The 67,090-nt window shown below is 40.9% G+C and overlaps 1 protein-coding gene and 1 long non-coding RNA gene across 4 annotated transcripts; one reads left to right on the plus strand and one right to left on the minus strand.

Annotated features, from left to right (window-relative positions):
• Window positions 1–7,230: 7,230 nt before the first annotated feature.
• LOC130862957 (uncharacterized) lies at window positions 7,231–29,410 on the minus strand. The gene is made up of 3 exons (XR_009055686.1): window positions 29,030–29,410; window positions 8,410–8,516; window positions 7,231–7,300 (listed from the first exon to the last, which is right to left on the minus strand). It is a non-coding gene; the product is annotated as an uncharacterized LOC130862957 (long non-coding RNA).
• Window positions 29,411–29,560: 150 nt separating this feature from the next.
• Frg1 (FSHD region gene 1) lies at window positions 29,561–50,065 on the plus strand. Of its 3 annotated transcripts, XR_009055691.1 has the most exons (10): window positions 29,561–29,807; window positions 32,154–32,224; window positions 34,250–34,375; window positions 35,086–35,143; window positions 37,980–38,094; window positions 43,051–43,155; window positions 44,004–44,095; window positions 44,544–44,654; window positions 45,881–46,280; window positions 48,104–50,056. XR_009055691.1 is itself a non-coding variant. In XM_057752892.1 (9 exons), the coding sequence occupies exons 1-9, from the start codon at window positions 29,746–29,748 to the stop codon at window positions 45,915–45,917; spliced, it is 777 nt and encodes a 258-aa protein (XP_057608875.1). In that variant the 5' UTR covers window positions 29,561–29,745; the 3' UTR covers window positions 45,918–50,065. The 3 variants fall into 3 exon arrangements, 2 of the variants coding, with proteins under 2 accessions (XP_057608875.1, XP_057608876.1); XM_057752892.1 differs by having other exon boundaries at window positions 45,881–50,065; XM_057752893.1 differs by having other exon boundaries at window positions 46,116–50,065.
• The last annotated feature ends 17,025 nt before the right edge of the window (window positions 50,066–67,090 follow it).

Consider the following 67,090-nt stretch of genomic DNA (forward strand, 5'->3'; position numbering starts at 1 on the left):
GACACGAGGGGACTTCAGACCAGAGAAGTGTTGAGGGGCAAGACGATTAAGACATTGTTTAGCCATAGCAACATATATGGGCCTTTACTGCAATCTGGAAAAACATTAAAGAATTTTGGCGGGGCGGTGGTGGCACACGCCTTTAATCCCAGCACTTGGGAGGCAGAGGCAGGCGGATCTCTGTGAGTTCGAGACCAGCCTGGTCTACAAGAGCTAGTTCCAGGACAGGCTCCAAAACCACAGAGAAACCCTGTCTCGAAAAACAAAAAAAAAAAAAAAAAAAAAAGAATTTTAGGCAAATACGTTTGCTCATCTCTAAATCATACTGTGGTTACTCAGTGAAGAGTAAGTTTCCCATTTAAAGGCTGATTAAATGGGAGGTTAGTTAACAAATTATTTCAATAATCCAGGAAAGCAACCGCCTGAGCGGGGAGAATGGGATGGGTATGGTGAGACAAGTGGTGTTCAAATATCCCCCAACATCATGTGTTGGTATGCAGTGTAAGAAACAGGAGACATGGCGAGTTTTCTGGCTCTTCAATCCACAGGTTCACTGCGGTTGCCATTTACTGAGATGCAGAAGCCTGTGGGAAGATAGATGTGGGGCTCAGGGATTTAGAAGTGGGAGACTGAGAAGTCCATTGTGATGTCATCCCCAGCCCTGTCCACAGACCGCTTACAGGTCCCTCTCCTCCCTGCCTACCTCCGTTCCCTGGGGACTCTTCCAAACCTTGAAGCAGAGCCAGCTGTCTTCACTGATCCCATCCCTTTGCATCTGTCAGGGACCCCTAAAGGCCACACTGGACCTGGACTCCAGGGCTTAGGATGAGACTGAAGAGATTGTAACGGAGGACAGGAAGGGTAGCAAAATCCACTACCTCGTAAACAGTTATTTAGAAGGCGGTTTCACATTAACATCTTGTTCATTTAGCAAAACAGTAGCAGTAACTGTCCTCCACTCTGACCTCTCAACTATCAGCTTTCCCCAGGTTTACAGTACCAGGTGTGAATTCCCTCCTATGAAGGGGACAGCAGCTCGAAACAGAATGTGGTTGGTTATCCCTCTGACAGCTTGCCACTATTGCACCAGGGAGCTCCTCTTGCCTGGCCAGTCACTAGTCTTGCCCACAGTGAGACTATTGACGACAATTTTCCAGAAGAAGCTTGCAGAGTACCTTTCAGCACTCTAAGGGCTAGCCAGCAGGGCAGAAACTTCTACTCGCATTCCATCTTGATCTCTTTATCGTGTGACAGAGACATGTTTCATCTTTAGTCATGGTATCTTGCCTACTCGTGCGGGTGGGCCACCAAGAGCTTTGGCCATTGCCTGTGTTGTTTTCAGTTTACAATAATCTATTCCATCAACTGCTAAAAGCCAGGAAGGAGGCATTTGAGCTTTAAAGTTCAATAAAATTAGTTGTCTTTTTTAACAAAAAAAAGTAAGTAAAAAAAAAGGATCTTAAATAATCCTTTAGTATGACAGACTAGGAAACAAAACTGCTTCTATTTATCTACCTGCACTTCAATGCATTAAAAATGCAAACAAAATTTTCCCACATTTCTAAGACACTAATACATTCAATTGCTAATCCATCTAAAAGTGTAAATCAAAGAAATTTTAAAAAACAATCATAGTGTTCCAAAGAGAACACCAAAATTCTATGTGCTTTATGATAGCATCAAAATTAAAAAACACAAATTTCACACATTCTTCAGACATCCAGTATTTTACATGGTATACCTACAATAACAAAATATTATCAATATTAGAAGGGGGTGTGATGGCAACCACCTATATTCCCAGCCTTTGGAGGCTGAAGTAGGAGAATTCAAATCTGCCACATAAACCAAACAGTAAGAGCAAATATATATTAGGCCTCAGTTTATAAAGTACTTTCATTCCGCCACCATCTTTAAGAGAACACTGTGACTATTCGGGTATATTGCTACAGGTCATGAAGCTATTTTTCAAAGAGTACACTTATTAGAACAAATCACAGCTTAACTATGCATGACATCGGCTGCAAGCTTCAGCCCTGGAATGGTTGCACATTGTCACCTGGTCTGGAAACCAGAGGAGGCAAGCCACCCCTTCTGGAAGCAATGGCCTGCTGCTCCGTGTGTGGCTCTAGCTCCCGCACTGGAGACATGGGCTTATAATCTATTTCAATCATAGATTTGTTAAGAAATTCCAGTGAGCTCCATCTCACATTGTTAGAGAGAGAAAATGAAATGGGAATTCCAATTGGTGTTAGGTATAAAATGTAACCTTAATAAAATGTCTCTCGTAGCTGCATCATAAAATTCTGTTCCTTCTTTGCAGGTTATTCAGATAACACCGCCTCCACTATGCCTCCTATTTGCCCATAGATGTGCTTGGTGATAATGCCCGCCTCCCACTTAGCACAGTGCCTTCTGTAGGGTACGATTCTCTGTACTCAGGCAGAAATTGAGGTCACCTACACAGGAATGTCCCAATTCATTTTTTTCTTGTTTTCTTCTATTTTTGAGATTAATATAATTACATTTCTCCCCTTCCTGCCTCCAAACTGTCCCATAATATTTCTCTCTTTTAAGTTCATGGCCTCTTTTTTCATGAACACTACATGCATATATGTGTATACATAATTTTAAACACAAGATGCTTGGTCTGTACACTTTTTTTGAACATATGTTTTCAGAGATGACCGTTTGGTATTAAATAACCAGAGAGTGTGCTCTTGCCTGGGAGAGACTATTTCTCTTTCTCTCTCTCTCTCTCTCTCTCTCTCTCTCTCTCTCTCTCTCTCTCTGTCTGTCTCTCTTTCTCTCTTTGTCTCTCTCTCTGTCTGTCTCTCTCTGTGTTTCTCTCTCTGTCTGTCTCGCTCTCTCTCCACTTCTTAGTTGTCTGTAGTTCTTTGTGAAGGGTTGAAGCCTCATGGGCTTTACCCTGTCTGTTTTGAAATGTTTATTGGTATCTTGTTGGTGAGACTTAGATAAGGGAGATGATCTCTTTCCTTTGTGTATGTAGCCCCTGGTAAGTTGCCCATGATCCGGCAACTCACTCTACACAGTAAATATTCCTACATCCCTCTGGCCCGCCTCACTGTCCTCACAGGCCTTCCAGGAGCCTCCGTATCATGGTGGCCATTCTTAGTTCTTAACATCCAGGTGCAGCTACTCATTCTCAAATATGGAACTTGATTGCCTGCCTCAATTCTGATAAATCAGAGGTCAGAGAGAGATAACCCTTGGGGAAACTCAGAGGCAGCGAGGAGAACTGTGGAGTGGTGAGTTACTACACTAGATTTGTGCACAGTTGTGATTCATTCAACAGTTCACATATGAAGTATGTGTCACCATACTTAAGCTGAGGCTCAGAGAGATTAAGTAACTTTTCCAAGACCTCACATATACTTGAGAACATAGCCTGGATCCTGAATATGTGTGAGGTTCTGAAGTTCAGGCTGTACAACGTATGATGCTAAGATGTAGCTCTAAACCAGCACAACCATGTTCCCTTTAGGACACAACATCGTTCGTAAGGATGATCCCAATAAAGGAACTCCCACACTGCTTTATGAGCAGTATATACATCCAGAGAAAGAACTAGTACTCTTCCTGAGTTCCCCACTTAGACGCATTCGAGTTGGAGACAAGTATAAAGAAAAAAATCAGAAAGGAAGACATGACATAAAGCAGGGCAATGGCTTACATGGGTTGACCAGAATAGATAACATTTGGGACTTTTTTTTTTTCAGACAAATTCAATAAAGATGTCTGCTCCTGTTACCTAAAATCAAAGAGAAAATTTGCCCCTCCGATCTCCAGCGCCTTTGTATAGAGAACATAATTGAACTTTATTTCCTCTGGCCAAGATTTCCTTCGATGTTTTTATAATGTTTAAAGCAGTTTTATTTTATCCTTAGCAACCATAAGTAGAACCCCAACAATCCTCTGCACAATGGCTATTTTAGAGATAAAGTTCCATAAAATGCTAAAGACCCTGGTTATTAGAAGGATAAAAGGTTCCTACTTTGTTCTGGTGGAGCAAAGCCTTGGCAGGGTGAGAGCCATCTTCAGAGTGGAGCAGCAAGATTTCCAATCTGCAGTCTCAGATGAATAGCTCTCATTTTACTGTTTGTCTATCCCTAGTAAGGATGCCAGATTGATTCCAGTTATTTGGAATGCCTTAGAGGCAGAGGATGTTGTAGCATCGAGAGTTCCCACTACATAACTATTGCTTTTCTAAGAAAGAATCTTGTCATAAAAGCATAAATGTCAACAGAAAGTACTTTGCCTCTTTTCACATATTAATATTGCTCAAAAATAAGTAAAGATGGCTGTCAGAAAGGCCCACTGCTTGTGTGCATTTTTTAAAGATGTTTATTTGTGTGGGGGGAGTGTGGGTGTGTGCATAAGTCCTTGTGTATGAGTGCCCCTGAAGCCAGAGCTATAGGCAGTTGTGGGCCACTTGACATGGATGCTGAGAACTCTTGGTCCTCTAGAAGATCGGCAAGGTCTTGTAACCATGGAACCATCTCTATGGCTCTTTTACTTGTGTTTTCTAACTTGCAGGTAGATAGCAAAATCATTCTTGATTCCATGTCTCAGACCACAGCAACTAAGTATAAAAACATCTATTTGCAAATTTTATTGGAAATTCCAATAAAAATCTATTTTCTCCATAATCATAAAATAGCATCAAGAAAGTATTCTTGAGATTAAAAAGACAGATCACTGGGGAAAAAAATGATCCTCTGTCCTTTACATGAATACTTGGGAAACTGAATAAAAGTTCTTCCTTGTCCCACAACCCTACATTCCCCAGAGTTAACAGAAAATTTACAATATTGCACAGAGTTTTAAAGCATTGATGGATTTTAAATACAGACATCCAAACCTATTGTTTCTCAATAATCAGAACGCCAGTCATCAAAATCCCACATGGGAAAAAAAAACACACAACTAAAGATATATGGTCTCCTTACACCTTGCAAATCCCAACTTTCTTATTACTCTGTCCAGTGTCAGTTATAGTAACATACAAAGGCTTTCTAAAAGAAGGCCTTCTCCCCTCTTTCATTCCCTGTTCCTATAAAAAAGAAGAAAGAGGGGGTTGGAGAGATGACTCAGTGGTTAAGAGCATTGCCTGCTCTTCCAAAGGTTCTGAGTTCAATTCCCAGCAACTACATGGTGGCTCCCAACCATCTGTAATGAGGTCTGGTGCCCTCTTCTGGCCTGCAGGCATACACACAGACAGAATATTGTATACATAATAAAGAAATAAATAAATATTTTTTTAAAAAAAAGAAAGATAGGGAGAAAGAAGAAAGAAGCAGAGAAAGAGGGAGAGAGGGAAGGAGGGAGGGAGGAAGAACCATAGATCATTGAGAGCACTGGTCCCTTTCTCCCTTATATTGATTCTAAAGACATGAAAGGTAAGAGGCAGAGAAGCAGATACCTGGCTGTCTATTCACCCCACTCCTAGTTCCAGACAGAGTTATAGAAATGCAGGGGCTGAAATGGTTTCCTTGCTGTAGGAATTTACAATATAAAGTCAAAAACATATATAAAATTTTAACTTGTCTTAGGTAGGGTTTCTATTGCTGTGAAGAGATACCAAGGCAACTCTTAAAGGGAAACATTTAATTGAGGTAGCAGCTTACAGGTTGGAACAGATCGTGACTCTCCAGTCACTAATTCCATGCTGTCCTCCATCTGGGTTGATTAGTGACAAAAATATATTTTTTAAGTTTCACTAAAAATCACTGAGGAACTAATTATATTTGACAGAGGTAAGAGTCTGCAATTCTTTTTCTCTTTGCCTGTCTTGTTGGTGGCTGAACAATAGTTTTAGAAAGCACTTTGTGGGTAAGGAAGATAGTTCTGTCAGTAAAATTCCTGCCAGGAAAGCATAGGGACCCAAATTCAAATTCCCAACATCCTTATTAAAAGAGCATTGTATAGTGGCATGAGACTACATCTGTAGTGTCTGGATGTAAGGACTAAGTCAGGCGAGTTCTTGGAGCTTACCAGCCAGCCAGTCTAGCCAATCCAGGAGTCCCAAATTCATTGAGAGACCCTGTCTCAAAATACAAAACAAAAATCTTGGTGGAATAATGAGGGCCTTTGAGGTCTAGCCCCGAGGACCTCTTCAGGGTTCAGATCGGAGGCTACAGCAAGCAAAAGTAACTTAGAGTATCTGAGGGTGATCAACTCTCTCACACCACGCTGTTCCAATGAGTATTTTTATTCTTCTACCTCTATTCTAATTCACCGACCCTAATTCTAATTCTTCCGAGCTTCTTCTCCTCTCGCCTAAAAGCTCTCGCCTCTCTCCTCCACGTGAGGCTTGAAGTAAAGAAAAAATTTCAAGAGTTACCTCTCATTGGTCAAAAGCAATTCCTAGTTAGGGTAAGCAATAAGGGGCCAGGCCATTTACCATGGCAAAACAAGGTTTCAAGGTTTCAGCAGTAAGACTATGATCAGAGCCTGGTGGCACAGTGCCCAATGACAAACTTGAGACATAGGTCTTTTGTCAGCTAGGAGTGGCAAGCAAAGAACTGGCATGTTTTCTTAGGCTATTTTGTGTAGCAACTTTGGTTAGACACCTGTGACTCTAACCTTGTGCATGCTATAAAGTTTTAAACTTATGATCTAGTTACAAAATCCTTTAGTCTAGTTTGAACTTTCTCTGAGGTAAAAGTGAGCTCATTGTGTGCAGTTAGTCTGGCCAAAAGCAGGCTTTTAACTGTCTACAGTCCTCGTGGGACAACAGATCTAGATATAAAGCGTGTCCTAGTATATTTTCTATACATCAAAATTATACAGATAAATGAGAAGTCATCTTCCTGACATCCACAGATATACGTGCTCATACAATCAAGATGTAATCATGAGGTTACATATACATATTATATGAGAATTACACACTGCCGTGCAAGTACTGGGGAGACACCAAGCTGCTTTAGCAAATGTGAGCAACAGTTTCCAGTTTCCAGAGCCAATGGTACTGTAGGCTTCACCTGGACAGGATTGACCTCCATCGGAGAGTCACTCCTCTGAGGGATTGACATCTGAACACTAGTGTCGCCTGCTGTCACTCGCAAGCCACTAACAGTGGAAAGAGATAGAGGAAGACTCTCTTAATCACTGTTCTATTGCTATGAAGAGACACCATGACAATTGCAACTCTTATAAAAGAAGACACTTAATAAGGAGCTTACTTACAGTTCCAAAGGGTAAGTTCATGGTCATCATGATGGGGAGTATGGCAGCATGCAGGTAGTCACAGTAGCTGAGATTTATATATCTGGATCTGCAGGTAATAGGAAGAAAAAGACTCCAGGTTTGGCATGGGCTTCTGAAACCTCAAATCCCAAGCCCAGTGACATACTACCTCCAGCAAGGCCACACCTCCTAATTCTTTCAAATAGTGACACTCCCTAAACATTCAAATCAATGAGCCTATGGGAGATATTCTTATTCAAAACATCACAAAAACTTTTGACATCATCTTCTGGCCTCCAGGTTCTCATATATGAATTCATGTATAGAGATATGTGAGACCAAAGATACAACTTAGTAGTAAAATGAGTATGCCTAGCACAAATGAGTTCCTGGGGTAAAGTCTCAGCATTGGGAAAGATAGATGGAAATATGTGTTAGAAGTTGGAGATTGAATTAAAAACTTTAGTTATACTTTAGATCAAAGTGTGGAAAAGTAAATAGAAAAAAAAAGAAACTTTGGCAAAGCCAAAGAAAAGGGGTCAATATGAGCTTTGCTCCCCATCAAAAAGAACCACAATGTTAGAGTAAGGGGTTGGAAAAATTGTTAGTCCAAAAATAGTTTGCACAAAAGGAATTGAAATGTCTGCCCACACATTGTGTTTTGATTCTATCTCAGGAAATCCTGGTCAAGGTGGCACATAGTGACATCTCCAGTAGAGAACGGACTTATTTCTTTTTGCAAGTGTTGGAAGCCTGCCTGGAGGTAGTCAGGACAGCTAATTAATGCAATTAGGTGAAGATCAGGAGCTTTATTGAAGTCATGCTCCTTTATTAAAGGGAGTATGAGGAAGGTGACTAGAACTGAGTGCAGTTCAGGACTCGGGATGACAGGGGAGGCTACAGTGGATGACGCAAAGGAGGACTAGGGGTGATGAAGGAAAAACAGGGAACCTGGTCTTCCATTGTTGACCCCAGCCTATATGTGAATGGGTTTTATCTTTCTCCTACTCATAATTCCATTATTTCCTCAAACCACTGAATGCTCAACCCTAGGAAAGACATTTATATCACCCCTCTAAGGCTCAGGGGATAGCACGGAAGAAGAAGCAAAAGCATATAAGAACCAGAAGATAGTAAGAAAGGGTGGGGAAATGCTGTCTCCGGGGCCTGACACAGACTCTCACATCGTAAGCTCACCTCAGCTGTGGCTGTACATGACTGCAATCAGCAGCAGCCTGTTATGAGTAACGGAGGAGTTCATGGAGTCCTTCCCCTTTCTGCTAACTCGTGGCTAGTGGAAGATTCTGAGGGGACAGAAGGAGGAAGGGTCATTATGTTTGATGTGTATGGAATGGTGAGCCCAGAAGCTTGGTTAGGAATCACTAGACCCATAGTTACACAGATGACCCTGCTTAAACTTAGGGTTGTCACAAAACAAAACAAAAAGAGATGAACATGGCAAAGGGACCGGTCTGGGGGGTGGAGGGAGCGGGGTGGTTGTTGACAGGGTTGGGGAAAAGATAAGAAAGGTGAGGGTAATCAAAATATATTATTCACATGAAATAAGATAAGAAAGGTGAGGGTAATCAAAATACATTATTCACATGAAATAAACTGTCAGACAATCAATTTATCCAATAAAAATAAGAAATAGTTTTTGAGGTGTTTCCTAAATTATCATAAATTTTAAGTCATCTTGATTTCCTCAATGCACAGCTGAGGTTGAGGACTAGAAGCAGAGGGAAGAAGCCAATTTGGCTTAGATGAAGTGGGCGAAAAACGAGGGATCTGAGAGAAGCTCTGGGAAGAGAAATCCAAAGGCACTGGATGATGGGGTGACACCCAAGACCCAGGCGCCAGTGGAACCAACCACATGGGCACATCTTACAGAAGTCCAAGCACCAAGCCAGGACAGCCAGGGCTATGTGATAAAAGCCGGTCCCAAAAAACAAAGTTAAATAATAATCTACACATTAAATGAAATTGAATTGAAGCTGAGTAATAATCTACACATTAACTACCATGCTTTGTTTATCCATTGTTTATTCATTTACCCATGGATGGATTTCTTCTTGGTTGCTTTCAACTACAGTGAGTAATGCATGGAGATACATGAGTATGTGAGACCTGGCTTGAAGTTCGTTGGGGAATAAATATAGATGTGAAGTAAGTATAAATATGTATGAAGAAATCATATGGTAATTCCCCATTTAGTTCTGTGAGGAGGCGCCATACTGGATCCCACAGCTGCTCCATCACTCTCCAGCCCCACCAGCCACGCACAACAGTCACAATTTCTCCACACCCTTGCCAGCACTTGTTACCTTTTATATATAGCAGCTATCCTGATTGGTTCTGCAATGTCTTTTTTGAATGCTATTCCAGTGATTCTGAGTGTAATAAAAACCTACTGGAGTTTTTCTGCTGACTGAATGAGTGTCCCATGGAAGGCAATCAGCAAATATTGGTCCCTCTCTTGTTCCCTTGGGTTTTTACTAATGTTCAAAGAAAGAATGAGAAATGTTAAGCTCTGGAGATGTGGCACGGAACTGACCTGAACTTCTGTTTTGCTTTAACTTGAGATTCTGCAGCAGATGTCAAAGGTGCCCTCCGTTCTGTCTAAATAACACAGACCTGCATCCAGTTTTCCACCACTCAGATTTACTGCTCAGCACCTCTATTATTAAACAAATAAGGGCAGCTGTCGATACTCAAGGAATGGGAGAGATTATGCTTAAAATTACACATTGAGTAGCTCCAAGGGCCTTTTTTTTTTATTCAGTTAACTTGATAAAATGCTTTGATAACCCAACATTCTGAAATACTTGACAAGAGAGGCGGCAAACCAGTTCTCAAAGAGAATAAGCATATGATGCCTAAGAAATGCTTTCAGAGACAAATTTAAGAAGCATTTGCACATTTTCTTTCTCATCACCGTTAGAAATCATTACTTAGTTCATCATCCGAACCCTCTTATATCCTTTGTAATGCTGGACGTCTGCAACGATCACTGAGTTTCTGGATGAATCCACAGATGACCCCAGGAACCACAAACTAATCAGGCAGCAGTGCAACGTTCAAGTGTTAGCAACAAAACACCGAACAATTGACTTGTAACAAAACAAATCAAGCTACATTAAAGAACTGGTGTTCTTGCTAGACAATCTAAAATGCACCCCACCAACACAGATCGATGAAATATTGGAAAACCCGAACCAATTGTGGCTCGCTGCTGTGCATCTGTCCTGTAGTACTGTGATGTGGCAAATTAAAACTAACAACTCTTCAAAACTGGTCTTTAGAAGAGACTCAAAAATATATGTGGAAGCAAACAAATCTTGCAACTTTCAATTTGCTTTAATCAAACAATTCACCAGCATCACTTACTCCTGTATGCAACTGAACATTTTTGATAGCCTTAGGTTTAAGTAAAACTTTAAAAGCCACTTGTGACTGTAGACTTCCCAGCCCTGTGTGGATTTTGTTTTCTTTCCTTTTCTGGGTGTCACAGATTCTGTGATTAAATCTAATAAGTATTTGTATGTGTATTGGCCAAGTGGGAAAGTTCTCTCTAAAGGACTGCCAAGTAGGCTGAGATCTACAACAAAGCGTCATAAACTTTAAAACTCAGGATCACCTGAGTTCCCCCATAGAAACACTGATTCTGATTCACTAAGACCTCAGTTCTAACACATTCCCAGTGGTGGCCAGGCTGCTAGCCTTGTACTCAGGGGAGCAAGAGTGCACATGGATGCTGGCCAACAAATGAAGAGGGAAAGTAGCTGTGAATTAGATCAACTCAAGGACCCGAGAAAAGGGCAACATTGCTGAGATATACAAGTACGAATTTAATTGAAATATTTAAAATATCTTCTTGGAGTCCCATAAAAAATGTATTGGATGGTTAGAGAGCTGGATCAGCAGTTAAAAGTCCTTGCTGCTCTTCCAGATGACACAAATTTTGATCCCAAAACCTACGACAGGCAATATACTGTAACTCCAGCTCCAAGGTATCTGACACCATCATTCGGACTACACCAGAATGAATATATACATGCTAATAAAAATAAAACTTTTTAAAGACTATATTAGAGTCAGTGATTATGTAATATATTTATCTGTCGTCCAGGATTTGGGAGACTGACATAGGAGAATCACCAGTTCGTTTAGCCTGTTCTATATAGCATCACTCTGGAAGGAGGAGGAGGAACAGGAGGAAAAACTGCTACACCTCATCTTGGACTGCCGGCCTCTGGTTCTGGGAGAAAATAAGCTGTTCGATTTATAGTCAGTCCTACAACACTAATACAAAAACCTTAGCAAGCTAAACGTTGTAGTGTAACACTTTTAATCCAACAAATGAGAATCATAGGCAGGAGATATCTTAGTTCCAGGCCAGCCTTGGTCTATGTAGCAAGTTTCAGGCTAGCCAGGGCTGTATAGTGAGAACCCTAGCTCAAAAACAAAACTCTTAACAAAAGAAGAGTAGTTTAGTTAATGGTCTTACTCAAAGCGGAAATCATGTTGGCCTGAATAAAGAGAAAAGAAAAATGAGAATAAAGACAGTGAATGCAGAAAACGTTTGAGGAAACCTCACCCATGAAAGAAGGAAAACGGCACAGATGATAGAGCTTTACGGAATCATGGTAACGGTTTCTCCTGGATACAAGATAAGTTTCGTAAAAGTGAAAGGTTTGTATTTAGACACTCACAGAAAGCATCGAGAGAGGTGGGGATGCCGAGAAGAAATAGAAAAGCGATGGAGAGAGTCTCTAAAGAGCCAGGGAAAGAAGGAGCCAGGGAATTGTAGGTCCCTTTGATTATAAAAGACTTCCTGCGCCTGCTAGGAGTGGAGACTTGTGGGGACAGACAATGCCACGCCTAAGCAGGGGACCTCCATGCTTTCCAGTGCACTTTGCTGTATGGGACCTAACACAGTCACCCCGTGAGTGAAGTGGGACAAAGTCGCTCCCATTTCAAATTAAGAGGAAAGGGCAGAAGAGAGAACGCCAACGCATGAGGTCATGCAGAGGCATTCCGCTCTGTCCATGTCACATCTCAGGCCGCCAAACTTATTCCACCCGAATTACAGAGACAATTCAACAGAAGGCCAGCCAATGCATTTTCAAATCTTGAAGATAAGAATACCCTTAGCTACTGTTTTTATTCATCAGCAAGCACAACACAAATCGGGGGGCAGGGGTCAGCAGCACAAAGTATTTTGTTACATAAATGATTAGGCACATTAGAGAGTCCGCCACCTTTCTGCTTATTTTCAGGAATTAAACTGCCTGGGTCAAACTGTTATATGAAACTAAGCAGAGGACGGTGTTGTGCCCTTAGGAGATCGGAGGTTATACAGTGGGTGTAGTTCTAGTGCAATGGAAGACAGTGAGGTTCAGAGTGAAAAGATGTCACCTGCAGGTGCCTGAGATAGGGTGAAAAATAGAAGGGACCGAAATGATTCAAAACAAAAGGGGAAGTCAAGCATGGTGTTGCATGCTTCAATGCCAGCACTAGGGAGGCAGAAGCAGGTGTTCGAGGCCTGCCTGGTCTACAGAGTTAGTTCCAGGGCAGCCAGGGATACATAGGGGAACCCTGTGTTGAGAAATACATAGGAAAGGGCGGGGGCAGAGAGGGATGAGAAGCCTCGTTACAAAGGTCTTTGAACTCAAATGTACTATTCGAATTACTGAATCTCTGAGACTAGACTTCGATCAGGGAAAAGCTTGGTGGAAATGGCCCCCTACTCCCGTGAGGGAATAAACATGATTTAAGTAAAAAGCTTTTAGTTTTATGGCTGGGGAGGTGGCAATAAAGCAAATGAACTTCCTGCCCGTGACTCTTTTTCAAACCCTGCCAATTCTGGTGTCTGGGGAAGCTATAAAGAAAGTCCAGCCTCCCGTCCAAAGAACGGCTGCAGATCTTGGGCTTGCCGCAGTCAAGCATCCATAAGCCCAGAGCAGAGGAAGAAGCAGGGCCATTCTGCTCTCTCCTGCTGCAGTTCCACTAGCTATGCCTCCGTATAAGCGGAGCCATGGGCCGTAGGTGCTAGAGAAATACATTGAACAGTGTGCACCGCTAATGAAAAGCAGAATCTTTTCTCTTTGGCAGCAATACCAATAGCATAAAGCACGTCTCCTTTGGAGCTTTCCAAACCACTTCAAAAGCATGTTTTCTGGTATGGATCAACAGATCTAAGCAAATTGCCCCTGAGCGAATAGCCACCAGCCAAGATATTGATGAGTGTGGGCAGCTCGGGACCATGCAAAGCTTCAGTGAGGACCTTTCCAGACCTCTGTTTCATTCCAGCCAGGGTGGACAGCACTGTAAGAAAGCAGAGCTGGACCTAAAGGGGACTAAACCCTTGCCTCTTCATGACGTCTTGCCCAGGCTCACTGTGCCCTGACTTGACTTTTGTTCCTATCAGAATCTACCAGTTTGGCTGGCAAAAAAAGACTAGTTGGAGAAGTGTGTTTGCTGCCAAGCCCGATGACCTGAGTTTAATCCCTGTGGGGACCTGTGTGTCAGAAAGAAAAAAAAAAAAAAACACAGACTCTCAGAGTTGCCCTCTGACAGGCATAGCTGTGCCTGAGCACAAAGACAGACAGACAGACAGACAAAAGACTGATAGGTAGACAGATGATAGGTAATAGGAGCTGGAGAGATGACTCAGCAGTTCAGAACACTTGCTGCTCTTACAGAGCATTCAGGTTCCCAGTGGTCACATGGCAACACACAATTGTCTGTAACTCCAGTTTCAGGAGATCCAACACCATTTTCTGACTTCCATAGGTACTAGGCACACACATGATGCAATACACCTATGCAGGTCAAAATGTATACACATAAAACACAAATAAACGAAGTCTTTTGTTTCACTTTTCGTAGCTGAGTACTAAGCCCTGTGCTTGCTAGGCAAGCACTCTATCATTGAGCTAAACCCCCAGTCACAGTAAAATCTTTTCAAGAAGAGCTTTTGAACACTGGCGCGTCTATAAACTCAATACATGTATGCAGCATGAAATGAACATGAGATTTGAAGGATCCCAGGTTCGATGTTATGCTTCAAAGCGATGTGTTAGGTGTCAAAGTGTGAATGGCAATGGTTAATTTTTATTCCTAACTCAACAGGATACCACATCACCTAGGAGACAAAACTCTGGCCTATCTGTAACAATGTTTCCAGAAAGGCCTAACTAAAAAGGAAACGCCCGGCTCAGTGTATGTGAAGCTATCCATAGACATAGGTTCTGGAGTGGGGGACAGAGGGATGAGCTAAGAATCAGCATTCATCTTTCTCCGCATCTTGACTAGGGAAGCAATGAGACCCTAGACTCTCAGCTCCATGCCTCACCACCATGCTGGTCTATATCCCCTCTTCAAACCACCAATCAAAATACATCCTCTTTCTGTCCAGTATTTTGTCATGGCAATGAAAACAGAAACTGATAGATAATAGGCAGTATAGAAATCTGCAAGAATTGATTGTGAAATATTAGAAACCGGTAACGTGCCCAGCCGTTCCTAAAGTACTAAGCAAGTACTCAAGAAATAAATGTAGCCTTCCTAGTTCACACCTCCAGACAGTGTGATTTTTGGCCAGTGACTGATAACGGATGCTCCCAGCAGTCCTAATGTTGTCTAGCTTACCACAACCAAATAAAAAGTTTGCCTTGGATCCAGTTACAACTGTTATATAAGGCTAGAATGTGAGGAACAACAAGGGGAAAATAATCAATGTCCCTAAGAAGATCCTACAACGTGCCTCCCAATGCAGTTCTCACTATCCTTGTTCTTTGAATTGCTGCTTCAATTTTAACTCAGCAAGGAAAGTGACCTTTGTGATGGTGGGGTAGTTAAGACGGAGTTTATCTAAAGACAGATTTCCCTCTCGTCTCTGTGAAGAATGTAGATGCCGAAAATAAGATGCAGTAAAACAGGACTTTAGTACAATCTAGAGTTTTCCCAAACAGAGGGAACTCTATTGAGCTGAGCCAGAACGCTAATACTAACTCAGTCTGATGCCAAAGCAGGCCAGAGGCCACCACCACCACCTTGCCCGCCCCTCAATTCTGCTATTTCTCTCCAGCCCAACCCAATGTCTTAGATCTGGTCACTCATATAAGAAAGAGCTAGACTACCTGGCAGACAGGGAATCAGAGGAAAGAATCTAGCCACAGAGAAGGCTTACTGATGGCAAGGGAGCCTGTCGAAGATTTAGTACATTTATCTTATTTGTTTGGGGGTGTGCTGTCTGTAAGAGGGGGGCCTTGAAGTCTCCCGCCAGGGATTGTTCTGCAGGCATGTCTCACTCAGCACTGAAGCAACAAGATCCCAGAAGGAGGGAGAAGTGATTAGACTTTCTGCCAAAAGAAAAAGCCCCAGCCTTCTGTAATGCTCTAGCTCACCCAAGAAAATCCACTTCAAGTCAAAGAAAGCTCTGTCTGTAGCTGTAGCCCTCAAAAGAGACTTAACCTTGGCTATGGCAGGCAGTCCATCGCCAGAGATATACAGAAGTGGGTGGGAGGAAACTCTGGACACCTACTGTCCTCTCCAGGCCAGCAAGTCATTTTATTGATTCCATATGTATCAATATATATCAATGTATTATAGATCATTCATATATTTATATTATCATGATATATAGATCATTGATATTACATAAATTATATGTATATAAATTATAAGAAACAGGGCAGTTTCCTATCCTAATGTCAAGAAAAAACACTCTGACAGAAGCAAATTCAGGGAGAAAGGGTTCATTCAGCTCACAGTTCTGGATTATAATCCATGATGGCACAGAAGTCCGAATGGCAGGACCTTGAAGCAACTGGTCACATTATGTCTGCAGTCGGGGAAAAGGAGAGCAATGGATTCATGCAGCTGCTCAGTTTCCATTCTCCCAGCTCCCACAGTCCAGAATCACCACCTAGGGAATGATCCCACCCACAATTAAGGTGTGTCTTCCCACACCAATTAGCATAACTGAGATACCCCCTTACAGGCACACACAGAAGCCCTGTGATTCTGAGTTCTTACAGGGTTGCCAATTAGCACTGACCATCACACCCATCACAAATCTTGAGGCTTCGAGGCTTTCAAGCACTGCTCGTTAGCAGGATGTTCTGGTGGAAACCTAATAAAGTACCACAGAGAAAGAAGTGAACGTTTCTAAAGAATCCGTGTTAGCATTCTCAGGACTTCGGAATCCTGTAGAACGGTTCTTAGGTCCCAGGAGGCAGAAAGATTGGGATTCAAATGTTAGAGATTTAAATTCATGTGACAGTGGCTGCTAAGGAAGATGCTATTGGGTATAAGTTCATGGCCTGCACAAGCTCTGACCAAAGGATGTTTCTAGAAGGAAGAGCCTTCTGGTGGTGATTAGGCTTCAAAGAGGGTAGAATCTCAGGACGGGGCTGGTGCCCTCTGAAAAGAGAAAGACATAACAGAAGATCTCTCTTTCTGTCACAAAAGGGTACCATGAGAAGTCAGCCCTCTGCTCAGAGAGTCTTCACTGACCAGGTGTCTGGGGCCTTGACCCTGAACTTCTTAGTTTCTGGAGTGAGAAATAAATCATAAATCTGTGGTGATTTGTGAGAAACCCCAGCAGATTAAGACATGGGATTAGCTTTTGTTCAGAAATCTTCATGAGTTGCAGTCACCAGAATCCCTGAACTGCTAGCCCCTCCCTTTTCTCTTGAGACATAAACTTGGTGACAAGGGGAGTGGGGAGTGTTGTGGAATATTACTTTAACAATGCATATGTTACATTTGTTTAAGTTGCAGGCTATGACTTTATACAAAGGTGCGTTACATTTGTTTAAGTTGCAGACTATGACTTTATACAAAGGTGCGTTACATTTGTTTATGCTGCATTTGCTTAATGATGTGAAGATGTGTTGCTCTGCCTGCCTAAGGCACCTGGTTGGTTTAATAAAGGCTGAACAACCAATAACTAGGCAGTGGAGGGATAGGCGGGACTGGCAGGCAGAAAGAATAAGTAGGAGAAGGAATCCAGGCTTGGGAGAGAAGAGACAACAAGAGAGAAAGAGAGGGAGACATTCAGGGCTAGTGAGCCAGGCAGCCGCCAGGCCACCAGACATGGAGGAAGCAGCAAAAGTAGGGACTTACAGAATGAAAGAAAGGTAAAAAGGCCCAAGGCAAAATGTAGAGGAAGAGAAACAGGTTAAGTTATAAGAGCTAGTGGGACAAGCATAAGATAAGACTGGGCTTTCATAACCAATAAGAACTCTGTGTGTCGTGATTTGGGAGCTGGTTGATGACCCAAAAGAAAGCCTTCAGGGGTGGCAGGAGGAGGCTGCTTGCATAATAGAACTTTCTTTGGACTGCCAGTTCTCAAATAATGACAGGGAGACTTATTATTAAGTATGAAAGTTTGGCCTTAGGTTAGGGTTATCCTGAGCTAGCTTTTAAAGCTTAATTAACCCATTTATATTAATCTAAATTCAGCCATGTGTCTCATTACCTCTCCTCCATACTGTATATCCCACTTCCTCTCTATCTGGCTAGTGAACCCTGCCTCTTTACTTCCCAGAGTTCCTATCACTTCCCAGAAGTCTCACCTATCCTTCCCTGCCTAGCTATTGGCCACTCAGCTCTCTATTAAACCAATAAGAAGGTGCCTTGGCAGAGACATATCTTCATGGTGTACAAAAAGTTTATGCTACAACCACTTGCTAAATGGATTGGAACATCTTGGCAATGTTCACTGCCAGTATCAGCACAGAGCAACTGTATGGGTTCTGTCTGACTTGGATGTCGAAGACTACTTAGCCTTGCCGTTCAGACAAGGGTCTCAGATTTCGTCTGGAAGCTCAGATTCTGATGTCAACCTTTCACTCCAGATGTGCATCACATCACCTTAGTCAACACTGAACACCGAGCACTTAGCCAGTACTTTCGACCAGCAGCAGCCCTGGCCTGCTTTGGCCACCTGTAGCTTAGTCAAAATCGGGAGATAGGTCTGCTGGCTTCCAATGCCCTCAATTTAGGGGTGCAAATAAATTTAAAACCAAGAAACTGAACTTGCTTTATTTTCACTTTCTCATTTACCCAGTTCTTAGAAATGCCCACTTAGAGAATCTTGACTTCCAACAATTCATGATCCTTTTGAAAATGACACAGCAAACACAATGCATGCACAGAGTGAAGCCCAGCTGACTTATTTTTTTCCATCACCTAAAAAGCGCGGAAGGTAATTTCTAACCCAGCAGTAAAATCTATTTATAAAGAATGTTGATTTGTTTTCGGCACTTCACAGTACAAGAGGTTCAACTCGTTTCCTTACCATAAAAAGAACCATTACTTTTTTTTTTTAAACAATCACAGTCAGTGCATTTTATAAATGCTTTAATTTAAAAAAAAAAAAACTTGTAAATTGGAATGTAAATAGCTTTCCTAAAATGTCTCCAGTTTATATGCAGTTTGCTGGTTGATGATCTTGCTATTCTTTATAGCAAAAGATTTCATAGTTTCTGGTATATACTACAAAGTTGTTTTTATAAAGCAGTTGTTATCACTAAAATGATTGTTATAAATTAAGTTTTACTGGCCTTAAAGGGGCACCTTTATTTGGACAATGCCAAATTATGAACTAACTCGTTACCAAAAATTATTTGTCTACAAGAAAAACACTACACATTCCTTTTATGGAATAAATCTAATACCATGCCGAAACTATAACTGGAGTGGGATCTATGGTGATTTTTTTTTTTCAGTACATTGTGGTCTCTGGATCGCCTGTCTTGGGTTATTAGAAGGGAAACACTACCACCTAGTGGATATGTGAGAAAGGAAGTGGGCTTTGCTCAAAACCATCAAATTGTGCTAGAGGCCTTAAATTTTAAAGAGAAGAATCTGGGAGGGTTCAGAGGCTGGACAGGAAGAAGGAACTCATGTAATTATGTTACAATCTCAAAAATAAAAGAAAAACTTTAAATACCATGTTTGTGTCACTTTCTGTAAGGATAGTGGTATCATTTTTATATTTAGTTAGCTGGGGCTGAAAATGCAGCTCAGTTGGCAGAGGGCTTGCCTAATATGTACAAACCCTTGAGTATCAAACTCAGATGGACACTCCACAGACTGGGTGTGGTTGCCCATGCCTGTCCTCCCAGCACTTTTGGAGGGGGGGATAATAATCCTGCAGCCACACCACAAACTTGAGATATCTTTCCATGTATTTGTCTACTTTAGTTCATTTTCTATGTATGTCTCTTCCTCCTTCTTGGTTCAGTTTATTCCTAAGCATTTTAGTCTTTTGGACACTATTACAAATGGGAGTTTATTAGTTTCACTTGGGGAATAATTAGACAGTATTTAGAAGTACCACTAATTCTTAAGCTGATTTTGCATCTTACAGCTTTGCTAAATATATTAGCTCTAATTGTTTTATTATGGTTGGGTGCTGTTTCATTTTCCACAGGTTTTAGGATTACCTAGATAGATCATTTTATCTTCAGCTGGGGCGACTTTTGCTTCTTCCCTTCCAATTGAGGATGCTTTTAAGTTGTTTCTTGACCAATTACATTGCATCAGCCAGCTCCATCTTGAACAGAGGCGGTGGATGAGTACCACTGCATCAATTTGGAGCTTAGAGGAATAGATTTCAACTTTTCACTACTGTGTTAGTGATGGCTTGTTCGTACGTGGTGGTGACTTTGTTGAGGTGTCTCTCACACCCAGCATACTCAATGCTTTGATCATGAAATGCTGCTGAATTTTGTCAAATGCCTTTTCTGTTCACTGAAGTGGTTGTTCATACTTTATCTATCTTATATCAATATGGCGCATAATGTTGATTGACTTGCGTGTACATTTGAGCCATCCTTGAATTCAAACCCATGTATAAATTCTTTGTCCTCATGTTACTGAGTTCCATTTGCTAACATTTTGTTCAGAACCCATTCTGTTTCCTACTCTTTTTCACTAATAGTGCCTTCTTTGGAGGTGGGATTTGGGTGTGTGTTCGTTCATATGGGTGTGCGTCCATGTGTGTATACTTGCATGTGGAGGCTGGAGATGAACAACAGGGGTAATTCCTCAGGAACCATCCACCTTGGTTTTTGAGGCAGGATCTCTCATTGGGAGTCCACATGCTCCAGAGAGCCTCCTACCTCTGTCTTTCTAGTTCTGGGATTCCAAGTACAAACCACCATGCCCAGCCTGTTTTTTTGGTTGTTTGTTTTCCTTTGTTTTAGACTTGGATTTACTGTATTTTGTGTGTAAGAGTGTTTTGCCTACATGTCTATATGTGTGTGTGTCTGGTACCTGTAGAGTTCAGATCTCCTTGAACTGGAGTTAGAGAGGTACCATGTGAGGGCTGCAAACTGAACCCAAGTCCTCTGCAAGAGCTCCTAACCACTGAACCATATCTCCAGCCTGTGGCCAGAATTTTTTACGTGGATGCTAGGGATCAAACTCAAATCCTCACAGTTACTTGGCAAATATTTTTGTAATAGCCATCTCCTTGGGTTCTTGTTTGCCGTTTGATTTTTCATTTTGATGATAAACCGATCATTTTCCTGAGAATCCTTTTCAGTGTTTACTCTAAAGCCTGGAAGGCAATGCCAATGAAGACAACTTTAGATTCAGTTTTCACCTTTAGACTTTGTTTTGTTTGCAGTTTAATCACATGGCACATGGTTTGAGATCATCTGAAGGCATCTGGGAGCTACAGCTCATGGGTGATCATTTCCCCCTCCTCCCAAGTCAAAGGCAAATTACCTTTTAGTATTGCCCCTTTGTTCAATGTTATTTATGTCTCACCCAAAACATTGTCACCATAGCTCTCTTTGTTTTTATAAGAGCCTCCTAGGTGAGTTCAGCCTCTGGCAGCCTCTATCTTGGGCATTCAACAAAGCAGAAATTCTACGTCCCCAGGATCTGGCAGACTCTTGCCTCTATCTTGGCACTCAACAAAACAAAAGTTGTTCTATGTCCCCAGGATTTGGCAGACTCTTTTCTCTATCTTGGACACTCAACAAAGCCAAAGTTCTACATCCCCAGGATTTGGCAGACTCTTGGTCAAGATTTAGGCCTTGTACTCATTCATCCAAGTGCGCCTGCTTTCTCAGTGTTTGGTTTCTATAGAGACAGACATTGTAACAAATGACAGGTGCTTTAAAAATATCTTATCCAGGAGAATGAGGTTTTTTAGTATTTATTAAATATTAAATAAATTATTTACTACAAAGTTATTAGGCACAGATGTAGTGCAATATTTAGATGATGAAAAACACTCATACAAATAAAAACAAATATATTTTTTAACTCTATCATAAAGATATTGTAAATAAAACATCATGCACTTAAATTAAACAAACCATTGTACATTTCAGTGAACTTCTATACAATCTGAGCCATCCTGAAGCTGTGAAATTTCACACTAGATTTTATACTTTCACTGTCAAATACATTTTAAGCACATACACACACTAAAAAGAAGAATCAATGATGAAGTTAAAACTAGAAAAATGATTATCATCTTTCATTAATATTTTTTTTAATAACAAAGGTCCTTCATAGTATCTGCTACCTTATTGAAAATGGAGGCCGTATTTTTTTTTTTGAAGCCGTATTTTTTTAATCAAGAGAAAACACTTCTCCTCTCGGGTTTGACGTGAGGTGGGAACACGAGAGGAGACTGTGACACTGTAGGTGAATGATAGGTCCATAATCACCATTCCCCTCAGCTCAGGGTCTGAGTTACAATGATGAGGCACAAAGCAAGAGCAGAAGAAAGAAGTAACGTGATGGTTTATAGATTATGTCTTAATTATACTTGTAAGGTGATCAATAATTTTCCGTTATCAAAGAAAAAACCGAGAGTCCTTTACAGTTAGGACTTCTTAGATCTTTTGTATTTGTTACATTAAAAATGGGGCTTATATTGAAAAATGTTACTTTATAGACCATGGTTTTTTTTGTTTTGTTTTTTGAGACAGTATTTCTTTGTGCAATAGTCCTGGCTGTCCTGGAACTCTGTAGACCAGGCTGGCCTTGAACTCTGGTTACTGTTTTTAGAGAGGAAAAATATTTAGTAACAAAATAATAAAGTATGGAATAATAGAGGCCCAAACACTAAAAACAATAAAGAATAAGAATATCAGATTATAAGTTTAAACTATCGTACTTTTTCTATGTGGCTGACAGCAGATATGGTCACAGTTGCAGCTGAACCAACTATGTGATCTGGCTCTTAGGGAAGTAAGGTTAGGAGTCAAAAGTCTACTTATATTTAAGTTTCCCTGGTGTTTGCTTTCTTCTTTCTCTTGTTTACGCATCCTCTTAGTAACCAGTAAAGAGGCAGGAGTGATAGAAACACAAACACACAAGCAAAGGAGAACAAGTACCGCCACAGCCTTCCTCCTAGGGCAGCAGCTCAAGAACAGGCTCACAGAGCCTAGTTGGATTAAACACTAAGGACAGGAAGAGGAGGGAGACTCTACTTTATAAATCCACCCCCGCCCCCAAGACTCTGACAACACAGTTTGGTTTTTATGCACAAGGGGGCAGTGTTGAGCACCAGGCTAAACGAAAGGAAAGTGTGTATTCTCTTCATCATAGTAAACCAGGCCAGTAGAATCCTAGAGCAGCCTCACGCGGGCATAAGAACCTACTATATAGCATCGGAGACTTCATTTCAGTATAGAAAGCAAAAGAATTATCTAAAGGGGAAAAAAAAAACCTCGTATAACCACTAAATCAGTTTAAGTGTTTTTTAAAAGTCTGGACAGAGATGGAAGAGTAAAGGTTCAATAAAGGTGTGCACCTGTTCTTTTCACTTTACTTCTGATCTTTCTATTTGATGCCATGGGTTTCATGTTTACAGACCTGCGGTATATAGGAGCTTATCTACATTGATAGTGCTAATTATGATGATATCACAAAAGGACAATGCCATGGAATACCTATGCCATAATAATTTGACTAATAAGCTACAGGACTGGGCTAGAATGTTCTAATATTTTTAACTAATAAAATATAGGAAAAGTGAAACAACCTGATATATGTAATTCCTGCAATATTGGGTTGAATGTAAGTCTTATATAGGCTAACCCTCTTGCACAAAAGAAGTTAATCTCAGAGCAATTTCTTTTTAATTATCTTAAAGAATGGAGAATGACCAAGAGCAAACTGAAAGCACAAGGGATTTTCTTCGACTAAGATGGGACTGTATTTTTATTTCTTAAGGTAGGCTCCAGACAGTGCCACTATCAGCTCACAAAAAGCTAACCCTTTACAAACTGAGGGATCAAATTTCAGGGTAACCATAGATAGATGAAAGATACATAGATAATAGATAGACAGACAGACAGACAGAGATAGACAGATCTAAAGGCCAAGGAGGAAGCAGCCCTGGCCACAAGAAAGCAGCAAAAGAGAAGCTACCCAATTCTCACACAGATTCCTAAGTAAGATCCCAGCTGGTACCTGCCATGGTGGCCTACTCAATCCCAGCAGTTAGGAAGCTCTGACAGGCAGATTCCTGTGCATTTTAGGCCAGTCTGGGCTACACATTGAGTTCCAAGTAAGTTTGAGCTACTCAGCGAGATTCTGTCTCAAGAACAAAAACAAACAAACCAAAAAATAAAAAAACAAACACACACTAAGTAGAACTGAAAAGAAACTTCACTGAGACCCACAACAAAGAGACTGAATTTGAAGACAGGTTAATCAAAGCAACTATCTACTAAACAAAACCATTAAAATTCTCCAGCTGGAGAGAAGGCTCGGTGATTTAAAAAGTGCTTGTTACTCTTGTAGAGAACCTGAGTTCAGCTGCCAGCCCCACATGGTGGCACAACCATCTGTAACTCCAGTTATTGGGGCTCCAACCCTCTCTTGACCTCCACAGGCAATAGGCATATGCACAGGACACATATACACACGCAGGCAAAATACTTACACATAAAAATGTCTATTTTTTTTAATTTTCCAGCAAAGCAAAACAAAATCCAGAGTTCCTACAATCCAGGGTGCAATCCAGTTATGTCCAATATATGAGGAAACACACTCAAAAGATAACGCAGTAAGAAAACTCACTACAAAATAACCCTGATACTGGAATACTCAGTACAGATCTTTGTTTTTGTTCAATTCTGTTTTGTTTTTCTAACTAGAGTTTCTTTGTGTAGCCCTGGCTTTCCTGGAACTTGCTCTGTAAGACCAGGCTGGCCTCGAACTCAGAGATCTACCTGCCTCTGACTTCTGAGTGCTGGGATTAAAGGCAAGGCGAGTGCTGCCACCACCACCAACCAGCTTTTATTTGTTTTTGTTTTTGTTTGGGAAGATTTTTTTTTTAAGTTGATATAACTCTGCCCCAAACAAAGCAACATAAAAACAGGAGAAACCTAATATAGATGGAAATCAAAGAATGGAAATAAAATCAAAAAGAGCTAATAAAAATTCTTAAAGGAACATATAATAAATTTTTAATTGCCAGGTTTACTTAACAATTGGAGTTGATGCAAGTAAAACAATGAACCTGAACATAGAAATATTGAAACTGTCTAATCTGAAAAATATGGACAATCATGAGAAGGGTTTTCCCATGGATTCATGCTTTCATGTAATCTTGTGTTTTGTATTTTTTAAATTTTTATTATTTTTAATAATGCTTTACCAATTCTTTGAGAATTTCATGTAATAAATTTGATCATATTCACCCCCTTCCCCAGCTCCTCCCAGATCCACTGCCACTTCCCAATTCAGCCAACTTTATGTTCTCTTTTTTTTAAAAAAAAAATCTATCAAGTCCAGTTTGTACCACCCAGTTACTCTTGGCTGTGGGTAATCTTGCCTTTGATAAAGTCACTATTAAAGACTGGTAAAGTAGGAGATTACTTAGTCAAAATGTGTCTTTATTTCACTACTACTTAAAACATAATTTCTCATAACTTCTTCATGTACAAGACAGAAAAAATAGAGCACATGGCAATATTTAGATGTATTTATTCTTCACCTGCTTGTATCCCAGTACAACATCGGGGGTCTAACAACCTTGGGAAGACAGTATGATTGGGAAGACATGAGTAATCAACAGGAAACCATTATGTAAGGATATCAAGTATAATTAAATAAACACTACAAGGGCTATAGTAACCTTGGTGGCAACTGACCTTGAAGATTAATTCAGGCAGTCTTGTGCATAGGGTGTGTCCTGTATAAAATGTGTCAGGAGCATGGATGAACACATTGTGCCTTTCCACAAAGTCAGAATGTATCGAATAACAAATTCACAAGCTGTACCAGTTTCATTGCCAGCAATTTGCAAAGTAATCCCAATCTTCCTTGAGAGCTGGCAGTAGGGACAAGTTCTTTTTTTTTTTTTAAGTATAACAAAATAAAATAGAATACGAGAAGACAAAAACTATCACATCAAGCTTGGATAAGACCAAAAAAAAGGAAGAAGAAGAAGAGGAAAGGCCAAAGAGAAGGCCCAAGATTCAGAGGTCCACTAGTTGACACAGCCGGGAACCCCCCTAAAAACACTAAACTTCAAGTCAGAATATAAATGCAGAAGACCTGGTACAGACCTGTGCAAGTCCCAAAACACAGATTTTTTTTATTTTAATATCTTAATAACTGATATTGTCTCAAGTTACACATAAAGTCTCAGGGATTCGTGTGTGTGTGTGTGTGTGTGTGGTGTATGTGTGTGTATGTATGTATGTGTGTGTGTGTGTGTGTGTAGTGTGTGTGTTTGTATGTATGTATTATGTATGTATGTATGCATGTATGTGTACAGTGCAGAATATCTACAAAAGGGTTAGAGGCCACAAAAGAATTCAGGGAGGTCAAAAAAAGTCTTACTCTAGACATAAGCAAGCAGTTGATAGAGATGCCATGAGTCACTGCAGTGGAGAGTAGCTTGGAGGCCTGGCACCAAGCTGCAGGGCTGCCATGTTGAGATGAACCTCAGGGTTAAAGCAGCCGTTGTCATCAGTGTTAGATGGTATCCTCTTTGTGAGATCAATGTGGGTATCCTGTACCCTTCTTTTTCCTACTGCGGCCTATAAATTATTAAGCCTGGCTTTTCCAGTATGATTTTAATGTGCCCATGCATTCATACAGTCCCAAGTTACTTAGTTAACATTATGGGGTAGTATCTTTACTACAGGACTAAGTTATCTTTTAGTCTGTGCATCATGGTTCGCACTGGGCAGGTGGTAGTGTCTACTTGTGTAACGAGGTGCAAAGTCATTCTGCCTCTGCATTTGCACTCAAAAAGGGAGCTAAATATTGCTTGTAAAATGGAAAAAGTATTGCCTGAAAGTCAATGTTTTATGCAACTCAGGTCAACTTAGATCAGGGCACAGCCTCATCTCAACAAGCTAGTCTTGAGAGACATTGTTCTAGAAGAAATCACCTGCTAACTGAAAGTCAGAGAAGGGGTACATAGTGGTATATTATTTGTGCTTTAATAAAAAGCTTGCCTGAAGATCAGAGTACAAAGCAGTCACACTAGTCAATCATACAGGCCAGGCAGTAGTGGTACACACTGTTAATCCCAGCAGCCACACTAGTTAGCCATAGAAGCCGACAAGTGATGGTGCACACCTTTAATCCCATAACTAGAGAAGAATATAAAACCAGAGAAGACAGGTCTCATTCTCAGTCTGTCTGAGAATTCGTGGAGGCAGGATTGCCCATTTCAGTTTGAGGTAGAGGTAAGCGCTAGTGGCTGGCCGCTTTGAACCAGCCTTCAACTTGAACCCTGATGTCTGTCTTTGGTTTCTATTATTCGTGCTACAGGGAGGGGTAGAGATGCTTAGAAAGCGTTGGCACCTTCCAAGTGCTCCTTGCAACCCCACTCTGTCTCGCTTGTCATTTAAACTTCTAACAGAAGCATTCACACTGTGACCCCGCCCCTGTCCACTCCTCCTTTCATTTAGCAGATGGTTGTCCTGACAGCACTCTGACACTTTGCCCAAGTCTAAACACGACAGAAATATACAGCGTATTACACGTATAGATGCTGTAGCTGGTCATGCAACTCTCCTTTACAAATACATTTTTATTCTAAACAAGAAAGAGGAAAGCTACCTGTAGTTTTCAGTAATAAAAACAAAGTTCTCCGTGAGTATTTGCTTGGATGTAAGCATCTTGTGATTCTTATCAAAAACTGCACATGCTCTGGTGCCTTCAACAATGCAGATACTCTCTAGCTGAGGGGCCTGGGACTTTATCTTAAACTAGTGTCTACCATGATTCTTATGATCAACAAATGTTGAAAACTACAGTTAGATTCTTGTCACCAACAACCTTAAAAACTTGGAACAGTAACTGGGAAAAAAATAAAGATAAAAGAGAGTATTCTAGGCAGAAAAAAAAAGCTAAATGAGGCATTAAAATTGTCCCAATAACTCATTGTAAAGTCAAAGATTAAATATGCGGGGGGAATCACCGATACACGCTGGAGAAATGGATCAACAGTTGAAAACATTGGCTACTCTTCTAGAAGACCACATGGCAGAAAAAGCCTTCAACTCCTAATCTAGGAGATCCAATGACTTCTTCTAGCTCCTCCAAGAACCAGGCACATGATGAATAGACAGACATGTAGGCAAATCACATATACACATAAAAAATATTTTTAAAAAAATTAAAAGTTCACAATAGTTATTAACTAATAATAGGGTTCCCTCCTTGTGTCTGTCCAAAGAAACGAGCTGCCTTGCATAATAAATAGATAAGATAATGTCAATCCGGGGGGAAATTAAGACACTTCAAGGCATTTACAGAGCATAGTGTAGCAAAACTATGGGTGTTCTCAAGGAGGCAGAGACACAGGGCCTCTCAAGGAGTTGTAATTTTTACAAACAAAAACAAAGAGGACAGAAGACAGGGAGTTAGCTCTGTGGTAGAATACTGGTGTTACCAGAAATTTGGGGATGCTATGCAGTGAGTACCAAAAGTTACAGGGGAAATTGATGTATCCTCTCAGGGTTCTTAATTTCTATAAAAAAAAAAAGAATTTAATAACAACTTAAACAAAAATGATGCCTGATTAATAAAAACTAAGAGAAAGAAATCGGGGTTCAACCTGAAGGTCAGAAAAGCAAAACAGCCAGTCACTGGCTCTTTCCTCTACCTCAGTCTGATAATGGCGATCCTGCCTCCAAGAATCTCAGAAAGAGACTGTCTCCTCCCGTTTTATAATCCTCTCTAGTTCTGAGATTAAGGGTGTGCACCACTACTGCCTGGCTTCTATGGCAAACTAGTGTGACTACTGGGATTAAAGGTGTGTGTCATTGTGGCTACTGGGGTTAAAGGTATGTCATTGCTGCCTGGTCTGTAAGACTGGCCACTATGGCTGTTTTACTTTTCTGATCCTCAGGCAAGCTTTATTTATTAAAATACAAATGAAATGCCAATACTTTTCCCCCTTTTTGCCTAAAATAAAAAGGCTATAACTAACATAAACTATATACAATAAGTACAATAACTATATACAATATATAGGCAATAAATACATCAACAATGTCTAGTCGATATGCATTTGACAAATTCAGAGAAAATACTCCATATCTATCCTACCTTAGTGAGTCCAAAATCTTGTACCTAATTCCTTCCTAAATATATAGTTTTATGTTTATAAGCGTTGACAAAGCCATTCCATTTTGATTATGACGACATCCATGTTTCTTTCACAGGACTAAAAGACGGCTGCTTTGTTTTGTTTAAAACAAAAGACAAGATCATACAGAAGTTGTGTACGCGGTGGGCGGTTTGGAATGGGAGTTATGACATCGTGGGAAAGACAGGAGGAGGCGAAAGAAATACGTACCCTGCTGGATCAAGAACCAGCACAGAAAGGAGGACTACGTTAGTCTTCCATGCTAAGACCAAAGCCTCTTCAGCGCTTGTAGGAGGCGCCAGCATTTAACAACCATACCTTCAGTCTTTCTCTATTGTTTCCTGTGCATTAATCAAGGCTCCCTAGTGAAACAATAAAATTAACAACCAGGGAACAGATGTTATTTGACCAAGTTTCCCCAGGCCAAGGCTCTGACTCAAGCTTCCACAGCACTCAGACCTCAGTTCCTCTGCGCAGGCCCAACCCTAGCTAACTGCCTGGAGCACTGGGCTTTATCCGCTGCCCAAAGTGTGGGCGAGCAATTTCGATAATTTCAACATTTGTAGTCTCATCAAATCCCAGCCGTTCTTTGCAGCCTCGGCAGCAGGAAGCTGTTAGAGATCTTCTTGTCCACCAGGGGGCAGCCTCTGTCCGCTTTGCCTGCTGGGAAAAGCCCCCAACATCCGGGACTGCGCCGCGAGAACTGGAGAGCACGCCGGCGAGGTTGGACCCTCCGCGGCCGCCGTAGCGGCTCAAACACAGTAAACAGGAAGTGGATTTTTCATAGCGTCGAGTTGAAGAAGGCGGGCGATTCCTGAGGGACGCCGTCATCTCCTGCCGTTTACTGCCGCTCTCCGTCCTTCTCCACTTCCTCCTCCCGGCCTAGAGGAACTCTGCCGGGAGCTGCCGGCTCTACGCGCCGAACCATGGCCGAATACTCCTATGTGAAGTCCACCAAACTCGTACTCAAGGGAACCAAGGCCAAGAGGTGAGGCTGAGCTCGGGCGGGAGTCTCGGCCCCCAGCGCATCCCCTCCCGGGGTGACCACTCCCGTCACGGCATCTAGAGGCAGAGCTGCGTGGACAGCCTCCCCGACGGCCCCGAGATGAGGGTGCGTGACAGGGGAGCCCCCCGAAACTGGGAAACCTGTGGCCCGTGAGCTCCATGCTTGGGAACCCCAAGGCTTGATTAGGACTTGAATGGGGGTGTGGGCTCAGATGTGGACCGCACCAGTGGCGAAGACTGATGGTTCATTTGCTCATTTATTGAAAACTCAGATATTTGTATGTTTCTTGTGTCTCGAGACGGTTAAAGAATTAGGAGAATTGGAAGAGACAGCCAGCGTAAACCCTAACAGCCAAGTGAGGGCGTGCTGGTTTATAATTCGCCCTTTAGGGAAAGATACCTGCCCATTCGTATCTCCGTCCTCTTTTGGAAGATTTGGCCAAAGTCGAGCACTTCTTTGCGGGATCCCTGATAAAGCAGTTTCGGGAGCGTCGTGCCTTCGAGAACTGCTGGAGTGTGGCATGTGACGAATTTATCCTGCCTGAACCGGTAGCTGCTCAAGTAGCTACACGGAGAGCAGATTCAGCTTCTGAAAGCTTTGTAGTTAACATGCAGAGAAGTTAAGGCAAACATCATTAAAGCCAGTATAGCATTTCCATGTTCCAGAACTCGTTCTGTTTTTGAGACAGGGCTCCTCTGTGTTGCCCTGACTGTCCTGGAACTCTCTGTAGAGCAGGCTGGCCTCGAACTCAGAGCTCTGCCTGCCTCCGCCACCAGGGTACTGGGATTAAAGATGTGTGCCACCACCGCCTGGTTGAGAATTTGTTCTAAGTACTTTGGATAATCTCTGTTTCCCTATGATCTCCCTTTGTGTTTTTCATTTATGGAGCTGAAATTAGTATACCATAAACTTTTATTTTAAAAGTATTCAGCCAGTGGATTTTAGTATATTTACAAGTTCACCACTATCTAGTTGACGAGTATTTTTACCACTCCGAAGTAAACCCCTTAGCCATTAAATAATCATACCCGCTGCCCTCCCCCCGCCACCAGTTTCTGTCAACTGCTTTCAATCTATAAGAATTTGCTTACTATGAGTATTTATGTCAATGAAATATACAATATATAACTTTTTGTGTTTTTTTTTTCACTTAGGTTTTTCTTGAGACAGGGTCTCACTGTATAGCCCTGACTAGCCTGAAACTCACAGCGATCCACTGCCTCAGCTTCCCACATGCTGGGGTTGAAGGCATATGTCACTATACCTGGCTTATTTCCCTTAGTTTTGAGGAGCATCCATATTGTAGTGCAGTGTATTTCTTTTATTTTGGGGCCGAATGATTTTCTTTTGTATGGTGTGAGCACGTTTTGTTCTTCATTGATGAACATTTTACACTAATGATAATGCTATCAATATTCCTTTTTTTTTCCTGGACATAGTTTTTTTGTTTTTCTTGGAAATCTATGAGCGTTGAGTCACCTATGTATTATTTATAGTAACTCAGTATTTAGCTTTTTGAGAAATATTTTTCAAAGAGGTTGTCTTAGTTAGGGGTTCTACCACTGTGATAGAACACCCTGACCAAAGGCATGAGGTGCAGAGGGTTCTTATCAGCTTCCGTCTTGTAATCCATCATCCAGGAAAGAGAGGGCAGGATCTCAAGGCAGGAATCTGGAGGCAGGAACCAGTGTAGAAGCTGTGGGAAAATGCTTCTTACTGGCTCGCTCAGCCTGCTTTCTTGCACATCTCTGGACCACCTGCCCACAATGCGTTAGGCCCACCTATATCAATCATTAATCAAGGAAATGCCCCTACACCTGTGCCCACAGGCCAAATCTGGTGGGGGCATTTGTTCAGTTAATGTTCCCTCTGCCCAGATGATTCTAGCTTGTGGTAAGGTGACCAGCACACTAGCCAGCACAGAGAAACAGCACCATCTTTTCGTTCTTCAGCAATAGAAGAAGGGTAATAGTCACTCATAGTCCTTGATGGTAACTCTAGGGACTGGGCTACGGTATTATCCTCCTAAGTGGGGAAATTGATTGACAGATTAGGGGTTTTTGTTTGTTGGTTGGTTGGTTGTTGTTGTTTTTTTTCCCCTGCAGAGTAACAGTGGCTGTATATTATTGTTTAAATGTAGCAACATGAACACAGGGCTAATCAACTTCTCAGTATTTTAAATATCACATATATGTAAATTTTTTTAAAAAATTATTTTTCTGTAAATCAGTATATAGCTTGAACGGCTCTTCTGAGTGTTCATCTTGTAATTTTTAACACATATATCAGTATGCCCAAACTCATATATATATCCTTTCTTTCCCTTAGTAAAAAGAAGAAGAGCAAAGATAAGAAGAGAAAACGAGAAGAAGATGAGGAGACCCAACTTGATATTGTGGGTGAGCCACTTCAGTTACTTACTGTGTGAAAAGTTGGCGTCTGTTGTGGTTCGTGTCCCATTTGAAGTGTTGTCCTCATTGGCACTAATGGTGCTTGTCAGAGCCTTCACTAGAAAGTTCACTAGATGTCACTGTTGTTCTTTTTTTTAAATTTTTTTATTTAAAAGGTTTTTTTTTTCATTTTACATACCAACCACAATTTCGCCTCCTCCCGGTCTCCCAACACCTTCCCACAACGCAATGCCCCATCCACTCCTGAAAGGGTAAAACCTCCCATGGGGATTCAACAAAGACTGGCATATCAAATTGAGGCAGGACCAAGTCACTCCCTGCTGCATCAAGGCTAAGCGAGTTATCCCTCCTAATCCTCCATAGGTAATGAACTCCAAAAAACCAGTTCATGCCCTAGGGATAAATCCTGGTCCCACTGCCAGTGGGCCCACAGAACTGTCACCCACATAAAGAGGACCTAGTTCGGTCCGATGCAGGTTCCCCAGCTATCAGTCCAGAGTTCATAAACTCCCACTAGCTCAGATCAGTTGTCTCTGGGTTTTCCATCATGAACCTGACCCCTTTGCTCATATGCTCTCTTCTCCTGCTCTTCAACTGGATTCCAGGAGCTCAACTCAGTGCTTAGCTGTGGATCTCTGCATCTACTTCCATCAGTTCCTGTATGAAGGTTCTCTGGTGACAATTAGAGTGGTCATCAATCTTTTTACAGGGGAGGCCAGTTCAGGCACCGTCTGCACTATTGCTAGGAGTCTTAGCTGGGGTCATCCTTGTGGATTCCTGGGAATTTCCCTAGCACCAGATTTCTCCCTAACCCCATAACTGCCCCCTCTATCAAGAGTCTCTCTCAGTGTCTATAGCACTAGACAGTGTTAAGCTATAAGTGGTGAGTTGGGTCTCCACCACCAACAAAACAAAACAAAACTGTGATTGACTTAGTGATGGGTGGCATCAGTGAGCCATGTTTATAGCACCTGTTGCTTTTTGACAGCTTGGCTCTGGGGTGATCCTGTAACCATAAAACATGTAAATATACCTCTGGCCTTTGAATGGAGGCAGCTTGAATTCCCAGGAAGAAACATGCCATGGATAGCTTTTTAGGCAGTGGCGCTCTCTAAACGTAATGTATCATCTTCTCTACTTTGGCAGGGAGTGAAAATTTTGAAGTCTGTCAAATTTATTATTTTTCTGAAATTCACTATTGAGATTCTGTGTTAAAATTATTTATTTACTATTAAGTGTAGGCTTGGGTGTGGAGGATAGTTACTTAGCATGCCTGAAGGTTTACTATAGGTGTTGGGAAGCATTCATGTGTGTAGCATTTGGTATTGGTCTCAGGCATCCTCTGAGGAAAAAGAGAGGCTATTGGCTGAAAAGCGCCTCTCTCTGTGGGACTCATTTAAACATTGCCAATGGAAAGCATGTGGGATGGGGTATGCAGTCAGAGAAACTATTCTCTTAGTCTTTTAGTTTGATTTGATTTGGTTTTTGGTTTTCCATGTGGTGTTTTTTGTTTGTTTGTTTGTTTGTTTGTTTTTCGAGACAGGGTTTCTCTGTAGCTTTGGAGCCTGTCCTGGAACTAGCTCTTGTAGACCAGGCTGGTCTCAAACTCACAGAGATCCGCCTGCTTCTGCCTCCCTAGTTCTGGGATTAAAGGTGTGCACTACCACTCATATTCTTGTCTTTTTGTGTCTCTGCATGTGTTAGAGACCTGGACTGTGATGTTTGTCACAGGAATCCACCCATACAAACAAACAAGTTCAGGCAAAACTGGTAAAATATGAGTAAGGTTCAGGATTATGTCACTGTAAAGTGCTAAGGATTGAACAGGAGTTATGCACGGTGGTACAATTAGGAGAAGGTCAGTGAAGGATAAACCAGGTTTCTTTGTGATGATTCTTATGATCATCAAATATAGGCTTTTAGAAATGTTATAGTATAAACAACAGAAAACCTTGAGCAACCCTAAAATAAAATGGTTAAACCTTGATTTTTTTTTATTTTTTTATTTTGTAGGAATCTGGTGGACTGTATCCAACTTTGGGGAGATTTCAGGAACCATTGCCATTGAGATGGATAAAGGAGCCTATATCCATGCCCTGGACAATGGCCTTTTTACACTGGGAGCACCGCATAGAGAAGGTGTGTGGTGGGGAGGCCCTGCCAAGTAGATCCTTACAAAGTTTGTGCATAAGTCTGAGGCATGTTCCAAAGCAAGACTGCCGTCAACCTGAGCTCCTCCTATTCTCCCTTTCTCACTCCTGTTATTAAGAAGTGTCTTTTTCCAGAATAAGTGTTGGAAACTTTCTGACTACTATCAGAAACCCTGTGGAAAAAAGAATACATTAAAATCACATAAAACCCACAATTGTAAGTGGAAAGAAAAGATAAAAAGCTAATTGAATCAGAAGTGTGAAGTTTTTTTCTTCCTTCAGAACTGGTATGATTAACAGACATTTAGATGTTTTCTCCTTTTCCTTAGCCTACAAGGAAGCACCACAAGGAATGCAGTAATTGGAAAATAAAAGGGTGTCTGCCTTGGCCAGAATGGCTGTGCCTTGAGTAAATAAAAGCAGTTAGTAATTCACATACTGTTATTTATGTGCTGTGTTTTAAAACGTGAGATTGTAGTGGAAGTGGCTAAATAAGTCATGCCAAACTGTCCTTCAATTACATAAATTGTCTCTGTAACTATGCCTTGACAGTATAGATGGTGCATAATTACAGTGTGTGCAGATATCTTAATATCCTTACCTGTAATTTCAGGGGGGACTAGTTTTTAAAGCATAAAATATCTTTATGTCTGTATTTATAGCAAAAGTTATGTATTTACCATTTTTGTCTCCCTGTAGTTGATGAGGGCCCCAGTCCTCCAGAGCAGTTTACTGCTGTCAAACTGTCTGATTCCAGGTAAGCTTTAGTTGAATGTATTTAAAAGCCTTAAAATTAAACTTCACTTAACCGTGCATTGTGATGCATGCCTTTCCTACCAGCACATAGAAGACAGAGTTGGGAAGACCAGGAGTTCAAGGCCATCTTAGCTGTATAATGTACACGGAACCCTGTTTCGGCCAGCCTGGTCTAGAAGAGCTAGTTCCAGGACAGGAACCAAAAAGCTACGGAGAAACCCTGTCTCAAAAATCAAAAAAAAAAAAAAAATGAAAACTACAGTATTGGTGAATACAGTCAGCATAATTTTAATTGAAAGACAGTATTTTGAAAAGGAGATTATTTCCCTCTTTTTTTATTTATTTTTTTTTTTTAAAGACAGTGTCTCTCTATGGAGTCCTGAAACTCACTCTGTAGACCTGGCTGGCCTCGAACTCACAGAGATCCACCTGCTTCTGCCTCCCAAGTGCTGGGGTTAAAGATGTACACCACCAACACCTGGCTTGAAAAGGAGATTTTTATGGTATTCAGAAAACATTCATAATCAGAATTGTTTTAGATTTCTGGTTTTGGGAATTTGGGGAATGTCTGCATGTATAATAAGAGCCTAAAAATGAAAATTAATAATGTCACGTGACCAAATTAAATAGATCAGAAAGAGCATGAGAAGACAATAAACATGAAAGAAGACCTGCCAGTGATTCTGTGTTGTATGGATTTGCAGTCAGAAGAGACATATTGGTCATGGTGTCAGACACCTATCATCCCAATACTTGGGAGGCTCAGGAACGAGATTACAAGTTTAGGCCAGCTAGGGAATGTAGTCACACCCTATCTCAGAAAAAAGCTAAGAGATAGGAAGGCAAAAGCAAAGAATATTGCTGAAACTAAACAGTTTTCCATGATCACCCAAAAAAATTGATCGTTTTTGTTCTTACAGTAAAAAAGTGCTAAGTGATGCTTTTGAGTAGATAGAGAAATTGAGTATCAGTATTGTGGTAGTAATTACAGCAACTTAATAATATTTATTTATCATCAACCCCCAACTGATTATGAAGTCAATTCAGCATCCCCGGAAATTGATTGGCAAATAAAAATCAGAAATCAAAGTTTTCTAAAAATCACATTTAAATAATGACTTTTATATTTCTCTGAAAGACTTAGGACTAAAGCAAGGAACAAAATGTCAGTCAGTAAATTTCCTTATGGTTACAAACAAAAATCTTATGAGCAATAGAAAGCGAGGAAGGTATTTGCAACAATCTCCACAGACAGTGAGTGGTTAGCTGGTGGTATGTCTGCATAGCGTTCACAGTGCTGACGGCATCAGTAGAAAGGGGACACACACCAGCTAGTTTTGAAGTGGAAGAGGAAAATACAGACATGCTGATGTCTTTCTTCCTAGTAACTATTGTGCAAATATTTTTCCCATATTGTGTATTTCAGCATTTTTAGTATATTGGTTATTTTTCTTACTGAGACCTGACAAGAAACAACTTAAGGGAAAAATAGTCTGATTTTTAGTTTAAGAGGGTAAGGATGGTCTTGGCAGAGAATGTGTCACAGAGTCCAGGGAGGCAGGAGAGTGCGCATGTGTCCAGGACTCCATATTACCAGGCATCAGCACAGTGAGGGGGAGAGCCGGCCCGCAGCTGGCTTTCTTCTTTTCCTCACTTCATATATCTGGAAACCCAGTTCATAAGAAGGTACCACTCACATCAGGGTGTGTATTGCCTCCTCCGTTAAAACTCTCTGGTCCTACCCTCAAAGACACCCAAATCAATTTAACAATGAAAACATACTTCAGTTTTCTTTCCTCCCTTCCTCCCTCCCTCCCTCCCTCCCTCCCTCCCTCCCTCCCTCCCTCCCTCCCTCCCTCCCTCCCTCCCTCCCTCTCTCTCTCTCTCTCTCTCTCTCTCTCTCTCTCTCTCATTCATACAGGGTTTCACTATGTACTTCTGGCTGTCCTGGAACTTGTCATGTAGACCAAAGTGGCCTCTAACTCACAGATTCACCTGTCTTGCCTCCTGTGCACGAGGACTAAAAGCACATGCCACCATACCGAGGATATACTTTTTCAAAAGTACATGATTAAAATAATTTTTTAGCTTGATGCGTAGGTTAGAGCGGTGGTTCTCAAATTGGGGGTCAAACGACCCTTTCACAGGGTCACATCAGATATCCTGCATATCATATTATTTACATTACTATTCATAATAGTAGCCAACTTGCAGTTATAAAGTAACAACGAAATAATCTCATGGTTGGGGTCACCACAACATGGGGAACTGTGTTAAAGGGTCACAGCATTAGGAAAGTTAAGAACTGCTGACTTAGAGCACAACCCATCTCCTCAATAAAATCTCTCTTAAATTGGGGTGAGATTCGAAGTTGTTGTAGCCTTTTTGTGAAAGCAGGTTGACAAACTGTGAAGTTTTAACATCTGGTGGGAGTCAGCCTGGGCTATTAAAAAAGACCCTGTTTTACAATCATAAGTTGATAACCTTCAATCCAGTGCCTTCCTCTTCTAAAGACAGATCAGCAGTTTTTATATATATATATATATATATATATCAGAGAAATCAGTAAGACTGTAATAGCATAAAAGGTGACTTTTATACATCTGTATAATGCATTTGGAAAACAATTGCTGTATAATAATTATATTAGAAAACAAAATATAAGATTATAGATAGAGAATATAGTGTCCACTATAAATGTGTCTGGATTTATTAATGTATATGCATATATATATATATATACACACAGATACATAAGTATACATAATATACTCTTTATTTTATACTTACATTCTTACCCTCAGTTTTTAACATTTATCTTTTTCATTAAACCAAAGGATTGCACTGAAATCTGGCTATGGAAAATATCTTGGTATAAATTCAGATGGACTTGTTGTTGGGCGGTCGGATGCAATTGGGCCAAGAGAACAATGGGAACCAGTGTTTCAAGATGTAAGTACTATTATCTAGACGGACGCTCTGCCAGTTTAAGAAAACATCATTATTAGGAAAAGCACACTCTTAAAATTAACAATAAAACAGTAAAGGGTAGATTGTAATAGTATTATACATTAAATTGAAAAAAATTAGAATGAACTTATAACCCTATAACGATATCAAAACAGTGCAACGAAAAGGAGTCTCTGCCCCATTCTGGTTTCCAGCCACCATTGAGGCCTTGTCTTATTTCAGTGGTGGGGTTTTAGTAAAGAAGCAAATCCCAGGGTGTTCCGGGGGCATCAGTTTCACATAAGTTGGTTCGGAAACTTTAGAGACCTACAAGAGGCAATAGAGGAAGCTAATGCATTGTGACTGTTTGTGTACGAAATAGTAAATCATGGCATGGTTCATTGAAATAAATACCCTTTGTAGAGCTCTAAGTTTCAATTTATGAGAAAAAAAATCAGTATAAACAAGTTTAATGAAAGATACGTGAATTTTAGTAAATATCAGTTGTAATATATCAAAAACTGTAAAGAAATCTACAACAGGCCAGAATAGAAGTTCAGTTCAGCAACAGTGGGTGTACATTCAGCACAGCGTGCATCAGGGCCAGAGAGGTGACTCCTTGGCAGGAGCACCTGTGACATCCTGAGGACCCCAGTTGAGATTGCAGCAGCCTGGCCTGTCTACTCTCCTTGGCCACCCTAACAGCATTGGGTATAGTAGGTTACATCTCATGGCGTGGCCTGAAATCAAATCCGATGCTGGTTGCTTACTGCTCCCACAAGCTTTGTGCCACTATTGCGCCAGTGTATCCTGCAGGCAGATCACCATTGTAGATAAAAGGGTTTGTAGCTGGGTTGGTGTTTACCTTTCTCCTTTAATAGCTTCCAGACTACCTTCCAGTACCATGGACACTGATCTTAAGGCTCTTAAGTGGGTACCAGCTCCACTCCCCCGTGTTCAGTGAGTTATGTAGGTGTTGTCTTCAGTAATAAAGATCTTGCTATTGTTTTTTCAGGAGCAATCAGTAACCATGTTGCTAGCCTGAGTTGTTTTGAAGTTCCCATAGGACCCAGTGACCAACAACTTGATTAGATGTATGTTGCAAGGAGGGCCCTATTGTTCGTCCTGGCTACCTGGCTAGCTTAGCCCTGAAATAACCACACAAAAACTGTATTCATTAAATCACCACTTGGCCCATTAGCTCTAGCTTATTATTGGCTAACTCTTACATCTTAATTTAACCCATTTCTATTAACCTATATATCACCACATGGCAGTGTCATACTGGACAAAGATTTAGCATGTCTTACTCTGTTGGCTGCTCCAGGGCAGCTGCCTCTGACTCTGCCTTCCTTCTCCCAGAATTCAGTTCCTTCTTCCCCGCCTACCTAAGTTCTTCCCTATCAACAGGCCCAAGGCAGTTTCTTTATTCATTAACCAAGAAAAGCAACACACAGACAGAAGGACCTCTTATACCATTTTCCCTTTTTTGTTTAAACAAAAAGGAAGGCTTTAACTTCAACATAGGAAAACTACATATTACAAAACAGGTATCAAGCAAGAACTACAGTTACAATATTTATATGTACTTATCTTTTATTATAACTAAGGAAAACTATGACTATAAATTCTTTAACTCCATCAAAGACTCCAGAAGGATATAATATTACCCAACTAAACAGGAAGTGAATTGTAATCAGCTTCCAAAACTCTGGAATTGACAGAGACATCTCGCTGCCTGGACAGTCACCTATAGTTCTTCTGTATCATTGGGGCATCCATTTTCAGTCTACAGGCCCATAGTATCCCGCAGACTTTTCCATGAAGCAGGAATTTCAAAGACAGTTTAGTCACTTTCTTATGTATCCTGCAGAATGTCTCACAGACTCTTTCATGAAGCAGGAACCCTGAAAGATTATCTTACCTTTAGGCAAATTCAACAGTCATTTTCTCTGTGGGTCCTGCATGTCTAGTTAAGCAGTCCAGGCAAGAACAGTTTCTTGCTCAAATGGCTAACCAACTCCATAAGGAGCCCACCTTCTTCTTGAAGTAACTGGTGCTGCCAGGAGCAGAAGTGTCTCACTGTCATGAAAAGTCTTAAGTTGTTAAACATTTTAAATGTAAGTAGTGTTTCTTTTGTGAACTTGGGTGTCTTCGTGTTTGGTGCATAGATGTTTAAATTGCATTATCTTGTTGGTGGGTTTTTCCTCTCATGCAGTATCCTTCCTGTCTCTTCTGTTTAGTTTTGTTTTGAAGTCTGTTTTGTCCGATATTAAAATGACTAGACCCTTCTGGCTTTTAGAGACTCCATTGAAAACATGATGTTATTCTAATATGTCTGCTTATATGTTATTTGGCTTTTTCCCCTTGCAGTTTTTAATAGTCTTTCTTTGTTCTGTACATTTAGTGTTTTCATTATTATGTGACATGAGGAATTTATTTTCTGATCACTTTATTTGGTGTTTTGTATGTATTCTCTACCTCGATAGGCACTTGGGAAAATTTACTTGTATGATTTTATTGAAAATATTTTCTGTGCCTTTCACCTAGGTTTCTTTTCCTTCCTCTATCCCCCTATTAGTTGTAGATTAGTCTGTTCATAGAGTCCCAGAGTATCTGAAGTTTTGTATGTGGATTTTTTTTTCTTTTAGATTTAACATTTTCTTTGACCAAGGTGTGCATTTCTTCTACCCTGTCTTCAGCGCCTGAGACTCACTTCTCTATCTCTTGCACTCTGTTGGGGAGGCTTGTCTCCAAGGTTTCTGTTCGAGTTCCAGCTCTCTCTCAGTTTGGGTTTTCTATATTCTGTTTCCACTTTCTTGTTTTTATTTCCTTCCACTACTTGATGTTTTCTTGTATTTCTCTAGTGGATATATCCATTTCCTCTTTTAGGACCTCTAACATATTCATAAAGACTATTTTGAAGTCGCTGTCTTATGTTTCAGCTATATTGCATTTTTGGAGGTAAGGTTGCTAAGCTCTGGTGCAGACATGCTGTGCTGGCTCTTGGTGTGTCTTTACATTGGTGTCTAGTCATCTCTTTGGGTTTGGGATGATTGTATTTCTAGATGTTAATATCTGGTCTTGTCTTTGTTGGGTGAATGTTCAGTTAGTCTCTAGGTTTCTGTTGCCCTCTCTGGTTCTTAGCAGAGTATGGTGGCTGTGGGTTGCCTGGTAGGGAATGCTTCTCAGATCATCCAAGTGTGGCCAATTGGAGCTCCAGGTGGACTGTATTTCTAGCTATTGGGAGCAATACTTGGAAGTGAGGATGGAAGTGAGGGGTTAAGGGCGCCCACAGGAGGAAGGAAAGCAGTGTGCTGCCTGGATGTGCACCTATCCCCTGGGAATAGGACAGTGAGGAAGGAAAGGCCACAACAGTTGTTCTGCCCCAGAGCTGAGGATGAGACTGGGGGATTGGATTTGGAGGAGAAAAGAGAGAATAAAGTCTGAAGATTACCTACTTGCTTCCTTGGTAGATGTGGGTTTCTGAGGGGATGGCTGTGGGAGTTGGAGCTGAGACAAAGAACAATAGTAATTATTTATCATGTATTTTGCACTCTGACATTTTTTGTGCTCTGTCTAGTTTGGATGGTTTGCTTTTTTTCCAAGACTGGTTAATAACAGTTCTACCAGGGCCTGTGAGGTTACTCAACACTGACAGCCTGATTATAAGGTTTGCATTTGATTATCAGAACCCACATGAAGGTGGAAGGAGAGCACTGACTCAACAGAGCTGTCCTCCGACTTCTGCGCACGCACTATGACACATGTACACGCATGCATACATCATACATGCACAATAACTAACTTAAAAATACAATAAAAATTATACTAATAGGGAAGACTAGTATATCATAGGTCAAGATGACAGACTACAAGACCATTTATTTCATTTTACTCTTAGGAAGGCACTTTCCATTCTTATAATTCAAACAAAAGACTTAAAAGCCCTGATACAGCAGGTTAAACTGCAGAAGCAGTTACCCACAGCACAAGTAGATTCTGTAGAGGGTGTGGCTGCATACAGGGGAGTCCTGCCGCCTTGACTAAGACACCAAACAGAATCCATGGGATTCATGCCGTTTTAACTGGATGTTTCATGGTTATTCTGTAATTATTGTATTTGTGAATTGTTTTTCTGATATTCAAAGTTTTCTACAAGAATCATCCAAATAGGGGCTGGAGAGATGGCTCAGAGGTTAAGAGCATTGCCTGCTCTTCCAAAGGTCCTGAGTTCAATTCCCAGAAACCACATGGTGGCTTACAACCATCTGTAATGGAGTCTGGTGCCCTCTTCTGGCCTGCAGGCATACACACAGACAGAATATTGTATACATAATAAATAAATTAAAAAAAGAATCATCCAAATAAAAATTATAGTTAAACCTTACAATTATTAGGAGAACTTAACTATAATTCACATTCAGATCCACAAGAAAAATAGTTTTTGAGGTTTTATTTAATAGACATCAGTATAATCATAAACATTCGATCCCTAAAAGTATGTCATTCTACACAGAATTCCCTCTAGGCCAAAGGCTTTTAATGCTTTTAATTATGGAGAAAAAGAAATTGCACTTGGAATATCAGTATTTCAATAAATTATTGTATATTATTCATAAGTTTTATTTTCCTTAAAGATAAATTTTAACTTAACTATTGAGTTGTATCTTCAGAGATAGGAATTAAAGAAATTAATTTAATTAATTAATTAATTTATTTATTTATTTATGTCCTGATAGAAAAAAGTAAAAGGTAATGAAGGGTTTAGTGTGATAATATTTGAATATCAAGATTTGGGGTGATTTTGGTTTCCCTTCTGTATGCTTTTGTATTTTGCAGGATTTCTCTAAATTCTTTTTGATTTTATAATTGGGGAGAAATTTTTAAATTAGGTAAATGACTTATGATTTCTGTAAGTATTCATAGCTTGTTTTCTTATTTTTTTGTTTTATTTAGGGGAAAATGGCTTTATTGGCCTCAAATAGCTGCTTTATTAGATGTAATGAGGCAGGTGATATAGAAGCAAAGAATAAAACAGCGGGAGAAGAAGAAATGATAAAGGTAGGCACCCACAGGCTGTAGTGGTGAGACATGGGCAGCCCGACTGTCCCTTTCCACGTGCTCTAGCTATCACACGTCCAGAGATGCCATGTTTGTGCCGTGCGGGTGAGAAACCAATGGTCAGAGCTTCTCTGCAGCTTTCCTAATACTTAATGTTTCAAATAGATAATATGTTCTCATAGCATGGAAGTTTCAAAGTGAAAGCAAACAAAGCCTTGTGTCTCCCACCTGCACTGCTTACCTAGTTCCCATCCTGCCCTGTCCCTACCTTTCCTCCGTCGTTTGCTTCATTTGGTTTTACTGTTGTTGCTTGCTGTACTGTCTTATATAAACACCTTCCCTGTTTTCTGTTGTATCCTGAAGATCCCTGTCCCTGTAAATCTGTATCAGACGTCTTGCCCTTCTCACCTACATAGTGTTCTGTTTTAGGGCTCTTCCTTACTTTATTCAGGCAGTCTCTCTTAGAAATTGAAATGCAGATTGTCTCCTGGCTTTTGTCCTCAAGCTATGCTACAACGTGTGTGTGTGTGTGTGTGTGTGTGTGTGTGTGTGTGTGTGTGTGTGTGTGTGTGTGATATCAATAAACTTCCAGGATCATCAGGTAGCTAAATGGAATCTGATGAAACCTTGTTTAAATTTCTATGTGATTCCAGCTGATTCTGTAAATGATACATATGTACAAAATCTAAAACACATCATATATCATCTTGAGCTTGCCTTTTCCTAAATCTTATTGCTAAGTTCATTGCTTTCTTGGCTTGAGTAAGAAATCTCTTAGCGTGCTCTTGCCTAGCAAGTGAGGAGAGGAAGATAAATGTGTAACCTATTGGGTTCTCATCAATATCTAGATTAGATCCTGTGCTGAAAGGGAAACCAAGAAGAAAGATGACATCCCAGAAGAGGACAAAGGAAATGTGAAGCAGTGTGAAATCAACTATGTGTATGTATTCTCCCTTCAGACTCCACTCTGACAGTAGGGGACCCTGATAGCAAAGAACCTGAAGGACAGAAGAACCAGTAATGGGAACTCAAGGACAGAGCAAAGAGCTGAGTGCTTAAAGCTCAAGACACCTGGGTTAGTCAGCTCTCCTTTCCTCTAATAGAGTTACTGTTATGCCACCCAGAGGCCATTCATGTTCCAGAAGTGAGGGCTACAACCAGCCACCATCCTTAGAAGAAAGCTGTGCGGGGCTACCCAAAAGTGACAGCCCCTTTGATGTGTCATAAGAAATCACCTTTGTAATAGAAAAACTTTCAATTTTTAAAGAAATATAATTAGGTTTGTTAAACAAATGAGTGGGGAAAACTTTTAATAGTATTTGGAATTTGGCAAGGGAACACAATAAAAGTTTGAGGTTTGTTTTTTCAATGAGAGATCTTCTTCACAGAAAGAAATTTCAGAGCTTCCAAGACCACAAACTCAAAATAAGCAAAGAAGATAGTAAAATTCTTAAAAAGGCTCGGAAAGATGGGTTTTTGCATGAGACGCTTCTGGACAGGTAATTGCATGTTTGCATAATTTCAGCAGTTTTCAAAGGTAATTTGTTCTTACATTGCTGTCGTTTTAGGATTTCTGTCTTCTCTAATTTATATGGTAATATTACCTAAAGACATAAGACTGGGGAAAGTGTGCTAAAAACAAATTTCTAAATTATAGCCAGAATGTAAATTCTTAAATTCTTTTTAGCTTTTCAGGTTCATCTCAAACTATTTCATAAAGTTACTGAACCACCAGGTCATTTCCATATCGTAGTGATTACCGTGCAACCTCCAGGCTGTCTCCAGGTGTGGCAGTTACCATGCTTGCCTCTCATAAGTTTGCTTCCCATCGTCTTCCCTTAAGAATTGGGAACAGAGCTAGAAAGTTGCTTGAGTAAATACCAAGATTCTGTGTGTTCTTTTTGTATAGTAGAGGTTCCTAAAACTGAGATTCAATGTATGAGTTTGTATCCAGACTAAAAGTTTAGTAAGGGAAATTGAACCTGTTTTAGTAAGGTTAGATTCAGCAGTGTGCAAGATATTTATAACACATTATTGATATTTTTCCAGTTTATTTTTATTTAAATAAGTAACAGCCTACAGTTACTACCTGGAAAAACAGGCAGGGAAGTTAACTGCGGGCTTAAAGCAGTCTATCAATAGAGTGCCAAACTGAAAAGGAATCTGATAATCTCCTGTCAGTCATAAAGCCTCCTGTTGTAAATCACTCTTAAGCCTTCCCACTATCTGATAAAATAATACTTAATTGCATACTCCCTGTTAAACGGTTGGTAAAGGTGAACTCGGTTAATGGGAGAAATTTTTTTTTGTTGTTGAAAAATTAATATGTGTGTGGTTTTGAGAAGTCAAAAGGACATAAAATATAGTCAGACTGTGAACTCTAAAATAGAATAAGCTGTTTAGCAACTTTAAAACCAGTTTTTTTAAAAAAAAAAAAATGCACCATCGTTGCCCAATAGAAGCTTAGGGCAGGCTTAAGCTCATGAATGACTACTGTGTCCCTTGTGACCTGAAAAAGCCCTTAAGCCACCTCTGTTGACTATTACAAAATAAGTTTCATAGGACTAAAGAAAGTTGAAAAGTAAAGCTTTAGTGAAGCCTTTTAATATGACTGTTTAATAATACGGTGATGAAAATAGGACGGTCTCCAGGCTTGAGTTTTCTAGTTTGTAGCAATTGACTCTATGGTATGTTTTACATCCATTGTTCTTTGTGTCTTAAACAGGAGAGCCAAATTGAAAGCTGACCGATACTGCAAGTGACAGAGACGTTTTTGTGTTGTTTTGATTTTTTTTTGGGGGGGTGGTATTTGTTTGTTTTTATCCTGAATAAAAATATTCACTGTAACTCTGCTTTTACAGATTTCTTGAGTACTTTCAAAATTACAGCTTAATTTATTATCTTGTTTGACCAAGATTGATCAAGTTTAATCTACATCCTTCGTGGAATTTACTTCTCAGGCAAGAGTAACCACTTAAGGGACTGCAGAACTTCTTCACTGAATTCTCTGTCGCGTTACTTGAGAAGACACGCTTCCCCGCTGCGCTGGGCTCTTGCTGTTTGTTGCTCTGCTGCTTCTCTTTATCTCGGTCCAAGCTTGATCTGTACATTTAGAGGATTAGAGTGTAAGTAAAGCCTTGGTACTCTTCTCTGTCTTTCTTTCTTTTTTGTTTGTTTGTTTGGGATTTTTTCTTCTATCTTCATTGTTCATTTGATTAATCGATTGCTTGTTTTGTAGTCTAGTAACATAATAGTCCTGTTGTGCAGAAGGACATTTCAGGGCCAGCCTGGGTTGCGTGAGACCCTGTCTCAAAAAAGGGGCCAAAAAAAGTGTTTTAGGCAGGTTCTCTAGAAGACTAGAATGGGGTTGGAGTTGGGGGGGAGGCCTTTAAAATACTGATAGCCATATCACACCTGAGACACTAAGAACCCAGTACTCAGTTCTTGAGACTAGGTACGTCAGTAGTTCTAGCTGTCCTAGAATAGTTGAGAATAGCTCTCTCACTGTGGGGGCAATGATCCACACTTACTAATTTCATGAGTTGGGATCTGGCACCAGAAGCGCAGGAACTTCCCATAGAGCCTGTGGTCCTGCTCCACAATGAAGGCTTGGAAATGCTAGTAGTGAAGGAACCAGCAGTGTGATTCAACTCAGCACAAGAGGGAAAGACGGACAAGAGGAGACCGCGACAGTCAGAGTGGGCCTTCCCATGTCTGGGATATCAGGGCAAGTCTTTGGGTGAGGCTCTCCACTCAGCTGATTATAATTTGTGGCAAGTTGACATTAAAATCAACCATAATCGAAAAGAAAACTTTGCTAACCTGCCCAACCCTGCCTACTTTGGGGTTTTATGTTTCATGCCTCTCCAAATCTAGTCTTAGTGTTCAGTACCTAGTGTCTGCTTTATGTAGGCACACTCGCGGTGGACTCAGCCCGCCTTATTCCTGCTGCAGCAGCAGAGCATTGCCACACACGCTTCTCCAGTGTCTGAACTTGGGGAACCTATTCTTACTCTCTCAGTCCTGGCTGTGGGGCTTTGTAAGGTACACACATATTTCAGTGTCTCAGCAGGACGAGGGCGCTTCCACACAGCAGCAGTCTGCCACAGCCAGAAATTGTCTAACCTAAAATGCCAACGCTCCAAGGCTGTAAAACCTTCAAACTCGCATGATCATCTGGGCTTTTCCCCCTCCCAATACCACAGAGTAACAGCACAAAGTTAGTGAATAAAATGGCAGCCCATCTGTAGTCTTCAGTATAGATTCCCAGGAACCATCCTTAGATGCAAGGCTTGACAAATACAGCATTAGACCCAAAGTTTGCTTTTAAGGAAAACTCCAAGTAAATCTGAAGCAAGTGATAGAAAAAACATTGGGAGGTGGGGCTAGAAGTCACTAAAAGATGGAGAGGTATGTTGAAGGATTGGCAGAATTAATACTATTCAAAAAAGATGGCTGTATTACCCAATGTAAGCTAGAGATTCAGTGCAATCCCCATAAAAATCCCAGTGATGTTTTTATAAAATGAGAAAGCAACAATTACAGATTTGTATGAAAGCATAAAAGACCGAATAATGCAGTCCCTAGCAGTGTGTTAATACCCAGTCTCGCGGTAACAAGAACAATATGATACAGGTGAAGTAAAAGACACCACCAACAGGAAAGGAAAGTACTCTGGGTAAATCCGTGTACATTGACAACGTTGTCAGAAACACATTGGACAAAATACTGCCTCTAATAAACCATTCTGGAAAACTGGATTTCCACACACACATCATTTGTCTTGCATTAAGGTAAAAATGAATTGAAGATCACAGTGTAAGACCTGAAACCAGCCACTCGGGGGGAACAGGATTTTACGAAAAGGATCCCAGTACCACAGAAACAATCCCAAGAATTGATAAATGATAATTGATAATCACATGAAATGCAAATTTCTACACAGCAGAAGAGCATTCACCAGTGAAGAGAAAACCTACTGAATGGGAGGAAATGACAGAATAGCTCATTACATATCAGAGAGGATGAATACCCAGAGTGATGATTCTCAAAAATTACATAAGTCATGTATTCAATAGATGGAATGATGATCCAAGGAGCCAGTTCTCTGAAGAAGACATGCAAATGGCCAATAAGTACTTGGGAAACACTCAACATCATGAGCTAATAGGAAATACAAATTAAAACTGCTTTGAGATTTCATCTCACCCAGGAAAACTTATCATTAAGAAAGCATGCTGCAGAAGAGGTGAGGAAAGAGGAACCCTTCTCCACTGATGACGAGAATACAGACTGATGCAACTACCTTAAAAAAAATATGGAGGGACTGGAGAGGGACCAGCACTTGTTGCCCTTGCAGAGGACCTGGGTTTGGTTTCCAACAGACACGGGTTGGCTAACGACAGTCTGTAACTCCAGTTTCAGATCTGACACCTGCCCTCTGGTTATTGTACACATCTGCGTATAGATAGACTTGCAGGTGAAACACCCATACACATAAAAAACCATGCCGGGTATGTGGCATACACCTTTAATGCCAGCAAGTGCAGAGGCTGATGGATCTCTGAGTTCGATGCCAGCTTGGTTTACATAGTACATTCTAGGACAGCCAAGACTACAGAGAGGAACCGTGTTTCAAAAAGCAATAATAGTAATAATAAACCTGTTTTAAAAATCAGTATGGAGGTTCCTCAAAAAAAAAAAAAAGAAAAGAAAATAGAGCTACTGTATGACTTAGCCACTTGAGCATATACACCAGCAACTAGGCGACGTGCCACAGAGATACCTTCCCACCCATTCTCATTGCTTCACTGCTCACAATAGCCAGGACACTGAGACAGCAATGAACTCATCTACAGATCAGTAGATAAATGTAGTGCAAAACACTATGGAATTTTAAACAACCATACAGGAAAGTGCAGTCACGACATTTACAAGAAATTGGATCTTACTGGAAATCGTTAGGTTTCTAAATAAACCAGACTCGCACAAATACATGCTGTATCATTCTGAATTTCATTTAGAATGGCGTGTGTGTGTACTTTGAGGGGGTGTGTCATGGAGATGGGAGCAAGAGACCAGAAGGGAGATGGAAAAATTAATGGAACATTTGTAATAGGAAAGCAGTAAAAGGAGACGAATTGGGAGTGAGGAAGAACAAAGCATGTTGCGCGTGAAAATGCCATGGGGAACTCATCCCTGAGCTAACCGAGAAACTAAAAAGCACTCCCATCAAAAGACAGACCCTTGATTTCAAACACTTGCTTGATACCCAGGACTATGCCTGCCAACTGATTTTCCTGGGACAACATTCCCTTCATCTGCATTTCTGTACAGATCTTCTGTACAAAGTCCTGGATCTTTGATGGCCTCATGTTCTCCAATTTCCTTCCCTTATTACAATAAATGGACCTAATTACAGGTCCTGAGGAAGATAAACGTATATATTGTGTTTTGGAGTAAATGTACCAGTGAAGGCGGACACTAAGTGTAGACAACAAATCTGCCCAGTTATGTACATCAGTGCTGCTGGAACGTCAGTCTGGGTGAGTGGCAGAGGTTAAATCAAGTGTCACAGAGCACTGACCTATGAGTGCCCGAGGCCCAGGATTCAGCCCGTACTTGGTAGTATGGAATAAAGGCATGTAATTGTTTTCTCTTTACATCTCACGTCTCAGGTTACTGTGAGGAATCCCAGACTACAATAGTGCCCTGATGGAATAGTCTGGTAGCCTTATCAAAAATAAGATTATACAAGATAAAGACCCTGACCTGAGAAAAGGCGCCCACATTTCTTCAGATTAGATCTTATCTAACCGTATAGAAGTTCATTTGAGGTGTATAGACTGATTTCTTAGAGGAAATATCTTCTTAATATAAAATATTTCTATTGAAAATAATACTTTATGTACTCTGAAATATTTACAACTAATAAATATCACATATTTTAAAAACTAATGACTTGCCAATTATACCTGTAATTCCAAGATTTGAGAGGTGGAACAAGAGGATCAGAAATTCATTCTGGGATTACATGATGCTCTTATCTCAAAAAAAAAAAAAAAACCAACAAAATGTAACTTACCAGGATTGCTTTTATTTTTAACCTTTGAGAGTTTTTTGGACACGGTCTCAAATAGCTCAGGCTGGCCTCAGATTTGTCATGTGGCTGAAGCTGGTCTTCAACACCTGATCTTCCTGCCTCAACTTCCTAAGTACTGGATTGCAGGTGTGTGTCTCCATGCCTGGCTTACAGCATCTGCATATTAAAATCACAGTAATGTGGAACCTGAAGTCACTAAAACTGAAGATGTGAATTAGTGAGGAGGAAAAGAATTAGGGTTCAGGTTGGTGTGGGGTGCTGTTGAAGATCATTGCAGAGATGCTGTGGTGACAGGTCTGGATGGCATCCATCCTGATAGACGGGGACAGTAGGGGTGACAGGTCTGGATGGCATCCATCCTGATGGACGGGGACAGTAGGGGTGACGGGTCTAGATGACATCCATCCTGATAGATGGGGACAGTACGGGTGACGGGTCTAGATGGCATCTGTCCTGATGGACGGTGACGGTAGGACATTTCAAAACTAGTATTTGGCTTCCTGCATGATTCTCCAACCTTGGGTACACAGGACTGAAAGTTGAGCTCACACTGGGAAAAAGTCAAAAGGCGTATTTTGTAGGAAAATTGAAGTATTTGTTTGGGCAATTGGTAATTTTCTATCTGTTCTCCGGGGTTGGGTTGAACTCCTGTACATAAATGGTTCCTCCTGCCTTCTTTCCATGTAGCTGGCTTTGGACCTAAAACACGTCCTTTCTTTCCCCGTGGGTCCATCCCCACCCTGCTGTGACTGCGCTCAGGGACTTGCGCACCTTCTGTTTCATTGCTAGTGTCACCGACTAATACTGAATGCGGTGACGTTCTCTCTCCGGGACTCCCATGCCAAATTAAGCCTGGAGATTAAGTTTTCACAGCCAGGTCTTCCAGTCCCCGCAATACGGTAGATTTTATACCGTGTATGACCCTGTGCTGGCTAGTATTGTGTCAGCTTGATACAAGTTAGACTCGCTGGAGAGGAAGGAAGCTTGATTGAGAAAATGTCTCCATAAGACCCAGCGTTTTCTTAATTAGTGTTTGGGAGCAGTCCATAGTGGGGATTTAGAGTTGCCTAGTAACATCCTCTTTCCTTGCAAGGCTCAGTGGTACCTTCCAGTGTTGTGGGATTATTTGTACACTGTATGAAGGGGTATTGCTGTGATTGGTGTAATAAAAAGCTGAATGGCCAATAGCTAGGCAGGAGGCATAGGTGGAACTTCAGGGCAGAGAGAGAATTCTGGGAAGAAGAAATCTTGAGACACCAGGAGACACCGAGCAAGCAGGATGTGTAGGAGGAGAGGTAACAGCCATGAGCCACGTGGCAGAATGTAGATCATTATAAATGGGTTAATTTAAGTTATTAGAGCAAGAGAGACAAGCTAAGGCTAAGCTTTCGTAATTAACAAGTCTCCATGTCATTTTTTGTGAGCTGGAAGCCCTAAGAAAAGTCGGTCAACACTCCAGACACAACATAACATGCTTGGACAATGGTCTAGCCCGTGGAGAGTCCCAGTTTTGTTGTCAAGGTGAATGTGGCCATTAGGGGTGGAAGACTAAGTGATCAGGCGGCACAAGATGACGTTGGGACAGGGTGCTGCTACCTTAGTCATTTCAAGAGGAGTTAAAGCAAAAATAATTAAATTCATTATCACTGATTAATTAAATTATGGGATAGGAGTGTACTGGGGGTTAGGAGAAAGCCACGGAGATGATGAGCAGATCAACCAGACCCACATAATGAGTTCCGGGCCAACTGCTACACAGCAAAACCCCATCTCAAAATCCGAAGAAGAGAAAAGAAATTATAAATACAGTCTAGGCAGAGAGAAGACGATCCCAGAAGTCAGGTCAGAGATGGGGGAGAGGGAGGAGAAAGACAGATAAAGATCCTAAAGCTAAGCAAAATTGGTTATATATAAAAGAATAACAATGCTTCATTTATTGGAGGATTTCAGCACTTAAATGCTGCATGATAAAATAATCTGGTAAAGTGCTTGCTTTGTAAGAGTAGGATTACCCAGAACCCTCATGAGAACAGTTAGGCTCGATGGGGTGGAGTCATAACTCCAGAGCTGGGGAGGAGGAGACAGGCAGATCCCCGGAGCTCCCTGACCAACCACCCTAGCCTGCTTGTTGGGTACCAGGCCAATGTGAGACCCTGCCTCAAAATGGCATTTGAAGAACGACACTCAGGGTTGCTCCATGGTTGCTACACGCATGTACACACACATATGTATGTGCACCAGCAAGCACACATGCATCTCCACATGCAAACAATAATGATGTGAGGGACAGAAATCAATGATTTACCTACAGAATTGTAAAACAAAACAAAACAAAAAAAAAAAAACTACCGCCAAACATTTGGGGCAGTATCACTCATTTGAAAACTGGGCAAAGATATAAAAGATATAAAACTGCAGACCAATATCCCTAATGAACACAGCTTCAAAAATCATCAAAATCTATCAAACCAAATTTTAACAATGAGCTAAAAGAAGTGCACAGAATAATCAAGTAGGATTTATGCAGGAGATGGAGGAATGCAACATGGAAACCAACTAATGCATAGCTGTATCCAAAAATTAGTTAACCGAATAAAGATTGCATCATAATCCAATTTTTTTTTTGGTTTTTCAAGACAGGGTTTCTCTGTGGTTTTGGAGCCTGTCCTGGAACTAGCTCTTGTAGACCAGGCTGGTCTCGAACTCACAGAGATCCGCCTGCCTCTGCCTCCCAAGTGCTGGGATTAAAGGCGTGCGCCACCACCACCCGGCATAATCCAATGTATTTTAAAAAGGCATTTGACCAGCACCTTTTCATGATGGATGCTGAGCAAACAGAAGCTCCCTGGGCAGCAGGCCATGTCTGAAAGCCTGACTGCTAACAGCATACTCGAAGACCCAGAAAACAGTTACCACTTTTATTCAGCAGAGCACTAGCTTTTCTTGAAACAATGAAAAAAAAAAAAAAATCAAACAAGAGCTACCCGAGTCAGAAAGGAAGAAGTAAAAATGGTAGGGAGATGTCACTGCCACAACCATCTCTGCTGATACATCTATAGTTGTTGCAGCAAAAGGGAATGCCACCACTTTCCCTTCCTCCTTCAGTTGAGAGGACAGTCCCCACACCACACTGCCTGAGGAGCGAGAGCAGGAGGATTCACTTCAAAGTTGGGACTTGGTGGTCCTTGAGTTCACACCGACATCACTGACCTCAGTAAAACCCTCAACCAAGGGGACTTACAGCCGCATAGACTATTGTAAAATAGTCAGTCTGTTCTTATTTTAATATCTTTATTCAACAAGGTTGTAATGATGCCCATCAACTCTGTGCAGTTAGAGACAAGGCAGTTTTGAAAATCATGGCACCTGGGGACATGGCTACTAGCCCCCTTTTTCAGTTGTTAAGACTGCAAAAGATTTTATGGGACTGGGGTTATAAACCTTGGTCTTTTAAATCGGCCACAGTCTTGCCCATTAATTACCAGCAGGTGGGACTGCAGAGGCAGCTGAAGGGATTAAAAGCCTTTGCCTTTCTTGCGGAGGAACCCACTTTGGCTTTGAAAATTCCTATCAGGCAGTTCACAAACTGCCCATGACTCCAGCTTCAGGGGATTCAATGACCTCTCGTGGTCCCTGCAGACACTGCACTCAGGGACACAGAACCACATCACATACACATAATTTAAAAATCAGTAATTTATATGCAAAGTTCCTGTAGGAAAAATCTAAGTTCTGCCAAAGCATTATAAGACCTCCAAAATGCCACTGAGTTCATTTTGTGTTGGCCATCTACTGCTGAGCATGGGGCCTGCCCTTAAAAGGAGCTTGTATATCTAGTGGAACTCCCTTGGAGAAAACCAATTTTTCGCATGTGAGCCATTGGAGATAGCTTCTGGGTTAGGAGTGTGGGCATGTGTCTACTCTCAGCACTGGGACCCCGTTAGACCCAGACCTGTGCAGAACTTATACATGTTGCCACAGTCTTTGTGTCTCTATGCATCTGACTTTTAGGTTTAGGTCTCATTTCTTTGGTGTCCTTCATCCCCTCTGGCTTTTCCAATATTTCCACCTCTGCTGCCACAGTTCCCTGAGCTCTGAGGGAAAGGATGTGATAGAGACCTCCCATTTAGGACTGAGTGTTCCAAGGTCTCTCACTCTGCCTACTGTCCAGTTGTGGGTCTCTATATTTTCCCCATCTACTTCAGAAGGAAGCTTCTCTAATGACGGCAGAGTGACACTAATCTCTTTATAAAGCACAATGTTTTTAGGAGTCATTTTATTCCTGCATTCCTGTAGCAGAATAGTAGTATTGGGTTTTCCCCTAGCTTCCTGGCTCATCCAGTCTCAGGTTCTTGGCCAATTTAAGAGATTTATTTACTTATGGCGGTAAGGGTTGTACCCAGGACCTTATACATGTTAGGCAAGTATTCTACCATCAGGCTACCTTGCCTATCAATGAATAAGTACATTCCACTCCAGTCCCTAAAGTTTCATGTTCATAGGATAATGCAAAAACTATTTAGTATCTCTGAAAGTTCTCAACTTATGAGCTTGGGAACTTTCAGAGATAGTTTCAGCATTGCTCAAAAGTCCAAGAATACAATCTCAACTGAGACGTGGGCAATCATGTCTATGACACCATAAAATCAAATAGCAATTTACATACTCCCAACATTGGCACAGAATACATACTTCCATGCTAAAAAGGAGGAATGGGGACATGGGAAGAAATTATTGGGCCAAAGCACTTCTAAAACCCAGCAAGGCATAGACCAAATCTTACAGCTCTCTGTCTACTACCTAAGTATCTTGGTGTTATCATGTGGGCTCCCACAGCCTTGTGTAGCACCAGCCCTCCAGTTTCTCCATAAGCATAGCCTCTCTCCTGGGCCAGCTCTACTCCACATTCACAGCTGTTATCAACATGTGCCCCACAGTCCTAGCATTTCCAGCATCTATACCATAATTTGTTTCACTTCTGCAGTTTCACAAAATAGCCCTTCCAGGGCCTCCTTTTATGGAATTTGACCCTGCCACACATTTCCTGGGCTCAGAACTCTCACTAGAGTGACCAGCTAAGCATGATTCTTGGGACCTACATGTCAGCAGAAGCTAACCAACTCCTGCAAGTTGTCCTTTGATCTTCATACATGTACATCTATACAAAACAACACACACAAATACATGCAATAAAAATTTTAATTGTTTTTATTATATGTATGGGTCTCTCACCTGCATGTGTCTCTGTGCACCAGATGATGACCATTATTAATGGAGGTCTAGAGAGGACATCTGATCCACTAGAATTGGAGTTATAGGCATTTGTTAGCTGCCATGTGGTTGCTGGGAACTGAACCCCAGTCTTTTGGAAGAGCAGCCACTAAGTTATCTCTCTAGCCTCCACTTTTAAAACATAACATGGTACAGAAAGAATGTTCAGAAATAAACCCATGTACAGTCAACTGATCTTTGACTATACAATTGTAGGAAATAGTTTATTCATAGATGGTGCTGTAGAAATTAGTTATCTATATGCAAAGCATATCCCTGTATCTCAGCCATACACACACAAAAAACACAACAAGGCTATATCTCAAAATAATTATAATGATAACAACAGTTCTACTACTAATAAAATCTTGCATGTTTGTAGTATGGCAGAACATGAAGAATTTTATACCTAGTTAATACAGAAGAACAAATAATACACGATGCCATTCACATGATGAATAGCAAACAGTCAAGGTCATAGAAGCAGAGTAGAACGGTGGCTGCCAGAGGTTGGAAGAAAGATAGTCATCAAAGGTTTGGGAAAGCACTCGCCAAAGGTGCAAAGCTCCAATTGTGTACAGTAAGTAGCTCTTGTCTGCTCTAATAAAATGTCCACAGTTGACAATAAATATTCTCTTATTTAATTTTTCTGAGAAGGTAAACTTTAATTATTTTTCCACAAGAAATAAACAAAATTTCAGGAAGAAACTTGAGCGTGAGAAATAGGGTTATTGTGTAGGGAATAGGGATTATTTATGTTTATCTCTGAACTCACCAAGTTGTATGGATCAGTTATCTGCAGATTCTTCTTTGTATGTACAAAATAGCTCAAGAATTTGTCTTAAAGATAAGATAAATTAGAGCAAAAAAAATACAAGGTGTTCTTTGGGGAAATGTATTTTTGATGCATTGGTACTGGTCAGTTTCCTGTAATTATAACACTGGGTACTTTAGAAGGAGTGTCTTTACCTTTCATCTCTGGGGGGTTTGAAGGTGTGGTGCTTGGCTCTGATGATGGAAGTGTGAATGGCGCCACAGTGGTGAAGAGCCGGTGAAAAGACGAAAGTATGTGTGGTTATTCCCGAAGCCAGAGTTTCATGACAGCTATGTTAACCCCTTCTGAAGGAAGGTCCCTAATGACATAATGACCTCCTGCCTGGTCCCCTCTCTTTAAATGTCCTATCAACTCTTAACATTGTCATAATATAAAGTTCCCATGAACATTTGGGGGGCACACATAAACCATATGCAAGCAAAATAACAACATATCAGTAGGTAAGGAATAACCTTTATGACACACAGAGAATAACAGTCATGAAGTTTTCAGAAAGTTCATTTTTTTGTAAACAGACAAAAGACAAAAACGAGTATTTTAAAGAAAATATGAAAACTTATAAGTACATGAGAAAATACTCAGATTTACCAGCAGCGGTGGACTGGTCATGTTTAACAGCTGACTGTCCTGGGAGGAAAGCTCTGGCGTGTAGCGTTTGCTCATTCCTGCACGATAAATATCACAGTGTACTCAGGGTGCCCCTGCGATGCCACTGAACACAACTGACTTACGAGAGCAGATTCCAACGGCCCGCCACATCTGTAATCAAATAGCATTTTAGCCAGCAGACTGAGAAGAATTAAAAAACAAATTAACATAGCATTAGCAAGAACAAAAAAGATAGCTATTTTTATCTGCTTTGGAAAGAGAAGGAATCACATTGGTTAACTATAGAGTATTTCACAATTTGTATATTTGCTCCCTCGAGGTCTTTGTGCCTTGACATCAGTGTCTAAGGATAGATTTTGCCTTTCCTGGCATGATTCTGATCAAGTAACATGTACATTGTGGTTTATTTGGTTGTGTTTGGGTATCTCGTAGAGATCGAAAACAAACCCCTAAAAGTTTATGTTAGAGTCTAGAGAACAGAGAAAAAAATTTATCAGTTATATCCTGAGATGCCCAAGGAAGTACACATAACCTTTAGTTCTCCCGAGGTGTAATACAAATTTTTGAAATTTGTAACACAAAGTTTTCCCATATGGGTTGAACAGTGTCCTTAGCATGTCCTTATATGATATGATATGACATTGCTCCTATATGGAGAAAAGAAGACACAGGAAGAAAGAAAAAGAACAAGTGTGGATGGAGAGAGAGAGAAGGACAGGTGTATAGAATCCAGGTTAGAGTTGGACTGCATTTGCCCGTGAATCCTTGTTTAGACAGGTTCGTTTCTTCAGCCCTGAAGTAGCCAGTCCATTAATCATGCATTTATGCATCTTCACTATGCCAGGCATTGTGCTTGGTGTTGCAGATATGATGCAACCCTCAGACAAATAATTAAGTGATTGTTCAATAACTAGAGTGTGCAAGGTACTAGGAAGGAAAAGTACAGGATATCTGAGAACTGATTAACAGGAGGAAGAAATTTGGCAGAGAGATATAGGTCAGGGAAGCCTTCCATGAGGACACATGTTAAGATGAACTCTGAGGGATGAGCACAAATTACACGCACAGTGACTGGCACCAGAGAAGACAGGCCTTGCATTAGAGGAACCTGGTGAGCATTCCGAACACTGAGATAGGACGGAGCCATGTTTTTACATGAATTGCTTTTGACTGGAAGAGAATGAGTGAGGGGTAGGAAAAAGAAAAGGGGCAGTAAAAAGCCCACAGAGCTTCCGGCATGAGTCTTCCCAGACACACTGAAAATTCTGGACTTGACGGCAATGTTGGTAGGAGACTGTTGAAAGTCAGACGTAATATCAGATTTTCATTTTAAACAGATTATTCTGACTAGGTGTAGCAGGGCCCACTAGGGAGAACCTCAGCACTTGGGAAACAAAGGCCAGCTTGGTCTACTTGGGGAGTTCCAGGACAGAGCCAGAGCCACATCATGAGGCCCTGTCTCAAAAAAAGGAAGCAAGCAAACAGAGAGAGGTGGTTCTGCCTGCATTTTAGAGTTCACAGCGTCTTACCTTGAATGTGCCCAATCTCATTGTCTGGTTGCATTTTAGAGGTTATTTTGAAGAAGAAAGAAATTGATGAGTCCATGTAGGAATTTATCACAGTGGTAGAGGCCAGAAATTAGGGTAGCCTGGTCTACAGTGTTGGCAAGGAGAAGCTATGAGATTGTTTCAATATGGCAAATTATTTTATTCTGTAGGAGTAAATGCAAGAGATCAAGGAAACCTGAGTCAGGGCAACTCCTAAATTCCCAGCATCAGCATTTGATTTAGTAAGCGATTTGGAAAGCAGAAAGAAACTAAGGAATTCAGTTTGGCCTTGTTGTCGGTTAGATATGAAACAGGATTTAGCAAGAATACTTACAGAATCTGGACATGGAGATGGCCAGGAATGAAATGAACCTGGAGGCAGAACTGATGTAGAAGCCATAGGGGATCACTGCTTACTGACTTGCTTCCTGTGGTGTGCTCTTATAACTCCCAGGACCACCTAGGGATGGCATCACCAACAGTGAGCTGGACCCTCCCCCATCAGCCATCACACAGAAAATGCCCCACAGGCTAGGCAAATGTCATGGAGTCATCATCTCAGCTGGTAGGACCTCACCCAAATGACTCTAGTTGACCTAAAACAGAAGGTTTTGTGATCTGGCCTGGCAGTGTAGTGTAGTGGCTCTGTGTACATGCCTCAGAATTTGAAAAATTAGGCACAACTACTAAGTATACAACTCTGATTTCTTCCCATAAGATGGAGAGTATGGTAACTACTTCATATTTATATTCATCTCCAGCCCAACTTAAAATCCAGAATACAATCTACCAGTGATGTATTATTCTTTATATTATTACTGCTATCCCTTGATATATGATCTGAAGACAATTATTTTAGTTAATTTATTTATTAAATAACTATTCATAAGCCATGCCAAATATTGTACTAAGTACTGAGAATATAACAATTTTTTAAAAAGCCTATGACATCATGGAACTTACATTCTGGCTGGAGGGAGACAGACATTGGTCAATTGAAGAGGAAAAGAGTAAGGGGGATAACAGAGTTAGGATCACCAGTGCTGGGAACCTAGTGATCTCTCTACAGGGCAATCTTCTACATATCTATCTCTGAGTGAAATCATCCATTAAGAGGAGTTATTCAAGCATCTGAGTGGGCCACATGTATATCTAGGACAGGACATGCTACAAGACTGGACGGTAAGAGTCAAGTTCCTCATATGACCATCTCTAGCATGCCTGAAGCTCAGAGAGAGGCTGAGAAAGCCGAGTGCCATGTCAAAGGGACAGACTGGTAGGGTGAGAGGTCAGAGAGGTAGCAGGGTCGAGCCAGCCTAGAATGGCTTCATAGCCCATGGTAAGGGCGCTGGTTTTTATTCTGAATAACAGGTAAGTAACTGGGTGGTTTTGAGGAAAGAAAGATTTGGTCTTATAGAGATTACATGAGTAATGGGTAACTTGGACTAGGGCAACGGCAGTGTACAGCAATGTTAGATTTAGGATACCGTAGAGATTGAAGGTAAATCCAATAAGATTTGCTGATGTAATGAGTCAAGAAAGAGAAAAGTCAGAGATGACCAAAAGATTTTTGTCCTAAGCAAGGTAGGCAAATTGAATTGCTGTTTACTAAGAGAACTGGAAAAGTGACTGTGTCACGTCATAGTTTATTTGTGCTGCAACAACAATAACAACAACAACTGCACTGGACTGGTTTTGTAGCTCGGCACTGCGGCATAGATCTGTAAGCCCAGCTCTAGATAGGCAGAGCTGGGCAAACTGCCACAAGTTCAAGGCAAGTCTGGTGTATAAAGCAAGTTCTAGGCCAGCCACAGCTTTATTCCAAGCCCCCCCCCCCACTATATATGTATGCATACAAGTGTGTGTGTGCGCATGCGCGCACATAAACTTTAAAATCATCTCCCATTTAGAGCTGGAAAGTCTACTATCAGAGCTGGAGCCTCTGATAAGAGCACCCTCACTGGATCCACACATGGTCGAAGGCAAAGGGCAGGAGAGGCCAAAGGCAGCAGGAGGAGCGTCTTTTATAGAGGCTTCAGTCCTAGCATGAAGGACAGCCCCCGTGAAATCACCTCCTAAAGACCCTACCTCCAAATGCCAGTTCCTATGCCTGATCTAACCAAAACCACTAACTGGACATGCATTAAATACTTGCGCAGGAGTTGAGTATGCATTTTGTTTAAATTGTAAGCTTGAGATTGGGCATGTGTTACTGGTGTGTGTATCTTTGATAGCACCTACTGTCCTGTTTGTACATACAGTCAATTATACCTTTTTATAGCTCCACAATTGTAATTGGTTTCATTTCTCATCATACTTCTCATTTTTCTGGGAAATAATACAGATGTTAGATAGGATTAAAGATTAGTCTTGTTGCTGATTGGTAGTGAAACAGGCACAACAGCTTCGACCTCATGCCAAGATGAGATTTCCACTTTTCCTCTGGGGCAAGTCTCTACATCCCGGTGTTGTGGGTTGTTCTACTCTTTGTCTCTTTTGGACGCCTGCCACCCAGCTCCCCAAATCACACACAGAGAATTAATTCTTACTTATGAATGCTCAACCTTAGCCCGGATTGTTTCTTGCCAGCTTTTCTTAATTTAAATTAAGCCTCTGGGCTTTTTCCTTTTCTTCTGTATATCTTACTATCACTCTAAGTCCGTGACTGGCTGTGTGGCTGGGTCCCTTTTTTTCTTGTCCGTTTAGCTCTTTTAGACCATCAGGTGTTTTAGACAGGCAAAGTAACAGCTCCACAGAGTTAAACAAATGCAACATAAAAGAAGGCAACACATCATTGCATCATTAAAACAAATGTTCCACCGCATAAACAAATGTCACACATCTTAAAATAATATTCCACAACATCCAGTTACTTGGCAAACACAAGTTGCATCCTGGGAACACAGCCAATCTCTAAGATAAGAGGGTATGATGACTTCAGGGTGCAGCTGGAGCTGGGACAGTGCTTCATCACTGGCAGCCTGGTGGCCAGGACTTATAGAAGCCTCCCTTCCTTGCCTACTTTCTCTGCATGTCTTCAGAAGCTCTCCTTTCACGGTGCTTTCTCTGGAATTTGCACGCAGTCATGCTACAAATGTATTTTTAAGATTCTTTGGAGAACTGCCCATCTGGGGAGCATTGGGCAAAGACAGCAACTCTTTCTCCTTCGGATCTTGTCATCTAGGGCCGTATGCAGTGAGCATATGGCTGTGGAGGGCAGATGCGAATAGAGAGCCAAGGACAGATCAGGTCATGCATGTACCATGGCTCTCACAGCTATCTACCAATTAGGTAAGTCACTCCTCCCTTAGGGAGTCACGAACGGAAGAACTCAGAGAGAAAGGTCAAGTTCTCTTCCCCAAAATGTCTGAGGTAGATCTTCGTTTTGTGAGGCCCAAAAGCTCATACCATTTGGGTGGTTCTTTCTGAGAAAAAAGAATACAAAATTAGAAGCATGAAACTTAGTAGAAGGCCATCAAGGTTAAGGAGTGGAGGAAGGAGTACGCTCCGTAGCTTTACAGTAATCCTCTCCTGCTACTTAGAAGGTGATGCATATTTTTCTGTTTATCAGGTAGGTTGCTGTCCATCACAATGATTCACCTTGCAAGCAAAGCAATTTGTAATAAGGAGTAAGAAGAGTTGTATTAAGGTTTCAGCAATACAGAGTAGTGGCTCATGGAAATACAGAGTCCAGCTGTCAGACAGGCTCTGAGATGGATTGATCTAACATCCTAACAATGTCACCAATGACCCAGTTTCTTTCAGTCTTTCCATGGCGCTGTCCACTGTATCTGTTTCATCTTAGGTGACTCCCATCAAGTTTGTGCTATGGATGCCAGCAGCATTGGACCGCAAACTTCCTCAAACCGAGCAAGGGAACTTTGATTTGACTATATAGGGCGAGTCCTGGGTCAGTTTGTCTGATGCATTTGGATAAGACCCATGCAAAGCATTTTGGCAAGAGAAACAGAGTAATTTTAAGTGTCATAAACCAGTCAGGGCCCACACACAGAGGGATAAGGGTATGTCTCATTCAAATCCTGGGGCTGCTGCATGTCAGGATTGGAACTGAGATCTGTGAAACTTCCGTAATATAAGCCAGAGAGTCGTTCTGCCTAAAGGGCTAACTATATTGAAACTTTTCTAGCAATTCATTAGATTTCTGTTTTGCCTTGCATTCTTTTGTCTGTTGTGAGGCCGAGGCCTCCAGAGGACAATTAATCATTTATTCACTCTTGTCCTAGCACCAGTATTAAATGTTCAACCTTTTTGAGAAAATAAATTTATTACATATACACTAGAAAACAATAGAAGCATTAAATAGCTAACTACAATCACTGATGTAAAGTAGGTGACATATAAAGTTAGAACAGTTTAGCTATTGTAGGATTTAAGTTGAAAAGAACCTTCAGGGCCAGAGCTGTAGCTCAATTATATGCAAAGTCTATGTTTAAAATGTGCAAGGCTCTGGCATATATGAAAAAATAAATGACTTATCTTCTGGTCAGAAGTGTACCTCACTAAGGAAAAGGTAAAACAGGACAGGATTTTTAAAATGGCGCTTCAAATTTAACATATTTGAAATATCATTGATTCAATAACACTTCACAATGTTTCACAAGGAAATAAAGACTTAGTACAAGTGGAAAGATAATTATTATAACCTTTATTTTGAGATTTATAGAGGTACAATTAGATCAAATGTGAGCTCTAAATTTTCAGTTTTGTAACAGAAGAAAGTGTCCCTTTATCTCAGGCTGAGGGAATAGTTCACAATGTTTTTAAAATCTAAAAGTTAAGAGAAAAAACAAGTAACCCGTGACATGGCATGGTAAAGCAACCAGAAGAAAGAAAATGTACTGATTTGATATGACTTCTGTCTTTCTATTTTTCCACCTCTTACCATCTATATTCTTTCCTGAAAGACAGACAAAAACTTCTTAAAACATGAGTGGCACTTTAAATGTATCAGGATTTTTAAGTGAACTATAATTGCTGGGCGGTAGCTGCACACATACTTAATTCCAGCATTCTGGATGCAGAGGTAGGTGGGTCTCTGTGAATTCAAAGCCAGCCTGGTCTACAGAGTAAGTTTCATGGCCTCCAGGGTTACACAGAGAAATCCTGTCTTAAAAAAACTAAAACAAAATTAACTTTAATTCATTTGTTTGAGACCATGGCAGAGGTCTCACACGCTGACTACAAAGCTACAATCCTAAAGTTCTAGCATTATAGGTGTCTAAAAACATGCCCAGCCCCTCTGAACTTTTTTTTATGCTTGTAAAAACAAATATATTTAAACTTGGTAAATTATTCTGTTAAAATCCTTATTTTCAAACAAATATTATCTCCATATTTTACCTTCTAGTAAAAACTGTTATATACTCAGTATTTATTAAATTGAGCCATATTTTCTGGGTAAGTGCTATATTTCATTTAGGGTGGGGAGATAAGATTACAATTACTTTGAATCAAAGCTCCACCTGGGAAATATAGGAATGGTAGGTAGGAGATTCGGAAGTCTGTGGCTTGCCAAGAACTTCAGCTATCCCTATCAACAATTTAAATACTTATGTTGACTTTTGCGTACTAAGCAGGTCATCCAACTCTCAGACTTGATACTTCTTTGGAGAGTTTGAATCACCTTTTTTACATATACATATATATGTAAATTCATATACACATTTCAATATCATCTCTAGAAACACATCAGTATGCCTAAACCACTATAAAGTTTCCTATAGTCACATCTTTTTGTTTTGTTTTAGTTTGTTTTTTTTCGAGAAAGGATTTCTCTGTAGCTTAGGAGCCTGTCCTGGAACTAGCCTTGTAGCCCAGGCTGGCCTCGAACTCACAGAGATCCGCCTGCTTCTACCTCCCGGTGCTAGGATTAAAGGCGTGTGCCACCACTGCCTGGCCTATAGTCACATCTTGTTCTGACTTTTTGTACATTTTTTAGCATTGGAAATCGAGTGGTTTAAAAAGAAAAGATTAGACACCTCAATATTAGCGACTTGAAAGTCTGAGTTCTAATGCAGCCTGGTGAAGCCTTGACTCAAAGAGGGGGATAGGGTTAGAAGTCAGTGATATAAGCCTCATTTAGCATATGCAAAATTCTAGATTCAATGCCCAGCACTGTACACTCATATAAGGTGTGTGTGTGTGTGTGTGGTGATGGGTTACATACATAACATGATGAACTCTCAAGGAAGTAAATTTTAATTTATCTAAAAAGAAAAATCAAGAGTTAGTATATGGTAGGTTTTTTAAATTATTTATATGATATTGTGCATATGGTTATCATGCCAACTTGTATAAACTTTCTCTAGAAAGAACCTAAGTTTGTTAGCTCACCTAACTACCAAATACTATTTCATAAGTAAAAGATGCGTCTGTGACATGCTCAAATTGCTCTCAATCATAATTAAGGTGAATTAATCAGGTAACCATTTGATTTGGTAATAGCTACTTAAAAACGGGATTCTCTACTTTGGATAGACTTAAGCTTCATGGTAACCCAGCAGATTCAACACTGAACATGTGTATTCAGTATTACAGAAAATTCCCAGAGTGAAGTTCCGGTCTTTACACTGACTCTTGTCTTTAACCTGCTTTCTTTACCTCTGACTTAGTTTATTTCTCCCTCATTCCTCTGTTCAAGCTACACTGGCTTCTCTGGGATGGCTAAATACGCTGGACACTTTAAAATATTAATTAACAATCATGTCTCCAGACTTCTTTAGTTTCTGCCTAATGCCCTTGTTTCTGTTTGTTTGTTTGTTTGTTTGTTTGGCTTGTTCATTTTTTGTTCTATAAAATGCTTTTATTTTGAAAATATGAAGAGACATCATCTCCCAAGTTCTGGGTAGCACGGAGAAATGGACTTGACCGTCCTGAAGCAGCTGGACTTAGCAGTGCACTTCTGAGAACCAAGTTGTAGCAGCTCACTTGCTAAAAGATGCATTTTCAACTTATATATAAAACATGAAACTGCACAGCGGTGCGGCGCAGCAGACTGCTTTTATTTGCAATATGCAATCCTTACATCAGGTTAAGCATATATCCCAAACATTTATCATTTCTGTGATAAAAAGCTTCATGTTTAGGCTCAGTCTCACTACTCAGCTTTTGTAGTGCAGACACCCTCTGTCTCCAGGATGGTTTCCTTGGCATCCACGAGGCTAATTCCCACCACTTACTGTTCAAATCTGTCCTTCTTGATAATGCCTATCCAGCCAAGATGGTAAAATTTCTAATCCCTTTCCCAGCCTCTATATTCTCAACAGCCCTTGCCCAGTTCTGCTTCACAGCATTTACAGCCTTCTGCTTGCTATTTTATGGACTGTGCTGATACGTGTGGTGTAAGTGTCTATTTCCTATCTAGTAAGTTTCATAAGGGAAGAACTTTATGTCTTCTTGCTGCTTCCTCATAGCCATGGTCAGAAGAGAACTGTATATCACAGTATTCTCTGTTTTCCTTTGCCGTCTAGACTGGTTTGAAACCATAGAGTCAGTGACTAAAAATAACCTTTTGCCTCAGACTCCTGAGTTTGGGCCCTACAGCCACCCCCAAAAAGTGAATATTTTCTGATCTTGCTTACCTAAGCAGGAACCCAAGTGCGTGCCAATCAGTCCTGTGCTGTGTTTCAACACCTAAACTTCCTCAAAGAACACAACTTGTTTATCATCTGCCTCCAAATTTGAATGGGGAAAACCACATCAACTTACCATTTCCCAACCTTCATCAAGGAATGTTTACATTTTCTAAGGAAGCTGGTAAAACTATAGTTTCACATGCACACACACACACACATAAGGAGAACTGTAGTTTCTATCTGTCTTTGTCTCTCTCTCTCTCTCTCACTCACACACACACACCACACACACACACACACACACACACGAAAGGAGAACTATAGTTTCTCTCTCTCTCTCTCTCTCTCTCTCTCTCTCACACACACACACACACACACACACACACACACACACACACGAAAGGAGAACTACACGGATCCCCCAGCACTGGGATGGAGTGGGGATTAAATAAAATTTTAATGGTTCTGAACAAGTTTTAGTGCAGCATTGAAAAAAAAAAAACAAACCGTCTTGAGATGTCTGTTGCTGAAGTAGAAAATGGAAATCCAGAAGGTAAATTTTCCTGCTGGGTTCTAGGTAACTCATCCTATTAGGACGAGCCTTGTACAAGGATGGTGTGCGAAAGTCAAGCAAGTATTGTCTGTCGAGCTGCTTTTCAGAAGTAGACTATGAAGATACCTGTCCTAGGTTTTGGTCAGCTCGGCTAAGCTTAAGTCCCATGAGCTAAACAAAAACACTTTAGTTGTGTAACTCAACAAATACATCGATGAAGGTCCCACCCCTTTGATCTCTCTAATCCCGGATATCAGAGCAAGAAATTAAAGTCCAAATTTTAGGACTAGCAGTGCCGTGAAATCCCAGGCGGGTAATTCACAGCCTAGAGAGCCCGAGTGACGAAACAGCCCTGTCCTGGCCCTGACACCGGCCCCTCTGGCAGTGACCCCCTCGGGCAGGATGGATAGGGTGACTCACTGG

This window comes from Chionomys nivalis, chromosome 20, assembly GCF_950005125.1.
Source record: "Chionomys nivalis chromosome 20, mChiNiv1.1, whole genome shotgun sequence".
Classification (NCBI taxonomy): Eukaryota; Metazoa; Chordata; class Mammalia; order Rodentia; family Cricetidae; genus Chionomys; species Chionomys nivalis.

What these genes read in the sequence shown, in the direction of transcription:
- Frg1 (XM_057752892.1), top strand. Translation starts at nt 29,746, where the DNA reads ATGGCCGAATACTCCTATGTGAAGTCCACCAAACTCGTACTCAAGGGA. An exon ending in GACCCAACTTGATATTGTGG is followed by an intron (nt 32,225 to 34,249) that starts GTGAGCCACTTC and finishes TTTATTTTGTAG; the next exon opens with GAATCTGGTGGACTGTATCC. An exon ending in GTCAAACTGTCTGATTCCAG is followed by an intron (nt 35,144 to 37,979) that starts GTAAGCTTTAGT and finishes ATTAAACCAAAG; the next exon opens with GATTGCACTGAAATCTGGCT.